The sequence below is a fragment of the Atractosteus spatula genome, chromosome 10 (assembly GCF_055471065.1).
Source record: "Atractosteus spatula isolate fAtrSpa1 chromosome 10, fAtrSpa1.hap1, whole genome shotgun sequence".
Taxonomy (NCBI): Eukaryota; Metazoa; Chordata; class Actinopteri; order Semionotiformes; family Lepisosteidae; genus Atractosteus; species Atractosteus spatula.
The window spans coordinates 7,411,777-7,483,865 of NC_142715.1; the positions used below are offsets into that span (position 1 = coordinate 7,411,777).

Here is a 72,089-nt window from a genome sequence, read left to right on the forward strand (position 1 = left end):
CGGCACAAACAATGTATAAAAAGCCTTTGGCACTGTGTTAGATGCGTTTTCGACGTTATATATGCATTTATTAATGTCGTCAATTTTACGGTTGCAATTCAACATTGATTATACGTCGCGGCAATGTATATATACGTATATTTGACGAATCACTGCCCACTGGGAAGCTAGGGTATTGGCTTGTTACCCTCTCCCACCCCTCTTTGTGGACAGTAGAGCCACCTGTCCTGACTGGAGGAGCTCAACCAGCTGTGTCTGGAGAGAAGCCAGGGTATCAGCTTGTTCCCCTCTCCCACCCCTCTCTGTGTACCGTAGAGCCACCTGTCTTAACTGGAGGAACTCATCGAGCTGTGTCTGGAGAGAAGCCAGGATATCAGCTTCTTCCCCTCTCCCACCCCTCTCTGTGTACAGTAGAGCCTCCTGTCCTGAGTGGAGGAACTCATCCAGCTGTGTCTGGAGAGAAGCCAGGGTATCGGCTTGTTCCACACCCCCACACCTCACTGTGTACAGTAGAGCCTCCTGTCCTGACTGGAGGAGCTGATCCAGCTGTGCCTGGAGAGAGAGCCAGGTTATCAGCTTGTTCCACACCCCCACCCCTCTCTGTGTACAGTAGAGCCACCTATCCCAACTGGAGGAGTTCATCCAGCTGTGTCTGGAGAGAAGCCAGGGTATCAGCTTGTTCCCCCGTCCCACCCCTCTCTGTGTACAGTAGAACCTCCTGTCCTGACTGGAGGAGCTTATAGGCATCCTCTCACGAGGCTCCAGTAAATGTAGGGGTTTGTGCATTTACTGGGACAATTATTAATTGTAGCATTAAGTCAGAAAATGGCTTTGATGGCCATTAGAAAACCGACCTTGCGGGATAACTCAGCAACACACACACTCGGATACTAATACATTTATTAATGCATAAAATGTGCATTTAAACATAACAGATCTTATAAGTGAGGGTTAGCAGAATACAAAAGGTATACATTCCATCACGAAGAGTTACAAACCAAGAGGGACATACATTCCGTACATCATTCATTTAGACCGTTTTGTAAATGAACTTTGTCACAACTTGTACATTAGATACTCAAAAGCAAGTACATGACTCAAATGAATTAAATTGATATCAACTCAGGTTGAGGTAACAATTGAATTCTCAAGCTGTAATGCAGAAAGTTGAATACTCATCCGCTCTGTGGGGATTCAGATCTCCCGCAGACGCAAAGAAGCAGTGGCAGGCTGTTGCCGTGTCCAATCGGCGCTCTCTGGCCCGGTGCCAGGCAGTGTTGGTTCGACGTGAGAGAAGGAGAAGGAGGGAGAGATTTCTGCTGCGGTGCGCTGCTGATGCTCTCTGAAGACCGGCTAGTTAGTGTTGGCTGAAACTAGCAGAGTTCGCACACAGAAAAGTGACTGCAGATCCGAGCAAGTCACACTCTTTAGACAGGAAGAAGACCAGTTCGTTCCCGATGTAGCGCGAGTCCTGAGTACTGATATTCAGCTGTCCACAGTTCCAACCGTAGTTTACTCGTTGATCAGGCGAGCGTTCGCGGTGGGTTCACGAGGCTTGCTGCTGGGCTAACCTCGGGTGGATCCTTTGGTTACATGCTGGCAACCTCCATTCTCAACTCTTAGAACAAGGAAAAGTCCTGGCACTGGGACACACTGGCCGTTACGTGACTGTCTGAGCTGAGTCTGAGGATGTCCAGGAGGAGCTGGAGTTGTGCCTGGAGGAACTACGGTCGCTCATTGGTTGGAAGATCCATGGGCATTCGAGAATCATTTTGTGACTAACTGGAACAATTAACAATCCCAGTAAATGCACAAACCCCTACATTTATTGGTGCCTCGTGAGAGGATGCCTACATTTATTGGTGCCCCATGTGAGGATGAGTAACCATGCACTCTGACCTTGGGGTTGTAAACCACTTGGGATGAGACTCTCCCTTGGAATCTCCCAGACAGTGAGGCATCAGAGATGACCATCTGTTAGGGTGGTTGATGTGTCTCAGCTTTGGGAGTTGTTCCTTATCAGGACACTCTATCAGCTAGAAAAACACCTTAAATGTGAACCAAATGGAATGACCTCTCTGTATTAAGCACCACTTGAGATGAGGGAGAGAGAGACTGGCAAGGGAGCAGCAAACTTAATTCCTGTATTTTAATAAACCTTGCCGCTACAATGGTCTCTCTCTCCTGTGTGAATGCGCTGGTGGGTTTTTAAGCCACCTGACTGACTAAAACTCTTGCCACACTGACTGCAGCTGAACGGTCTCTCTCCTGTGTGAATGCGCTGGTGGGTTTTTAAGCCACCTGACTGACTAAAACTCTTCCCACACTGACTGCAGCTGAAAGGTCTCTCTCCTGTGTGAATGCGCCGGTGGGTTTTTAAGTCACATGATTGACTAAAACTCTTCCCACACTGACTGCAGCTGAATGGTCTCTCTCCTGTATGAATGTGCTGGTGAGTTATTAAGCTACTTGACCGACTAAAACTCTTCCCACACTGACTGCAGCTGAACGGTCTCTCTCCTGTGTGAATGCGCTGGTGGGTTTTAAAGTTACTTGATTGACTAAAACGCTTCCCACACTGACTGCAGATGAATGGTCTCTCTCCTGTGTGAATGCGCTGGTGGGTTTTTAAGTCATCTGACCGACTAAAACTCTTCCCACACTGACTGCAGCTGAACGGTCTCTCTCCTGTGTGAATGCGCTGGTGGATAATTAAGTTACTTGACTGACTAAAACTCTTCCCACAATGACTACAGCTGAAAGGTCTCTCTCCTGTGTGAAGGTGCTGGTAGGGTTGTGAAATGCTAGACTGATAGAAACGCTGCTTCTCCCCGTGCCATAATGGCAGTTTGTCCACTCCATCTGAGCAAGGCCTTGAGTTATTCTTCCACATTCTCTGATCGTGCTGGGGTCTCTTATTCTGCAAATGTTCCATGGAATGGTCTTGCTCCGAGTGCTGAAACAGAGCTGTGTTTTCCCCACCGTGACCTTCAGTGTGCTGCTCAGCAGTGTGAATCATCTGGGGCTCGTTCTCCAGCTCTCTGAGTCTTAAACCATCCAGTTCATTCAGCTGTTCCTCTCTTTGGCCAAGAACAGTCATACTCTCCAGTTCAACAATTTTCTCAGTAACCAGATTATTAAACCTGTGTGTAAAGTCATCAGATACTAAGGGATCATATGATTGTTTGAGACTCTGCAGTGACAGTCTCTCCACATGAACAGAACAAGGCCTAATTATTATCAAGCCCTGTAGGAGCTGCTGTTGCTCCTCCCTGTACTGACTCTCCTCTGTGTGCTGTATATCAGTAATGTTCTCTTCACCAGGTACATCAGTCTGCTGCTCTGCAGGGTCAATCAACTTGGGATCCATATCCTGCTCTGTAAGATTTAAAACATCCAGTTCTTCACTGTGTTCTTGTACAGAGACACAGCCCAGTTCATTACAACCTTGTGTAATATTGATTGTGTCCAGATTATTCATCTTCTCTGTAAAATCATCACATACTAAGAGCCCAGGTGTCTCACTCTCAGGCTCTGTCTTCATCATGGCCACAGAGTCCAGATCTTTGACACTCTGTCTGCTGTCTGTGTGCTGCTCACTAAGTGCCTCTTTCCCTTCTGTGGAACTGAGCTCTGTCTCCTGCATCAGACTGGAGCCCCACTCCTCCTCACTGTGCTGCTGTTCAAGAAGAGCCCTTTCCCCAGCGTCGGAGAGAACACTGGCCTCTGAGCCTGTAAACACAGGCCAAGAAGACACGACCTTTATAAGAAACTTTATTTTATAGTTTTATACCTTTAGAGGTGGCTTCTCAAAGCATTTTACAGAATGCCAACAACAAAAAATACACAAAATTAACACGATGAGAATACGCAGTTAGAGGAGACAGTAGACAGTGGTACTAAGTACAGTAGGAGCAGAGGGGTACAGAACAGTTAAATAAAGGCTCTTCTGAAGAAAAAGTTTTTAAGTCTGGATTTAGAGTTTAGAGAAGGTGACTCTCTGATATCCTTGGGGAGAGAGTTCCAGAGCTTGGGGCAAAACAGGAGAAGGCCATGTCACCCATAGAGTGTAGACAGACTGGGGGACAAATAGTTGAACACAATTAGAAGAGCGAAGATTGCAAGGTAGGGAGTAGGGTTATAATATCAGACCAGTATGGAGGTGCCAAGCCAAGACATGGAGAGTCTTATAGGTGAGCAGGAAGATTTTTAAGTCGATATGAAACTTGACAGGAAGCCAGTGCTAGGACTCCAGGATAGGAGTAATGTGATCATTTGTACTAGACATGGTCAGGGTTCTGGCTGCTGAATTTTGGACATACTGGAGTTTGTTCAATGTGTATTTAGAAACCCCAGAGAGTAGAGCATTACAGTAGTTGATTCAAGATTAGACAACACTTTTCAGCCACAGTTAGTGATAACATAGGGCGTAGTCGAGCAATATTTATGAGGTGAATGAAAGATGTTCTGACAACATGCTGCACATGTGGGTCGAACGTCAAAATATCATCCCCAAGTTTTTCAATTTAGACTGAAGCTCAAGTACAAGACCATCTACAGATGGAGTTACACATTGGTCGTACAAAGTTGATGGGTGGTGCCAATAAGCATGACTTCAGTCTTGTCACAGTTAAATGAAGGAAATTTTGAGTCACCCAAGTTTTTATATCGGGGATGCAAATAGAATAGAGACAGCCACATCAGCGTCAGGTTTGGTATGGATGTATATTTGAGTATCATCAGCATAGTAGTGATAGCTGAGGCCATGTGATCTAAAAAGCTTTAAACTACACACACGCATACAAGTACACTCACAATCAATTTGGGTTGTTTAAACATAGCGGAATATGTGGGTATAAGGGCATGTTCTGATTCAGCTTAGTCAGAAACCTAACTACCATGTAAAAAGTAAGACTACTGTAATAATATCACTATTACATTACATGTACATTGACACTGCACTGAGAGAGAGAGGGGTTAATACAGACACATTGACTGGACACTACAGCACATTAACACTGCACTGAGAGAGAGAGGGGTTAATACAGACATGCTGACTGGACTGTACAGTAGATTAACACTGCATTGAGAAAGAGAGGGGTTAATGCAGACACACTGACTGACTGGACATTCCAGTACATTAACACTGCAATCAGAGAAAGGGTTTAATACACACACACACTGACTGGACACTCCACTGAGAGAGGGATTAATACAGACACACTGACTGGACATAACAGTAAATTAACAGTGCACTGAGAGAGGGGTCAATAGATACATACGGACTAGACACTACAGCACATTAACACTGCACTGAGAGAGAGGTGTTAACAGATACATACTGCCTGGACACTACAGTACTTTAACACTGCACTGAGAGAGAGGGGTTAATACTGACACTGACTGGACACTACAGGACATTAACACTGTACTGAGAGAGAGAGGTGAATGCAGACACATTGATTGACTGGACACTACAGTACATTAACACTGCACTGAAAGAGAGAGGGGTTAATACAGACATGGACAAACTGGAACTAAGAGCATATTACCACTGCACTGAGAGAGGGGTTAATACAGACACATTGACTGCACAACACAGTACATTAACACTGCATTGAGAGAAAGGGGTTAATAGAAACACTGACTGCACATTACATTACTTTAAAACTGCACAGAGAGAGGCAGGTTAATACAGACACTGACTGGACACTGCAGGACATTAACACTGCAATCAGAGAAAGGGGTTAATACAGACACGGTGACTGACTGGGCACTACAGTGCATTAACACTGTACTGAGAGAGAGGGGTTAATACAGACACACTGTCTGCACACAGCAGGATATTAGTACTGCACTGAGAGAGGGGTTAATACAGACACATTGAATGGACATAACAGCACATAAACACTGCACAGAGAGAGGGGTTAATACAGACACACTGACTGGACACCCCAGTACATGAACATCGCACTGAAAGAGTGGTTAATACAGACACAATGACTGGACATAACAGTACATTAACACTGCACTGAGAGAGTGGGGTTAATAGATACATACAGACTGGACACCACAGTTCATTAACACTGCACTGAGAGAGGGGTTAACACAGACTGACTGGACACTATAGGACATTAACACTACAATCAAAGAAAGGGGTTAATACAGACACACTGACTGCACACTACAGGTCATTAACACTGCACTGAGTGAGAGGTTAATACAGACACTTTCTGGACACTACAGTACACTAACACTGCATTGAGAAAGAGAGGGGTTAATATAGACACACTGGATTAATATTCAAGGACTCAATACAGACACAGACCCTGGACGACAGTAATACTTAAACCAATTAAATAATGTGTATATACACAATCATTAGTATACTTAGTAAAAATTTAGACCAATACAACGTAAATACAATATTTATAAATGTTCATGTGGATAGCTGCGTCAGCATGCGTAGGCTGCAAAGGAACAAGTAATAGGTTCATTCCATGCTGAAAAAAAGGAGAGAAAAAACACGGCTCCACGGCCGAAACGTTGTGTTTTTTCTCTCTTCTTTTTTTCAGCATGGAATAAACCTATTACTTGTTCATTTATAAATGTTGTTTCCTAATGACGTCGGAGTACAAATTGATTCAGTGAAACAATTGTTGAATGTGAACGAGGTATTTTCACCACCGTAACCGTAACTGGTGAGTTTTTTTTTTTATGACACTTTGATAGTTTGTTAGATAACGAGAATGTTTACTCTTGCGAGATGTTTTCTTTAAAATAAAGTTTATTTAAAAAAATCTCACCAGTGAGAAAGTTATAGACACTGGTTTTAAACACACTGACTTCATACAAGTCACCACACTGACCTGAGAGCTGCAGTTCCGTGTCCATTTCTTCTTTTATTTCTGCAGTGACTTCACAGGGAAGCGCGTGTCCAACACGATCTGTCTGTTCCTTATCTCCTCCTGCTCCCGACTCCTTCTCCCTCAGCTGCAATCTCCACTTCAGGCTCTCGTTTTCCTTCTTCAGCTGCGCCATTTCACTCCCGACACTGTCCTCCACACACTGCGTGATTTTAAACACGGCACGTCTCACCAGGATCTGGGAGACGCTGCGGAGTTTGTCTTGAAACTCGTCCTCAGAGTCAGACATCCTGTTTCGGAAAACTTCTGACACTTCATACACGATCGATTTGAGCAAAACCTGCATGAAAGAGTCAAGCTGGGTTTGCAGATTTAACAAGTACTCCGCCATCCTTCTTCAGAGTCGGTCAGAAACAAAGGCTGACTTGCGATGTTTAAACAGAACAGCTTCTTTATTTTTATTCTTCACAGAGTCTGTTGTCAGGTCTGTGCTCTGTTCAAGCATAAACACAACCGACAAGACGCTACGTTTTCAGAAACTGAAGTTATTAAAAAAACAACTTCCTTCTTTACCTAAAGAAAATGATTCAATCACCTACACGTGGGTGAAATATATGCAGTGTTGCGCAGTATGATGACGTCATTCGTTAACGTCGCGGCGACTTCAAGACAATCGAGAAGCGGAGCTGAGAAAGAGGAGTCTCTGCAGCCGGATATAAACTTCACTGCACCTCCTATCGCCACCTAGTGAAGAGGAGTGTATCACCTGCGACTTGCGCCGTTCGTAACTGAATTTTGTGAAACGCAACAGATTTATTTTTTTGCCCTTCCACAACCCTCCTCCCCAACGAAAACGTCTCAAGCGGATTTTTGTTCTACATCTCCCTGTGCAGGTTTTTGGTTAAAGAAAAAAAAATCTGTCATTTTCTTGCCAGCTGGCAGTATTTCTTCTGCACCGATAAGCAATATTTGTATTTCATATTTCGCAAATTGTATGAATGTTGTTGAAAAACAAGTTATTCCAAGAAAGGAAGTAAATATTTGCATGAAACTAAATCAAGCCCTATGTGATTGTCCTTAATTATACTGTAACGCTAACAGCCACCATTGAGTGTGAAAGCCGGCTTACCAGAGTGGTGATGTCAACGCCCTCCCCTGTGGATAGCAGGGGCTGCAGCCGCTGGGCTGAAGGGAGATCTCTCTTTAGCTCAACTGGCTGGGTCCCTGTTGAGTGACGCCAGAGGCCCAGGTTTGAGTCCCTGACGGTTGGGGGCTGACCTAATGTGGTGGCAGCGAGGGAGCCCACATGAACCCCGTAGTGTTACAATACATTCTGTATGACAAGACAGGAAGAAAGGCACCTCGGGATTTTGGACACAGGATCTCCTGTTTACTGAGAGAAGTTTTAACCATCTGGCAATTTTCATGTCCAAGGAGCTCAATGTGCTTTCCGTGTACAACAGCGTGTGCTCTACACCCGCCACTGAAACACAGCACACGCTCAGCATCTTGACATCTCCCAAACAGAGCCGTGCAGAGACCTTTTGGTTGGCAGTGGCTCAAAAGGAGAGAAGGGGCACTTTCTGGGGCAGGATTTGTTGCATTAAAGTATCCTGGACACAAATCATGCCCGCTTGTATTTCTGTGTTTCTTTAATTCTACAGGAAGTTTTAATGTGACTTCAGAGGCATTACAATATTCACAACCTTGGCAAAAAAAATGGTTGTCCATAATTGCTGATTATGTTTGATTAACAGACAAAATATTATACCCCCTCTACTGAGCATATACTTTATTTTCCTGAAATAACACATCTCAACAAGAGGACAGAGCAAATAAAAGAATTACCATCTAATTACATGCAATACCAAATGCAATATTTTTCCATCATAAGAGCAAGAGTTCACATGATAACACATCAAATTAAAAGTTTTTTTTCCCCAAAAAGTGTCTATTGTGGGACAAATATTCAGGAAGTTTATCACCATTCTCTCTTGTGCGTTAGACTTTCAGCAAGGAAAAGTGAAATTTTTATGATCCATAGCCTTGAAGTACAACGTAAAATTATTTTTATACTGTATATACTTTGTACCAAGATCTCTCAGAAACAAAAACAAAACAATAATAATAATAAGTAGAAGGCAGTCTCTCCTATTTCTGTGAATGAGCCATATATATACAACAAAGAATATGCATGTTAGCTGTTTATATAAAATGCAAAAAAGACTGGCAAAAATACAGAAGCAGAATTGTCAAGTGGCAGAAGAAAACTTGGGCCAATTGAAGATGGTATAGTAGGCTGACACCAGGAACACTTGGCCCACAAACAGCAACAGTATCAGATGTAGCTGCAGTGTATTGGCTTGTGGAAACATATTTACCTGTGTTAATATAGTTCTTTTAAATGGACAGAGAAACATGAACAGACCTAAACTTAACAATTAGTTTCAGTCGCTAAAACTAGAAGTAATGATACTCCAGGAGCTGCTGGAACTCACAATCTCAGCATGACTCTGCTGTATAAGTATGCTGACCTATTGCACCACCGGAGCAGCGTGAGTCCCTCTCCTCACACAGACTGATGCTGCACAAACAGGGTGAAACAAGCAGGGTTTCGGCTGTGGATCCATCTCCACATGAGGGAAGGGGACAGTAATACAGCAAGGAAAAGACAGGAGAAGACACTGAAAGTAATGTGCTCACTGCAAAAGAGGAAGGAGAGATGTGGTCAGACATAAAACAGATTGGTGAATAATTTGAAGCGACTTTTTTGTTGTCAATCAGCACATGGATTTCCCTTCATCTGTCTTCCTGTGGAGGACATGACGGGAAAGGGAGAGGACATGAAGCTCATGTACAGGGGGATCCTGAGGTGTATCAGGGTGAACGGTTCCCTCATGATCTTCTTTCCCGTGACCAGGTGAGTGTGGCAGGGTTGCCCTCTGTCTGCCCTGCTCTTCTCCTTGGTGACTGAGCCCTTGGGCCTGGCGATCCGCAGGAAGGAGGGGGTGCGCGGGGTCACCTTGCCTTGGGACGCTGCCACCTCACTGATCTATTAGTATGCCAATGACACCACAATGATGTTGACAGAGGTGGCGGAGATCCAGTCCACCTTGGAGGTGGTTCAGGCCTACTGTGCTGCCTCTGGCACCAGGGTAAACCTGGAGAAGCCCGAGGTCTTGCTGGTGGGGAAGGCAGACACTGCCCTGCTCCTTGGCTACCCTTCAAGGTGGAGACGGGTCACCTGAAGGTCCTCGGAGTCTATATTGGTACTGATGAGTAGGCCACTGGGCTTCTGCTGTGGAAGGAGAAGCTCGTTAAGATAAGAATCAGACTTGGCAGGTGGAGACGCAGGTCCCTGATCTCGAAGGGAAGGGTCCTGTTGGTCAAAATGCTGTGCCTGTCCACCCTGTGGTACCCTCTATCTGGATGCCTCTTCCCGAGAGGATTGAGAGAGAGATTCAACAGCTGGTGGTGGGCTGCATATCGGGGGGGAGAAAAGAGAGAAAATAAACACAGCGTTTCGGCTAAGGAGCTTTCTTTGGGTTAATTAAAAGTAAATGGTTAGTTAAAGTTAACCCAAAGAAGGTGCCACAACTGAAACATTGTGTTTCCTTTCTTCTCTTTTTAGCACGGAATAAACCCTTTACTTGTTCCATTATTGGTAAATATTCATTTAACCCTATTTTCTTTATTTTAGCTCTTCCCAAGAGCTCTGCCAGGGAACAAAGTGCATTTAATTATATCAGCTTAATCCCTTCTCTGTAATTGTTTTAGAAGTGGGATTCTCTTGTTTACACTGTCTTTGTGTGAAGAGTAATTATAGAGGTGGAATTTAGTTTAGTTCAGTGCAACAGTAGTTTTTTACCTTATACATGCAAAGGAGATGACCAAGAACTGCTAGAAGTGATAGATATGTTCTTTAATGAGTGACTTTAGGCAGTTGCATAGTAGCTTGAAAAGGCAAAAAGGTAAATAAAATGGATAATAAAAGCTAAAAACTGAAATGAAGCACATTTGTCAGGAGCTAGAATGGACAGCTGGTCTTTTAATTCTGGGGAGACAGAAGTAAAGACTGGAAGGCCAGAGGAGAGTCTGGTAGCCTGAGTGTGCAGGTAGAGGAGTCACTGACCTCTGAACCTGCAGTATAGGAAGTTAGTGAATGGATAGAGGTGTGTGAGTCTCGGCTCCAGTATTCCTCCACATTTAAGGACACTGGCTCCAGCCTTTCCCTGAATCCTTGGACACTGGCTCCAGTATTCCTCAGAATTCCCAGACATCCGCTCCTTTATTCCTTCAAATTGCCAGTCATCGGCTGTAATATTCCTCGGAATCCCGCCAGGAAGTTGTGAATTCAGCAGCTCCAGTCTGAGCTCTTCTGTGTTCGTACTGCAGTGCCAACAGGAAACGATTGACTCTGATTAAGGTCGTACTAGTATCACTCCCAGTAGCCCAGCATTGCTGGAGAAACCAAATCCTGCTCTGGTGCTGGACAGACCTGACCCTCCTGCCTGGTGTTGAAACTTGAATGCAGTTGAAACTTTCGACTTTTTGTATGATGACATTTATTACTCAGTACCAATAACACTGCTGCTATTGATGGAGTAGAAATTATTGATGTATTGGCAGTTTTATCTGAGGCGAGAAGTCCTAGAATACCTCCTATAATAATGTTAGGATTCAGAGCAAGAAATATTTTTGCACTTCACCTCACCTAATGATATTGCATTAACAAGGCTGAAGTTGGCTTCTTATTCGCCAGCTTCCTCTTATTCGCGTTTTCCGATCCACCTTAAATGTTGCTGCTGTGATGTTATGTCGCCTTTCGCCTGTAGATGTCTCTCTACAGTCATTTTTAAATGTGCTAATCCTGAATCCTTGGACATTGGTTCCAGTATTCCTCAGAATTCCCAGACATTAATTCCTTTCTTCCTGTCTTGTCTTATAGAATGTATCACTATGGATGATCACGTGTAGCTTGATTTTGTTTAATGCAAGTTTTCATTTCCTTTCTGGAACAACTTGCTTTTCATGAAATTCATACAGCCTGCAAAAGATGATATACAAATCTTGCTTATTAGTGCATTCTCTCGCTGTTAGAATATTTAAATTTACAACACAGATTTGTTGGAGAAATTGACAAGCAAAAAAGACAGATGGACAGCATAATTATGTCATGACTGTACATTTGTATTTTAATACCTTTGTATATTTACCTTAATTGTAATTTACATGTAACCTTAAATGCTGTTCTATATCAATTAAATTTGTTATATTTTTAAATAGTTTAACTGAGGGTGCAAGGGGTCTGTTATACCTTGCGAAACATCCAAGACAACTGTAATAGAGGCTCAGATTTTCAAATTTGCTTTAAAAAGAAAACCACAATTTGTACAATATAATCCCTCAATATCAACGTTCAGTTAAAGGATTTGAAGAAGCAACAGCGATTGGAGAGTACATTGATTTTGGGCTGATGAAAATCGAGTAAATAAGACAAAGGCAAAACGTGAATTCACTGGCACTTTCTGCATATTTACCACGACCTTGCCTTCTGATCATTAAAAATCATTAAAAATCTTAAAATCTTGCATTTTGCAAGAACTTTTAATATAGCAGTTTTAATTTGGGACATTTAGAACATGGGATATGAGAATATATGGTTAACCGAGAATGAGCAAAGGGTGATGGCACTTTCTGCTTATTGCATGAAACTATCTCCAGGTTATAAAAAGCTCAAAATTCTGACACTGAGGTCTGAGAGACAGACTATCAAAATCCTGAACTTCAGGAAATTTAACTGTACCATTTTTAAAATATGACCCTGTAAACATGGCATGTCCCTCCTTCCTCATTACCAAAACATCTTAAAATTCCAACACTAAGGTAAGAGAGACAGAATCACTCATCATGAACATTTGTAATTACGTCACTTCACTGTTGCATTTCTGCATTGTGACATTCTGAACATGGTATGTTAAAGTATATAGAATATCTAGATCAGGTCAAGCTAATTGCAATACATAGTGATTTGTCATTGTCTTACTTCCTGAATGTTCAAAACACATTTTTTCAGTGATTATGACATAAAATACACTTCAATGCCAGAATAATTAATCATGGAAAAAATGCCTGCAGTGGACATTCATAGTTGTGATTATACGAATGTTATATACAGTATCAAGTGGGTAGCTGTTCCTGCATGCGTAGGCTGCAAAGGAACAAGTAAAGGGTTATTCCATGCTGAAAAGAGAAGAAAAGAATCACAACGTTTTGGCTGTGGAGCCTTCTTCAGGTGTGAGAAAGACAGGGCAGTAAGCAAAGATAATTATCTTTTTATCTTTGCTGACTGCAGTTTATCTTTGATGACAACATCAAAGACGTTAAGGAATTCTTACAGCTAACAGCTCCACATCAACTTCCTTTTATAACTAACCTCATCAGATCCCTCAACCCCAACTCTTCCGGTTTCTCACTTCAGAGAAGGATAAAAAACTCAATCATCCTCTACAGAGAAAAACCATCAACACCCCTACCACCTCCACCAGTCCTAACCTTGTTGTTACTATACCCTCTGACCTTTCCCTTTCACCCCTTTGCATCCTCAGCTAACATATTTTAAAATTACAACAAAATTACAATAGATTCTACAGTATTTATGTTTAAAATTAAGATACATATGTCAAAATATCAAAATCCAACTGCACAGTACTAAGGTAACAATGCTTGTCAAGTTCTCAAACCTGCATTTTATTTTTAAAATATTTCAGCAGAGGATTCAACGGGAGTATAAATGACGATTCGATGATCATTTTTCTTGGGTGAATATGGTTTTCTGGACCGGGGTAAAGTTAGCTTGTAGTTGGAAAACGATTTTGGCGCGCCTGTAGCGTTTACACGAAACCTCTTAGAGTTGCGAGAATACTTCCTTTGTGTATAAAATACATTGTGAATGCTTTCTCAGCCTTTACTTTTTCGTTTTTAGGACATTTTTTTGACCAAGCACGAATATTCTTTTGTCCATATCTTCGCAATGGAAGCACAGAACGCCTTCAAACCAAATGCATTTTAAAGACCACGACTTGTGGATATTTCCACAGCCTTTACATCAAACTATCAGTGAGCTAATTATCTTTTTTTAAACCTCCAGTTTTTCATCGATACGTAATTACGCACGAACTGGAACCCGGGGGACCGCTGTGTGCACACGTTCACAACGCGAGAAATACTGTTCAATACGGCTTCGTGCGAAAAACCCGTATATGACCATAGGAAGCAGAACAGCGCAGTCTCCAATTACCCAAACTGTAAGCACGGGAATAAAGCTTTGTTTGATTTCTGAAACCCTTCCTTTACGTCCTGTTTTCATTCAGGTAAGGGTCAACTATATTCACAATACTACTGACAGCAGGAAGATTCAAATATTCTTTACTCAGCAGCTTATTAAAAACATCTCCCATGATGATCAAACAGACTTTTTACACAGAACACTGACAGCTTTGTGTTCTGAATCTCTTTTTCTCGTGCTTTTATTTAATGTGGCACAATGCACTGGGATAGGGGTATTCTGTTCACAAACCAATAGCATTTAAACCACAGCACCCACAATGCTGCAGGTAAGTGTTTTGCACACTAAGCAGGTCCTCTGACTTTTCCCAGCTTTGTTTTGGGTTGTGGATCCTTTATTTTTTTATGAGTTTTTGAAGATAATACTACAGGTAATTCACTGGGATAGGTGGGTCTTCTTCATGGCTCAATAGCAATTCAAATACAACAGCCACACTGCTAAAACCAAGTGTTTTACACACCAGACAGGCCCCCGAACCTCATACAACCTTGCTGTGGCTGTGGCCCCTTTCTTTATTTTGTAATGATTTTCTGAAGATAACACTACAAGTAATACCGTGCGATAGGTGGGTCAACTTCATGGCTCAATAGCATTTCAAATACAACAGCCACACTGCAGAAAACAAGTGTTTTACACACCAGACAGCCCCCCTAACCTCATACAACCTTGCTGTGGCTGTGGCCCCTTTCTTTATTTTGTAATGATTTTCTGAAGATAACACTACAGGTAACACACTAGGATAGGTGGGTTGTCTTCATGGCTCAATAGCATTTCAAATACAACAGCCACACTGCTGAAACCAAGTGTTTTACACACCAGACAGGCCCCCGAACCTCATACAACCTTGCTGTGGCTGTAGCCCCTTTCTTTATTTTGTATTGAGTTTCTGAAGATCACACTGGGATAGGTGGGTCATCTTCATGGCTCAATAGCATTTCAAATACAACAGCCACACTGCTGAAACCAAGTGTTTTGCACACCAGACAGGCCCCTGAACCTCATACAACCTTGCTGTGGCTGTGGCCCCTTTCTTTATTTTGTAATGATTTTTTAAGATAACACTACAGGTAATACAGTGCGATAGGTGGGTCTTCTTCATGGCTTCATGATTTTTTGACTGTAATCAAGTGTTGTGCACACAAGGCAGGCCTCCTGACCTTTCACAGTCATGCTTTGTTGTGTGAAACTTTAATTCTCTTTTTAGGATTTTTTGAACATGGCAACTTCCACCGAGATGAATGGGGTGCTCTTCAATAGCTTTTTCATCTATACACACAAGCGTATGTAACCAAGACACTCAGAACCAACAGAATCAACCTGAAGTCATAGAAAATCAAGAATGCCCCCGAGACACCTGCACCCCCCTCCTGGACCACTCTGGTATCAACACCCCCAAACCAATCCATTCCAGCTAACAAGACTCAGAATCGGTGCAACCCTCCAACCTGGACCAAGAGCAGGATGGGACAAGAACCTGCACCACACTACGCACCCCTCATCCAGACCAGCAGGACAGCCAGACAGCACCATCATGACACACATAATGAGATCACTCTCTGTCAGTATGTGTAACATTCAAGTTCAAGTTTATTGTGATTACACTCATATACATGGTATATGGTATAACGAAATGCTATTTAGCTAGCTCTCGGACATAAGTAGTACCAAGAGAAAAAACAACAACAACAACAACAACAATACAATTGTGTAGCAAAAGAAAGACAGAGACAACAGGCAGTGTGTAAAAAAAACAACAACAGACGATGTGCAAAAAAACAACAACAGGCAATGTGCAAAACAACAAAAAGGTAATACGTTATGTGCAAAAATATGCATCAACAGAATAAAATAAAGGGATAGAAATTATGGGGAGTGAGCTTTTGACATGTATGGTAGAGGTAGATTTTCAATGTGTGTTTGCGGTCAGCAGCACTGCAGTTGCCATACCACACTGTGATGCAGCCTGTCAGTGTGCTTTCTGTAGTGCATCTGTAAAAGTTAGTGAGGATCTGGGGACATATCTTAGCCTTCTTCAACCGTCTTAGGAAGTACAGGCGCTGTTGCGCTTTCTTGATCAGACAGGTGGTGTTGAGAGACCATGTGAGGTCCTCGGTGATATGGACACCAAGGAATTTAAAGTTACTTACCCTTTCCACTTCAGTCCCGTTGATGTGGATAGGGGCATGTCCGGTTTGCAGTTTCCTGAAATCAACGATCAGCTCCTTGGTTTTGCTGACGTTGAGGGTGAGGTTGTTGTCATCACACCATGTTGTAAGGAGATTGACCTCCTCCCTGTAGGCCCTCTCATCATTGTCTGTGATCAGACCTACAACTGTGGTGTCATCAGCAAACTGGATGATGGAGTTGGTGTTGTGTTTGGCCTTACAGTCGTGGGTATAGAGGGAGTAGAGCAATGGACTAAGCACACACCCCCTGGGGGACCCCAGTGTTCAGAGTTAGTGTGCCGGAGGTGTGGTTTCCAAGCCTGACAGCCTGAGGTCTGCCTGTCAGAAAGTCCCGAATCCAGTTGCAGAGGGTGGTGTTGAGACGCAGTGCACTGAGTTTCTTGACTAGTTTCTCTGGGATGATAGTGTTAAAAGCTGAGCTGAAGTCGATGAATAGTAGTCTTGTGTATGTGTTCTTTTTGTCCAGATGGGATAGGGCCGTGTGTGTGGCAATGGAGATTGCGTCATCTGTGGATCTGTTGGACCGGTAGGCAAACTGGTATGGGTCCACTGTGTTTGGGATGGTGTCCTTGATGTGCTTCATGACCAGCCTCTCGAAGCACTTCATGATGACAGGTGTTAGTGCCACTGGTCGGTAGTCATTAAGACATGTCACTGTGGTTTTCTTTGGTATTGGGAAGATGGTGGTTGTCTTGAAGCAGGTGGGGACTACGGCTTGGGCCAGAGACATGTTGAAAATGTCTGTGAATACACCCGCCAGTTGATTGGCGCAGGCTCTGAGGACGCGACTGGGTATGCCATCGGGTCCTGCAGCCTTGCGTGTGTTCACTTTTAGCAGAGATCTCCTCACCTCGTCTGCAGACAGTGAGAGCAGCTGCTCAGCTGTGGAGGGTGCAGTTCTGATGACTGGTTCTGTGTTGCTGGCTTCAAACCGAGCATAGAAGGTGTTGAGCTTGTTAGGCATGGAGGCATCATGGGCAGGTGCACAGATGTTCTTCCTCTTGTAGTCTGTGAGGGCCTGTATACCTTGCCACATGCGCCTTGGGTCATTAGTGGTGAAGTGTTCCTCTAATTCCTGTTTGAGCGTGTTTTTTGCATGTTTAATACCATTGTTAAGATTGATCCTGGCTGACCTTAGTTCTGATTTATTGCCCGATTTGAATGCTGCATCCCTTGCTTTGATTAGGGTGCGAACCTCACTGCTCATCCATGGTTTCTGGTTAGGAAAGGTTCTTATTTCTTTTGTGAGTGTGACATCGTCAGCACATTTCCTGATGTAGCTAGTGACTGACGATGCATATTCCTGTATGTCGGTGTATGATCCCTGTGTGGCTGCCTCTTTAAACACATTCCAGTCAGTGCATTCAAAACAGTCCTGCAGGACCGATTCAGCTCCTTCAGGCCACACTTTCACTGTCCGGAGCGCTGGTTTCCCGCGCCTGTGCAGCTGTCTGTATGCCGGGAGGAGAAACAGAGTGATGTGGTCTGAGTTTCCACAGTGGGGGAGGGGTACTGCCTTGTAAGCGTTCTGAATCTTGGTGTAAACATGGTCCAGAGTGTTTTCTCCTCTCGTTGGGAAGGAGACATGCTGATGGTATTTTGGGAGAACGTATTTGAGTTTTGTTTGATTGAAGTCACCCGCGATGATAAAGGTTGCGTCGGGATGTGCAGATCCCTGTTTGTTTATTGCAGTGTGCAGTACCTCTAGCGCTTCTTTGCCATTAGCGTCAGGGGGGATGTAGACGGCGGTGATTATAACAGTTGTAAATTCCCTCGGCAGATAGAAGGGGCGGCACTTGATCATTAAAAATTCCAGGGCAGGTGAGCAGTGTTTCGTGATGGTAGATACATTGTTGCACCACGCGTTGTTAATAAAAAATGCACACTCCCCCACCCCTGGTTTTAACGGATTCTGTAGTTCTGTCCACGCGGAAGGCAGAAAATCCGTCTAGGTGTATTGCCGAGTCCGTAATACTGTCTGTTAGCCATGTTTCAGTAAAAATAAAAGCGCAGCATTCTTTAATTTTTGGGCTGAAGGGAGTTCAACAACATTATTAAATGGACTGACATCATAATCTGACAAGATACATTGTTTAGGGGAGACTTGACCACCCACTGTCCCCCTGGTAACGTGAAGATCATTGTCCCTTGGCTTACCTAAACCAGAATCACTTGGGTCTCCGGGGGGGGATCGGTGTATGGTACAAAGTCTTAAAAACAGAACATTTTTGAATTGTTTATAAAAAACAACCAATATCCCTTGGATTTCCCAAACACGAAGTTGGAGCAAGTATACTAACTCCATACCCTCAAACTACAAAAGGCCTGTGGCGTAGACAGGGTAAACAGCAGCATCATGTGACATAGCAGCTCGGAGGTGTGATGAGCCCAGTTTAAATTACTCAACCCCATCCTGAAGTACGGATGTTTTCCTTTGGCCTGGAATCCAGGACTGATCACCTGACCCTAACAACTGCCGGAGCATTTGTGTGAACAGTAACCTGGGCTAGCTATTCACCAGTATCTTCAGTACCCTATTACTGGCAGCTTACCAAACTCAGTGTCCTGAATAGGAGTCAGATCGACTTCATATGAAGCTGGCACATATCTGACCACATATGCACTCAACACACACTTTAAATGAACAGAAAAATAGTGACCTGTGTCTTTGATTTCTAAAAATCAATAGGCTCTATTTTGAACAAATGACAAATATACAAACTTTCAAAGTGGGGTAAGAGGTACAGTCCACAACTGATTTTTTTTAGTGTACTCGGAAAGTATAAGCGGTTTGAAAATACTTACATAAATTATTTTAGGAAGACTGTGTTGGTTTTTGTATCATTTGTGTTTGTATTGACTCTTATTGAGATCTCCAGTCACCTGCCCTTATAGATGCCTCTTTTGCTTATGTGTTGTTAGAAATTGAGCTCGCCTGTGTGCCTGCTTCTAGGGTTTTTTTAAAAAAGGAATAGGTTGGTTTTCTATTTGTTTTGTCCCCTTGCCCAGTAACAGTCTACTACATGGGGGATTCTGGGTCCTCTCTCCATACAGTATGTCTCCTTTTGCATTGTTTCCAGACCTGGGCTGATTTGAGTTTTTCATGGTAATGGATTACAAGGGTAGGTCTGACAGAAGTGAATGTGGTGGATCTGCCATCTGCCCAGGCAGGAAGGTAGATACAGTATATGTAAACAGGTTTTAGCATTAATGTTTTGCATACAATCACCCTTTCCAAAAGGTGAGATAACCAGAGAAAAAAGGACACAGCTTTTCTAGGGACTTTTTTTCCCTACAGTATTTATGGTTCCGATGGGTTTTAACTCTTTGTGGAGATAAGCTATTTTTATCTTTTCTTTGGTGTAGGTTCATGAATGCATGGGCTTTCTTTTCTTCCATGTCTTGTTCCTTTGTTCAGTTGTTTTGAATTCTTTCTGTTTTGTCCCCTTATTTTTGTGCTGGTGCTAGAATTTCTGCTGGCTTTTCCATGTTTTTCCCTTTTGCTCTTTGATTTAATTTTTTCCTGTCACCCATTTTTCCTTATTTATCTCAATCTGATATTTTCCCCTTCTCCTCAGCTGTTGAGTCTCTTGCACTTTCTTACCTGTTATCAGTATTGTCTGATGTTGGATTGCATTTTAAGTTCCTTATTTTTTAGTAATCCTGTTATTTTTTTCCACTGTTATTCTCATCTTTTATTGTACTATTGCTGTTATTGCAGTCTTCCCACAGTTTATTTTATTCTTAAACAACATACTAAATAATATAAGAATACATGTTGTGCTCATCTCTTGCCTGCCACTTGCACTCCTGATACTGTCTTCAAATAATTCCAATATTTTAGAGCTCTATATTTTCAAGCCTTGAAGACCCAGGGTTGTTTTTTAAAGTCTTTGAATGTGATGTGCTAACTACTGTCTACAATAACAATAACATACATAAATTACCAATAACATGCATATAAAAAATAGCCCATAAATCAAGTATGAAGTAAGGAAATGGCTGCAGCTATGAATCAGAATTTTAATATATTGGTTTTGTAGTTGGGGGGTTGCATTCGGATGGTAGTACTTGGAACTTGTTAGACAAGGGGTGTGAAGAATCGTTACAGATGGATTTTGCTGTACGCAAAACAAGTGAACAATAGACGGACATAATTTCACAAGACATGCCCAGTTTGTTCTTGAAATTTCCAAACCACACATCAGAGTGAAAATTAAAACAAATTGAAGGAAGGACCGATAGGAGAAGATCAACAACGAATCATTAACATTACAATGCTTAAGTTGCCTTTATAATAAAGACAATTTTGTCCTTTTGTGAGGATCATGTCCACATTGGACCTGTTTTTTTAAGTAGTTTTGAAATTTCACTTAGGGTTCAGAACATTTCACAACTACTATTTTTTTTCTACCACCTCAGCTGAATCTCCCCCCCTTTAGGTTTGGGTGGTGGTATGGGGTTTTTCCAGAAACCTGTTATCATTTCTTTGATGTTGGGCACATTTGTCTTCAGGAAGTTTTCTTCACACCTCCTATCATACTCATCTGACATGTCCATAGCTACACTCATTTATTTGCAGCAGACAAACAATGACAGAGTCGTCTGCAAATGTTATTAAGTGTCTGGAGTGGTGAGAGCTCTTGAGAGTGTTTGCTTATAGGACAAAGAGTAAGGGAGACAAAATGCATCCTTGGGGGAACCAGTAAAACAATACTTGTTGGATAATACATTGTTGACTCTCACACTCCAAGTCTGTTTGGAAATCAGTAACCCCTCTGATGACGTTATGATCAAAACCAAAGTTTGATAATAGCTTTGCTGCCTGTACTTTAGGTCAAATGCAATTGCATACAGAGGAGGAAGTATAGCACAACAAAAATAACACACTTCTAAATCTACCACATCACGGAAAAAAACTAGAAAATCACTTCTAAAACCACAGGAGTACACAAACAACACAAGCTAGAACGCCACATAGACAATAATCTGTAGCAGAACATCTGCTTATGTTGTATTTTCTTTGTGAATGTTTTTGGATGTTGTATTGGCCTTGGCAACTCTGTGATTTAACAGTCATGGTAATAAAGCATTTTGAATCTCTATGTGAGTGGAACCTGTTGAATATTAGTTCAGATGGCTAGCTGCATCAGCAGGTGTAGGCTGCAAAGGATCAAGTAATAGTTTAATTCCATGCTGAAAAGAGAAGAAAGAAAACACAACATTTTGGCTGTGGAGCCTTCTTCAAGGGTTACAGCTGCATGCTCCAAGCTGCTTGCTCCTGTAAGGAATTAACAACTTAAAGATTAAGTTAAATGATAAATAGGCCTCACCCTGTACATAGGGAGTTATGGGACATGTTGTGTTTAGAAGGGATTTATAAGTAAAAAGTAAAGCCTGAAATAAACAAACTGCGCCATGTGAGACCAAGGTAAGGAATGTTTGTTACTATTTGTTTTGTCTGGTTATTTAAACCATTCCGTCTATTTCACACTTAACCAATTTTGAATTAGAAAGACTACAAGCTGTGCAAACTTCCAAGTCTGTAAGGGTGTATGATGTAGATCATTCACAAGAGCACACGGCTGCCTGTTATTATTGTAAGAACTGTAGTTCACTACTGTTCTTTTGACTCTTGAGCTTGCATCATACAGCCGTTGGAGTGCATTTCAAACCTAAGAGATATCCAACTCATTCAACCTGTCAGACAAATGTTAAATGGGTTGTGACTTTTGGCAAAGTTTTTTGCAACATTTATTTGTTTCATGAATACCATTCATCTCTATAACAACTTTCCTGTCCCCTGAACATATGTTTTAAGTTGCTTGATCCCATTGGGTGCAACTTTTCCATTGTATTCATAATGTGTTGTTTGCATTAGGAGTGTGTTAAAGAATCAAAAAAGAAGCCTGCTTCTTCTATTGCTTCTGATCTTATACAGTGGTCAGAATCTCTCATCCAAAAGCTTATGAGTGGAAAAAAATGTAGTACAGATGCACAATCCATTAGAAACCATTTAAAGAGCATAAGGATTTTCATCACATGGACTTGTTCGACTGTTGAGGATTTATGTTTTGGTGGCGGATCAATTAAAGGACAACAACCAGAAACACTATCTTCGGTCTTTCCAGAGTTGTAAGTAGTTATTCCAAGTTTATTAACTTGTCTCTGTTTTTCTATGTACTTTTCAATAGCCACTGATGTTATTTACAACAGTTAATTCTTCAAAAATTGCATCTTTTTGGACAAATCGTAAAGGATTGGCACAGTAGGCAGAGGGGTGGCTCTGTGACTCAGGATCTGCAGTGGTGGTTGGAAGGTTGCTGGTTCAAATCCCATGGTTGGCAGAGGAATCCTACTCTGTTGGGCTCCTGAGCAAGGCCCCTAACTCCAAGTGCTCCAGGGGTGCTGTACAATAGCTGACCCTGTCCTCTGACCACAAGCTTCTCTCCCTGTCTGTGTGTCTCATGGAGAGCAAGCTGAGGTATGCAAAATTTTGTGTGTTACAAAAGTTCTTTTGTGAGTTGATCTCCACTAGCTGGTGGTTGTGACAGTGACATAATGCTGTTTTGTGATTGATGCTATATCAAAATATAGGGCCCGTATAATTAAACACAGAACTAAAATCATTTAATGGACTTGTACATCTGTTGCACTTCTACACTATTAACATCCATTGGCGTTGAATTTCAATTATGTTTCCACTTCATTCAGATATGTTCTCTATTTTTCAGATTGTTGGCAATGCCACATGTTAAAGGAGGACAGAGGAGTAGGAGGCCAGACCTGTGGTCAAGGGCTGGTGGAGTAGGGAATGAGATCAAAGAATTTCTGAAGTTTTCTAAGCTAGAAAAAAAAAATTAGGTGGCATGACAATATGTGGTCAACACTGTCAAACAGAGTCCTTGGAGAGGATTGCTCCAGCAATAGGAAATGGTTATCAGTGATCTGGCATGAAGACAGAAAAAAAGTAAGAATCCAAGTGCTTAGGGCGCAGAAGGAGGTGAGTATTGGTAAGGATTCCAAACCAGATGACAGTACACAATCTATAGTCAATATTTCAAGTCAAAGTGAGGGACATAGTTTGGAAGGCAACACAGAGCTCAGAAGTTCATCAGAAGATACAGAAGATGCATAGGCTGCACACGGCAGCACAGACAGTGGTGACATGTTTGAAGGAGAAAAAAATCTGTGTAGAATCAGAAAAAAAGCCTGAAGAGCACAGTGAACATTCCCAGGGGGCAAGCTTGCCTGGGACGTCACCTCAGGATAAAGGGGGATTAAGAAAGATTATGTCTGTGCCTAAAACTTTCCAAGTATGTCTGAAGGCTGAACAATGGAGAAAAATACCACCTCTAAAAGGTACATCTAAACTAAGATGACCATGGACCCATATCTTATATAGCGAGTTCAGGAAGATAAATCCTTGCTGCCCAATAGCCTTCAAATACCAATACATCAGGAAAGAGAACAGCAGAAAAAAAAACTTTCTTATGATTAAAGCAGTCTGTACTTTCAGTTCCTACCTTCAGTACCTTCAATTCAGTACTTTCAGTTCTTGTAATGTAAAATACATAATAACAACAAGACACAAACCAATGGGCAATGATGACATCACAATTGATGTTGTACGTGTAGGGAAAATACAACACAGTGAAAGGGAAACAAAATTTCGACAGACACGTCAGCCTTATCATTCAAAGATTGCCCGTACCCTCACAAAAGGAATTAGCAATGTGTACTACAGGCCGCTGAGCAGAACTCCGCTTGCTGAAATTGCAGCAGGCAATTTATCTAAGGCTCACAAGCAAGTATTAAACACTTAAGCATTTACTATTCGAATACCACACTTCGTCAAAACACTGCCGCTTCTTAAGCTAATAAGTAACGGTTTTTGAGCACGCATTGTATTGTTAATGCTTATATTAAAAAAGCATAAATTCAAATAATGGAATTTGGACTGAACAAAGTAGTCCAGCCCCTTTACAACATTACATACCCACTGACTAAAGCTTAAAACTACAGCAGCAGGAGTAACAATAATGGCAACAACATGTTTGGAGTTCGGCATTTCATTTATTCTGCGGAAACATCGTATCGGAATGAACTGCCCGAGATAAAAATAGTAATTGCGGCTTCAGATCGTTTTTACAGACCATTGCGTTGTTCTGTTCATGCTGACTACACGCTTTAGATTTGTCATTTACTGCAAGCGTTGCTTTTCCAGGCTTTTCTGAAATTCCTCGCATTTGAGCCAGCACTAAAACATTTCATTCCCGTCGCTGAATACATCGTGGAAACGGTATTTGCAACGTAATGCTGTCACACATGAAACCTTCTTGTTATTCGGCTCTGAGGTTTGAAAATGAAAATAAAACGGGGGTCACTTCATAGGCTTGAAAGAAGTCCAAGCAGCATAAAAACCCGCGAATTCTCACAAATTGCATTGTGCTGCACCTTTCTTCTGCTGCTTTTATAAATCAGCGTTAAACATTTGAATGCATACCTTACTGCTGCTAATCACATTCACGTGTTTAAGAAGCTTTTTTCTGTCCGTTATGTTTTTGCTAAGTAGTTTCTCCGTTTTCCTCGTACTGTGATTGTCAGCGAGCACAAGAAGACTGAAACAGTGTAAAGGCAGGTAAAAAAGACAGGGTAAAACGCCTGATTGTCGGGAGTGGGATTTGAACCCGTGCCTCTATTTGGAGAGCGAAACACAAAGCTTAAAAGACACGAACCTGTGAATTTGCTGTTTTAAACCGCTCGACTATCCTGAAGAAATGGGTGCTGATTGCACCCGTTGCATCCGATTTTCCTTAACTTTAGGACGATTGATACGACTGGACGAACACAATTTGTGGCGTTTAGCATGACATGGAAAACGGTACCGGAGCATTCGGGTCCGGACTACCAGACTCAGAAACAGTTTTTACCCCCGCACTATCAAACTATTAAACTCCCAGCCTCTCTCACTCTCACCTCTCACCTATGATCTGAACCTCATAGTGCCTTCTTTCTTACCAAAAACCCAAACACACATTGAAAATCTACCTCTCCCATACATGTCAAAAGCTCACTCCCCATCATTTCTATCCCTTTATTTCATTCTTTTGATGCATGTTTTTGCACATAACCTGTTACCTTTTTGTTGTTTTGCATACTGCCTGTTGTTGTTTTTTGCACATCGGCTGTTGTCTCTGTCTTTCTTTTGTTATACAATTGTATTGTTGTTGTGTTTTTTTCTTTGTACTACTTATGTCCGAGAGCTAGCTAAATAGCATTTCGTTATACCATATACCTGTGTATGAGTATAATGACAATAAACTTGGACTTGAACTTGAACTTGACATAGTCTTGCAGGCAGTATATTATTTTATCATTTACTTGTTTAAAAAAACACGGTCTTCTCGTTCCTAAGTCAGATTTTTAGTGCTTTCGAACGTTACTTCCAACCTGGACTGACAACTCACCCGTGGAGTGGGGGGGCTGTACCAAGCGCACGTTCCTTCCCAATGCTGAGGCGATCATTCGGAAGATGGGTGTGAAGAGAGACAAGCTTTGTCGACTAAGAAACAAGGCAGGATATGCAAGAATACTAACCACTGGCGACAGTTATGTTCTCTTACTATTGAGACTCCTACATTGCGAGTTTTTTGAAGACATTGAAACTGAAGGAAAGCGGAGACAAATGAAACAGACACGGGTGGGGATTGAACCCACGATCTTCAGTTTACGAGAGAGACGCCTTACCACTTGGCCACCACGCCATCAAATAAAGATGTGAATAATTTTGTTCAAATTATTTTTTTCTGAATCTGGTTTACATCGCCTGGAGGCAGCAACAACAATAAAAGGGATACTTAACAAGGAGATACACTGTAGCAGTGCGACTCCAACAGATGCTCCTGAAGAGACTGGAGGTTTAAGCCAACTCTTTAGAGCGCTGGGCCGCGTTACTCTCAACAGCTCTTGTTGTTTGACCTAGTGGTTTTATAACGCGTGGAAACGACCGCAACTTCGTTTTCTGAGATGCTTTCTCTCACGTGGTGAAATCTCGACCTCTTTGGCATCTCTGGCTATAGTTCTTCTGTAGAGCAGGCTTTCACACCTCTGCTTATAGTGCCCTTGAAGTCATTTTATTTTTACAGGAAGACGCATTCCCTAACGATCTCTCCTGTTTTAGAAATGCTTCATAAGGCGTGTTTGATTCAACGGACAAACAGTATACTAATTGTACAATGCAGATTTATGCGGCATTCGTACTGGATTTGAGTGGGATTCTGAAATACTTCTTGCAAAGGTATTCAGACTTTCTTGAACCTATAATAAAAACACGGACCTGAAACTCCCTAGCTTCCAATCTCTGATGTTGCTGTCCTTAAACTCGGACGTGATGTTCTGCAGACGTGTGCATAATGTCCTGTTTTCTTACAGTGTACACATTTTGCTGTTCACGCTCCGCATTCATCTGCTTTGTGCATTGTTAGTCCGCACCTGTAACATGTAATGTCAGCCGTCCCCTGTTCTTCTACAGTATATCTCTAGCATGACTGCGTCCTGCTGCTCGGCTTTTGTTTGTAAAGTTTGAGCGAGCGCCCCGTTCAGTGTCACTTTGTCACTGTGGTCAGAAAGCATTCTTGATTCTGCTTGAGCTGCTTCATGAATTCTAGCGACTGTAAGAGCTCTTTCTAAAGTCAGCCCTTCCTCCTGCAGCAATTTATAGTCTCTTATGTGCACATTTTTCCACAAGTTGATCTCTTAACATGTCAGTTTCCAATACTCCAAAGTCACAAGATTTAGCCAGTCCTCTTAGTGCAGTCACAAAAGCATCAACAGATTCGTCCTGAGACTAAGTTCTCTGCCTAAATTTATGCCGTTCCAAAACCACATTTCTCTGCGGTGTAAAGTAAGCGTCTAAGGCAGCTACAGTCTGTTCATATGTACCTTTTTCAACAGGGAGGTTGGCGAAAATCCGCTGCACGGGCACCCAGATACAGTGCAGTAATGTAGCACGTCTCACGGCATCCGGAGCTTCTGTAGATCCACTGGCTATTTAAAAAAATCTGTACGACTCCATCCATATCTTGTATTCCGCATACAAATCCGGAGCTCCGAGTTTCAGTAGAAGCGGTAGAAAAAGCTGGGCATAAGCAAAGCTTCTCGGCGCGGCTGCCATATCTTCCATGGCGCAAGCTAAACGAAAAGTCCGAAAATTCAAAAGTTCGTTTCTACCAGCAAGAGAACTAAAATCTGCAGTGTTCTGCTCGCTTTGAGTCCGTCAAGCACTCATCTCTCGTCGCCATAAATGTTGTGTATCTTAATAAAGAGACGTTTTTATATTATTTTAACTATTTTGTTAACTACACAGATCACGCCCTTACACCATATATTCCCGCCTTCTACTCTCTCGTTCTGTTGTCTCGCGATGTCTACTCACTATACTACATTTAGCATGACTTCTTGTTGCAGTTGAGCTCAAAGCTGGAGATGATCTCCATATTCTACCGCACTAACTAGTCCGAAACGTAGTACACAGTACACACTTTTTAAGCGAAGTCAGGTTGTTAAAAAATTAAACCAGCGCCCTGTCACAGAAACGTACCCCGGTCTCCCGCGCAACAAGCGGGGGTACTCAGCACTATACTAACGAGGAGCGCTTGTCTGCAGCTGAGCGTCAGCTTTGTTTACTGTCAGCAGTCATTTCCTCATTTCCAAAGACTTTTTCACCTGCTCTCAGCTTTTAAAGACGGTCATAAACGCTCAAGAAGTAATTCATGTCAGTTTGAAGTCTGTTTCTGTTGTCTCAGCTCTTGATAAAGAAAAGCCGTGCGTGGGAGACTCCCTCTCTGAAGAAGTTTGCCGTCACCCTGCGAGGGAGAAGAGCCATCAATCACCGAGGCAACCACTGAGACAGTTAACATTAAACACGTGAAATGCGAGATGTTGTGATTTTTTTCTCGCTTAAGGCTTCTATCGTTTCTACTATAACGAGAAAGACCTCTTTATTAGAAGTGATATTTTAACAAACGTCTCCAGGGTTAATTGCGACCTGAACGCAACGCCTTAAACCACCAGCCATCTTGCCTGTGGTACTTATAATGAAGTATATATTTTATTTCTTTCTACTCGTTGATAAGAAAAAAGTGAAATCATGTAATTAGGGAAATGTCTTTTTTTCATGGGGAAAACTAGCCCGAGCAAATGTAAAGTTTAGAGCAGCGCTCAATAAAAATGATCAGAAACCGAAAGCGCTTCTTATACGGATCAGTATATTCCGATACCACTGGTTCTGCAGAAGAAATAAGAAAAGCCGAACTCAAAGCACTGTGTTGCCATTACGGCTACTCCATCTGCAGCTGCTTTAAGATTACTCACACTGTGTTGCCATTAAGGCTACCTAGTTAAAAAAAAAACTTATCGTCACCTTTTTGAACGTGATTATTAGACACCCGTTAAATCTCCACCGAGGTTTCTTGAGAGATCGTTCAGCGAGCGAGTAATAAAAAACTACTTCGCTTCCAACCTCTGCTGTCGCTGTAAACTCGGACGTGATGTTCTGCAGATGTGCAGTGTGCCTTTCCTCTTGTCTTATTCAAGAGTACTCACTGTGTGAGCTCCTCACTGCGTGTTCTGTACTCTACTGTGATTTAATTTAAATGATTACGTGGAGTAGAGTGACAAGATCTACTTGAACATTTTCGGTTTGTGAAATGAAACACTACCCAGTGGGCAAAAGACGTATAATATACGTCTATTAAACGCATACCTTAGACGTCTAAATGTGGTCTACAATTCGTCTAGAATGAAATTCTAATATACGTCTAAAGTTATACGTCAATTATACGTCTATGTTTAGACGTTCATTATACATAAATGGTTGGAGTTCTATTATACGGATAAATTTAGAGGACTATTATACACATATGGTTGGAGTTCCGGATAACTTTAGAGGTCTATTATACGGATAACTTTAGAGGACTATTATACGTATATGGTTAGAAGTCTATTATACGTATAACTTTAGAGGTCTATTATACGTATATGGTTAGAGGTCTATTATACGTATAACTTTAGAGGTCTATTATACGTATATGGTTAGAGGTCTATTATACGGATAACTTTAGAGGTCTATTATACGTATATGGGTAGAGGTCTATTATACGTATATGGGTAGAGGTCTATTATACATCAAAGATAGATTTTATAGGTGTAGAAACAAGTAAACCAAGCCAATGATTAGGTTTAGAAATTTATTCTGAAAATACACATTCACACCTGAAACATATGTATTTCAAATTATACATTGTATACAATCAATCAACAATCAACATATGGGCAATAATCATAAAAAACACAACTAGTCTTAAACTTCAGCTAATTCTGGTAACATGGCAATATACAGTATAGTAATGACAAACACAAAACTAATTACATTAACACACTAACTCAAAACCACATTTTGATTCAAATATACATTTTAAAATGTACAACTTCTATATTTCCAAGAAAAAAAAATATTACAATGGAAGTTAAGACGATTTTTGTCCACTATTTGCAAACCCTGTCTAATTGTCCTAACAGTTAGAACCAAAAACCTATTATTTTCAGTGTCCAGATCTCCTGCCCCCCTGCCTTGCATATGCATTCTTCAAGTAACACATTGCGTGCTCCTTTATTTCTTTTTCTGTTGATGTAGGGTGGGACTTCAGCACCGCAGCTAGGAGAAAATTATATAATATTACTTCCCAAATAAATGATGATTAATATCTTCTTTAGTATAATCTAAACAATGAACGGTTTACTAAGCTCAAAGCTGAAATAAATGTATAAAATTTGGCTTGCATCATAGCAGTTGAGCAATAAAGTCTGTCCTAATTAAAGAGTACCCAAAGTTTGAAAGTACAACATAGAATAAGAATAAGAGAAACGGCAAAACGATTTTGTGTCATCTTCCCCATTCACACTATTTTATGTGCCATTTTTTTGCTTATTCACGTACTATTTTAATCAAAATAATATTAAGAAAGATCTGTATGTATTCAGATAGTATTATTATTGTTCATACTTACTCGTCAAAAGAGGATTGCTGAGATATTTGCGGATATACTTCTACGTTTGAAAAACGTGTCCAAAATGGTGACCAACGAATACTAGCAATGCATTGTGGTATATAACCGGAAAATATGCTGGGTTCGATATTTTCTCAACGTATGCGTTTATTAATGTTGTCGATATTATGGTTGAAATTTAACATTGATAATACATCGCGGCTATGTGCCCCCTGCTATGAGCTGATGTGCAATTTTAACGCATGCAGTTAGTAAGGATCGGTCACTGTTATTATATACAGTATAATGACATTATGGAATAGGATGGGGACAGGCCTGGCATCACGGGGGGAGGGGGGAATGTCGCCCCTTCAGTTTTGGGCAAAAAGATTTACCTAACTTAATTTGCGCCCTAAAAAAATAGTTGTACTTTGTCAATGGTCAGACAACACTAAATGACACGAACAGTCACTCAGTCTGTTTGATGGGCAGGAGGGCTATCCGTCCAGGAACTGCACATATCAGTGTCGTTATTGAGTGTCAACATTACGATCCTGTTTGCTCAGGTGGACCGATTCCTTGCAGTAGTTTATCATTATACTTAAAATCGTTATATAACTAGGACTAGTTATAGCAGTCTGTGCTTTCTGTTGGTTTTACAACATTTTTTTCTTAACGATTCAGAACATCCATGTAGCTGCAAAAATGAACGCTTATGGTACTTTTCGCTCCAGGCAATACAAACCGTGAGAGTGACGAAAAATGTGAAACTGAACTTCATCGCAAATACCAGATTGCTAGTCGTTATCTTCTATCATGAAGCACTAATCAATGGCATAGCTGCGAGATTTCATTTGGGTAGCTGCACCGTACAGCTCCGTTTCAACCGAAATATCACCCCCCCTCAGAATTTCAGACGCCCCCCTACAGATTTTTCCCCGGGCACCGCGCACTGATGGGGGACGGGGTGTCCAGGAAATGGTATCAACTTTTGTCAAGAAAAAAAAAATAGAAACTCTATAGGCACTCAAACATTTTACTGTTTTTTTTCGGGCAGGTGGCAAGACCCCCTCAGCAAAACCCTTGTATGCCAAGCTGTGGGCATTGATTCGTCGAATATACATATATTTACGGCGAAAATATGGCTATACGTATATATACGTCGCCTCGACGTATAATCAACGTCTAATTGCAACCGTAAAATCAACGACATGAATAAACGCATATATAACGTCGAAAACACATCTAACACAGTGCCTGAGGCTTTTTACTGTATGTATCGTGTGTACCGCAACTAGGAGTATACGGCACTCTGCACAGTGTACGAAGTAAATTATTTTCGCAGTAATTAATTTATTATGCAAAGGAACAAGTAATAGGTTTATTCCATGCTGAAAAAAAGAAGAAAGAGAACACTACGTTTCGGCCGTGGAGCCTTCTTCAGGTGTGAGAGAGACAGGGCAGTAGGCAAAGGTAAAGTAGCGGGAGAACAAAGGTTGGGAGGGAGGAGGAGTGAGAGGCGGGAGCAGGGGACAGAAAGAGAGGCCAATCAAGAGGTGTGAAGTCAGAATGGGTGCAGAGAGGTGTGAAATGAAACTTCCAATGAATGGAGAAAATTTAAAAGAACAGTAGTCTGTCGTTAAGGGAAGGGAGAAGGTGTGATCCTAGCTGCAGAATAATTTTAGTTTCGGTGGTCTTTCTGATGTATGAGTTTGGAAAACCGTCTTTGAGAACACAGACGGAGAGATTAGAGTGGTCGTGGCCGTCAGAGGTGAAATGAGAAACAATGGGCTCGGAGAGATCTTTAATCTTTACAGCCCTGACGTGTTCTCTGAAACGGTCTCCGAGTCTCCTTCCTGTTTCTCCAATGTAGATGGCTGGGCATTTACTGCAAGAGATACAGTAAATAAGGTTGCTGGAAGTACAAGATGCTGTCTGGGTGATCCGGAATTGTCCTGAGGGGCCTTGAATGAGTGTGGTGGTGGCTGTGTATTTGCAGGTGATACAGCGAGCTCTGTTGCAAGGGAAAGTGCCTGGTGTGGATGGTTGTTGAGGGCGGTCAAGGGAGCTGTGAACAAGGAGGTTACGCAGATTAGGTGGTCGGCGATATGAGATGATAGGGCGATCAGAAAAGAGGGCCCCAATGGAGGGATCATCCTGTAGGATGGAAAAGTTGTGGTTAATGGTCCTGGGGATAGGAAGTGTGTTAGGGTGGTAAGGAAGCACCAGAGGAATGCGGTTGTTACGGCGGGAGTTCCTGATCAGGTTGATGGTCCGGGGGGTGTTTTTGGCTCGGGCAAGGGCCCTGTCAATCACACTGCTGGGGTATCCTCTGTTGATGAAAAATGAGTACATTTCGAGGGCTTGGTTCTCGAAGTCGATGTCGTCGCTGCATAATCGTCGTAACCTAAGGAACTGTGAAAAAGGAAGAGAGTTTTTAGTGTGGTTGGGGTGAAATGAGCTGTACAGGAGGTAGCTGTGTGAATCCGTGGGTTTGTAATAAACTGAAGTGGACAGTCGGGGGTAGTTGATAGACAAGTGGATGTCTAGAAACGGAAGAGTAGTGGAAGATATGTTAATCGTATTTTTGAGGGACGGGTGGAAGTTGGTGAAATGGTGCAGGAAGAACTCAAGCTGATCGTTGGAGCATGTGGCGGCACCGACGCAGTCATCAATATATCGTTTGTAGAGGTCAGGGACATAGCCAGTGTAGGAAGCGAAGAAGCGTTCTTCTACCCAGCCGACAAAAATGTTGGCATAGCTGGGTCCCATTCTGGTGCCCATGGCAACTCCACTGACCTGTTGGTAAAAAAGATTATTGAAAGAGAATGCGTTCAGTGTGAGGACGAATTCTGCAAGGCGTACCAGGGTGTGGGTGGGTGGATCAAGCACTGTGCGTTTGTCCAGCATGTGCTTGAGTGCTGTAAGGCCGTCATTATGGGGAATGACGGTGTACAGAGATGTGATGTCCATGGTAAAAATGTAGCATTCGGTACCCTGAAATTGGAAATCATTAAAAAGTTGGAGCGCGTGGTTGGTGTCTTTGATGTATGAGGGAAGATCTTCAACCAGCGGTCTCATGAGGCTGTCGAGAAAGGCTGAGATGTAAGTAGTTGGACAGTTACATGCTGATACGATGGGGCGTCCAGGGGTGTCCGGTTTGTGGATTTTGGGGAGGAGGTAAAATTGAGATACCTGTGGATGTTCCATGATGAGCCGGTTTGCCTCCTGGGGGAGCTCATTACTGCTGATAAGAAGAGAAATGGTGGATACCACTTCCTTTTGGTAGTCAGTGGTAGGGTCCTGTTGGAGAGGGAGGTAGGCAGAAGACCACCGAAACTAAAATTATTCTGCAGCTAGGATCACACCTTCTCCCTTCCCTTAACGACAGACTACTGTTCTTTTAAATTTTCTCCATTCATTGGAAGTTTCATTTCACACCTCTCTGCACCCATTCTGACTTCACACCTCTTGATTGGCCTCTCTTTCTGTCCCCTGCTCCCGCCTCTCACTCCTCCTCCCTCCCAACCTTTGTTCTCCCGCTACTTTACCTTTGCCTACTGCCCTGTCTCTCTCACACCTGAAGAAGGCTCCACGGCCGAAACGTTGTGTTCTCTTTCTTCTTTTTTTCAGCATGGAATAAACCTATTACTTGTTCCTTTGCAGCCTACGCATGCTGACGCAGCTACCCACCTGAGCTACTACTGTATATGTTGTTGTTTTTTGTGCTGAATTATTTTTTTTTTAAATCTTAATTACTCGGATAAGACAATAAGACTAGTGTTGATAAGATGATTGTTGAGCAGGCATCTGAACACACAGAATGAAAGTTTCATTCCTGCTCAGTGGCTTTTCTGGTTCTCCTTTTAGTTTAATTTAGCTTTTTATATTTGCAGAGGAAATGTTTAATATGTTGTTAATCTGATTTATTTACTACCCATTGAATGTACTGTATCACTTTGAATTAACCTTTTAAATAAAGCTTTACTTTTCATTGATCTGGTAAAAGTCATTTTCCTGGTCAGTAATAAAATAGTGAAAATGACAGTAGAATCTTGCACAACAATGTATCAAGCTAAGATTGTTTTCCTCTCTAGCAATTTAGAATGATGTTTTAGAGTAGTACAGCTGTGAGCTTTTGAAAGGACGTACATTGTGTTTCCACATCATACTTCCTGATACAAATAATGTTTCCATGATGATAGAACTTCACAGATCCAGCAGCTTGGTAAAGAAGTATATTAATACTGTAGCCAGATGATGAATATCAAGGTATTGAGTGCTCAGTGCTTTGGGTTTAACTTCCCTGGCTGAAGAAAGCATAGTGCTGGTAAGAGATCAGTGTCTTCACATCCCCTCTCCAGGGAGAAAATCCTGCAGCAGTGGTGTTGCGGTGGAGGGAGGGGATAGAAAAGAGGTGCGCAGCACCCTCTGTAGCCAGAGAGCTGTTATTAGCAGGGAAGCAGAAGTACGAGGTTAGAATTTGACCTCCACCTAAACTTATCTGAATAACATTATATACAGATGCAGCCACTCAGAACACACAGTTTTTCTTCCAGTAAAAGTTGTGTGGTGCCTTATGCAATTCACTGGCCAAAGACGATCAATAGGTTGCACTTAAATGTTAGTGAAACATTTACTTAATTAATTCTGTTTCTCTACTGTGCATGTTTGAATCTACTTAATATTGAATATTAATATGGAATTTTACAACTAAGGCTAAATTTTGGTAGCTGAAAATAAAAACAGAAGTACTATATAGCACAATTTTGTTTTGATTTGAACCAATGTTTGCATCTCAATAATCCATTCATCCTTGAAAGAAGCAAAGACAGATGTGTTTTGAATCTCACAATGATCCTGTTCTCAATCCAAAAGAAAGGTTTAATGTGATCCCACTAGAAAAAAAGTCAATTTCCATCTGAAATGATGTCCCTTCAAACAATTTGTAATATCTCTAGAAGTTTATACAGTAGAAGCCTGGTTAATTGCTTAAATTTAAGCTAATCAGGACTATGGGAATGAGATTTGATTTTGAACTGGGATTTAAATAAATAGGAACACTGCACTCCATTGTGCTTTTTGTATGACAAAAGGTGGGATTCCTGTGTTTTTGATAACTCAGTTGTTAGAGCGGAAGAATATAGTGGGAACAGTGAGGAATCCTTCGGTCTCTGGTTTGAATCTGGCTGGAAGAAAGGTGTTTTTTATTTTCTTTAATCAAAAAGTGAAAATTTGTCATTCACTTAGACGTCCAACGAAAGCTGAGTGAAAGGTGAAAAGCCTCCTGTTCTGAATTCTCCTCACGTTTTCTGGGCTTGTAGACTCCTCACTCTTCCTAAAAGTGCTGCAGATAAAGGTAGTTGTCGGGAGTTCAGTTCAGTGGTAGAGCACATGCCACTCATGTATGAGGCTGTTTCCATTCAGCGGGGTCATCACCCTGGATTTCTTCCTAAACGCGATATCTTTCCTTACTCGTGTGTGAATTTCAGCGCGACACATACACATTTATCTGTTTTATAGAGATTCTATTTTAAATCAGTTAAAACGAAAGAAGCACTAATTAAATACATGTAGAAAACACATCTATCTAATTGACAAAAAGGGGCGATGTATTACTAGTAGTGGAGCTGAGCTCTCAGTAGTGCAGTTGATGTTGTTAAATCACTTATTATGTTTTTAAACCACTATACTAAGCACTGGCATGGTGGTGTGTGCAATCCTACCCAACCTTTCTATCGACTGTATGAGTCTCCTGTTCCATCTCCAAATCTTTCCACACATTTCGCCTGTTTCACCACCGTTATCATTAGACTATAGCCACTTGTTACGATCCCTGCCTCTCGGCAACGAAAGAGGCAGAAGAAGGCGTAGCCTTAGTTCATCAGTCCACCTATCACGGTACGCGTTCACCACCACACCTCCGTCTCATCTGGTATTTAAGCATTAGTCTTTCCCTACCTCCTCGCTCAGTATTGGTTTCCCTTTCGAGCTTCTTAGTTGCGCTACGCCTTCAACCTCCTTGTACTGTTCTGGTTCCGACTTTGTTTTTTTCCCTTTTACTACGTCTATTGGATTACGGCTCGGCTTCGGTTGCTTTCTTCTAGTTTGGTTCACTGGCTTCCCTTGGATTCTCGGCTCTCCCCTTCGTCTACGGTTTTGGATTACGGTTTGGCTTTGGCTACTCCCTCTCGGTTTGGATTCCCTTGGATTCTCGGCTCTCCCCTTCATCTACGGTTTTGGATTACGGTTTGGCTTTGGCTACTCCCTCTCGGTTTGGATCACTGGCTTCCCTTGGATTCTCGGCTCTCCCCTTCGTCTACGGTTTTGGATTACGGTTTGGCTTTGGCTACTCCCTCTCGGTTTGGATCACTGGCTTCCCTTGGACTCTTGGCTCTCTCCTTCGGCTACGGTAATAGGATCACGACTCGTCTCAGTCGGCTCCCGCAAGTGGGTTCACTACTTGGTTTCGGTTTCACTGACCGAATCTGTAACAGAATACTGAGCCACTTAACATGGACCCAGCGGAGCAAGAGGAAATTCGCTCGGTTTTGGATCAGCACTGGCAAGCCTTACTCCAGTTACAGGCTTCCGTACAACAGATTTCTGCGCACCTGTCGGCAATGCCGCCTACTGGTAATAGTGTAAGTAACGCTGGAGCTGCCACTTCGGCTCCGCCTCCGCCAGCTTCTACACCTGCTCCTCGACCTCTTCCTCTCACACCCCCTGACAGGTTTGACGGCAACCCTACAAAATGCCGGGGCTTCTTGGCACAGTGTGCGCAGGTTTTCAGGCTCCATCCGGTAGCTTTTTTTTCTCCTCAAGACAAGATTGCCTTCGTAGTTTCTCTGTTAACTGGCCGTGCTCTGGAATGGGCTACTGCCTTACTCGATCGCGGGGCTCCTGAGGTACAGGACTATGATCTCTTTCTAGAGAAATTCAAGGGGGTTTTTTGTCGTTTCGCAGCTGGTCAAGACTCCGCCTACCGCCTCTCATCTATCCGTCAGGGCTGCAGGTCTGCACAGGATTATGCCATAGACTTTCAAGTGGCAGCAGCAGAGACTCCCTGGGATAATGAGGTCCTAATTTTTTTTTTCCTGCAAGGATTATGTGAAGAAATAAAGGATCGCCTGGTAACTATGCCACAGCCGGGCAGAACCTTGGAGGAAGTGATTTCCCAGGTGTTAGAGTTAGAGTTTAGATTTCATCAGAGGAATAGAGAACGGTCTCAGACACAGATACAAGAGGTTCCTCAGCCACCACCTACCAACACTCTAGACTCAGAACAACCCATGGAAATTGCCCACGCCCGGTTAACTCCTGAAGAAAGAGAGAGACGCAGATGAGAGGGCTGCTGTATGTACTGTGGAAAATTAGGACACTTTAAAGCTGACTGCCCTGCCTTATGTTCGTCTCTGAGGCGCCTCCCAACTGCTCAAGATCCTGGGGTGAGTGAGTTGACTCAATCTGCTAAGTGTTCCTCAGGATTGTCTATTATGTCTACTTTGTTTTGGGGTAATAAACAGATCCCACTTCTAGCTTTTATTGACTCGGGGGCAGCGGGGAACTTCCTCGACGTCTCCTTAGCTCTAGTTTGGAAACTTCCCCTGACCCAGGTGACTCCTCCTCTTCGTGTACTATCTATTGATGGTTCTCCAGTGTCTCCAGGACTTATAAGATGGCGAACTGATCTAATAAGATTTCAAATTGGCGCCACACATGTAGAAGATATCTGGTTTTATCTCATCGAGACCCCATCACATCCTCTTGTACTAGGATTTCCCTGGCTCCAACAGCATGACCCTACCATTTCATGGTCCCGTAGAGAAATTTTAACTTGGGGACCCCAATGTATTGGTAGGTGCTGTCGTCTGCCTGTAAGAGTTGCACTCACGGAAACGCCCCCTTCTGGCGTTCCTACGATACCTCCCCAATATTCTGATCTACAGGAAGCCTTTAATGAGCAAGAGGCCTTGGCTCTCCCACCCCACCGATCCTATGACTGTGCCATAGACCTTTTGCCTGGATCTATTCCTCCTAGGGGTCGTATATTTCCGCTCTCCAATACGGAATCAGAAGCCCTGAAAATATATATACAAGATTCTCTAAAGGCTGGAATTATACGCCCATCTACTTCACCTGCTTGTGCCAGTTTCTTTTTTGTGGAAAAGAAGGATGGTGGGCTCCGTCCCTGTATTGATTATCGTGGCCTTAATGAAATCACTATTAAAAACCGGTACCCTTTGCCCCTAATCCCGGCAGCACTTGAGTCCGTGCATGGGGCCAAGATCTTCACTAAACTGGATCTACGGGGGGCCTATAATTTAATCCGTATTCGGGAAGGGGATGAGTGGAAGACAGCGTTTATGACAACCCATGGACACTACGAGTATTTGGTCATGCCTTTTGGTTTGGTAAATGCCCCGGCAGTGTTTCAAACCTTTATTAACGATATTTTTCGGGATCTGATACAAAGGTTTGTCTTAGTATACCTTGATGACATTCTAATTTTCTCTAATACCTTCCAGGATCATGTTCTACATGTCAGAGAAGTACTCACCTGGCTCATAAAGAATAAACTTTATGCTAAACTGGAGAAGTGCACTTTCAATGCTTCTAGGATTCACTTTTTAGGTTACATCATCTCTCCAGAAGGGGTGGAAATGGACTCAAGTAAAGTCTCCGCTATTACTGATTGGCCCACACCCAAGAACCTTAAACACATACAACGGTTTCTTGGCTTCGCCAACTTCTATAGAAAGTTTATTCGAAACTTCAGCTCGGTGGTTGCTCCCATAACCTGTTTAACCCGCAAAGGACCCAGACAAGGTAAATGGACCCCTCAAGCAGAAGAGGCATTTCGGCACCTGAAACACCTTTTCACCACCGCCCCCATCCTGAAACACCCTGATCCTTCTTTGCCTTTTGTCGTTGAGGTGGATGCTTCTGGCCATGGTGTGGGCGCTGTTCTCTCTCAACGCCATGGAGAAAAACAGATTCTTCACCCCTGCGCCTTCTTTTCTAAGAAGTTATCTCCTGCACAGATGAACTACGATGTTGGTAACCGTGAGCTTCTGGCTATTAAGTTAGCATTGGAGGAATGGAGGCACTGGCTGGAGAGAGCTCATCATCCCTTTTTGATATACACAGATCACAAAAACCTTGAGTATTTACAATCGGCCAAACGTCTATGTCCTCGCCAGGCCAGATGGTCCCTTTTTTTCAACAGATTTAATTTCCTTATCACCTACACTCCAGGCTCTAAGAACATCAAAGCTGACGCACTCTCACGGATCCACGACCCCCCTGAGGCTGAACTACTTCCGGAACCCATCATCCCTTCTGGTAGATTCCTGGCAGCGGTCAGATGGGACATAGAAGTCATAGTTAGACGCGCCTTGGCTGGACAAACAGTACCTCCTCAGTGCCCTCAGGACAAGTTATTTGTCTCGACCCCAGTCAGATCTTCTGTCTTGCAATGGGGACATGACTCCCGTTTCGCCGGACACCCTGGATTCCGACGTACCCTGGAGTTCATCTCTAGAGATTTCTGGTGGCCAACCATGGTTAAAGATGTCAAGGAGTATGTCCAAGCCTGCTCAATATGTTCCCGAATCAAGTCTTCTCGGATGAGGGCGGCAGGCTCTCTTCAACCCTTACCTATCCCCGACCGTCCTTGGACCCACCTCTCAGTTGATTTCATTACTGACCTTCCACCAAGCCAAGGATACACGACAGTCCTGGTTGTAGTAGATCGTTTCTCGAAATCTGCCCATTTTATTCCCCTACCTTCCCTGCCCTCAGCTAGGGAACTAGCAGACCTGTTCGTACTGCATATCTTCCGTCTTCATGGCATCCCTAAAGACATTGTTTCCGATAGGGGCCCCCAGTTTATTTCACGATTTTGGAAGGCCTTCTGTAAATCACTGGGAGCCTCAGTTTCGCTTACTTCTGCTTACCACCCGCAGGCCAATGGTCAAACTGAACGTATGAATCAAGAACTGCTAACCTACTTACGGGCATATATCTCATCTACCCAAGATAACTGGGTATCATTGCTTCCATGGGCAGAATATGCTCATAATTCTTTGTATACTTCATCGACCGGCATGTCACCATTCAAGTGTGCCTTAGGTTATCAGCCCCCTCTCTTCCCGGACTCCCCACCGGATACAGAAGTTCCTTCTGTTCAAGAATATATCACTAACCTACAGGAATTCTGGAAGAAGGCTAAAGCCGCCCTTCTTCACACTGCAGCTCGGCAGAAGACCGCGGCGGATCGGCGCCGTCGAACCGTACCCAGATTTCGACGTGGACAATTTGTCTGGTTATCTACCCACAACCTTCCTCTAAAGCAACCTTCTGGCAAGTTTGCTCCCAGGTTCATCGGCCCTTTTCGTGTCCTCACCCAGGTTACCCCTGTAACTTATCGGCTGGCCTTGCCTCCTACCCTCAGGATTCACCCTACGTTCCATGTTTCCCTCCTTAAGCCCTTTCGCAGATCCACTCTGTCTAAACCGCAACAAAGACCCCCACCACCTCGTGTAATTGATGGACTTCCTGCCTACACCGTAAATAAGATCTTAGATTCCCGATGGTCTCGTGGATCCCTGCAATACCTAGTGGATTGGGAAGGCTACGGTCCAGAGGAGCGGTCATGGGTAGCGGAAAGAGATATACTGGAATCAAACCTGATCCGGGATTTCCATCAGAATTTCCCTAATCGTCCAGCTAGGGCGTCGGGAGCCGCCCATAGAGAGGGGGGTAATGTTACGATCCCTGCCTCTCGGCAACGAAAGAGGCAGAAGAAGGCGTAGCCTTAGTTCATCAGTCCACCTATCACGGTACGCGTTCACCACCACACCTCCGTCTCATCTGGTATTTAAGCATTAGTCTTTCCCTACCTCCTCGCTCAGTATTGGTTTCCCTTTCGAGCTTCTTAGTTGCGCTACGCCTTCAACCTCCTTGTACTGTTCTGGTTCCGACTTTGTTTTTTTCCTTTTAATACGTCTATTGGATTACGGCTCGGCTTCGGTTGCTTTCTTCTAGTTTGGTTCACTGGCTTCCCTTGGATTCTCGGCTCTCCCCTTCGTCTACGGTTTTGGATTACGGTTTGGCTTTGGCTACTCCCTCTCGGTTTGGATCACTGGCTTCCCTTGGATTCTCGGCTCTCCCCTTCGTCTACGGTTTTGGATTACGGTTTGGCTTTGGCTACTCCCTCTCGGTTTGGATCACTGGCTTCCCTTGGATTCTCGGCTCTCCCCTTCGTCTACGGTTTTGGATTACGGTTTGGCTTTGGCTACTCCCTCTCGGTTTGGATCACTGGCTTCCCTTGGACTCTCGGCTCTCTCCTTCGGCTACGGTAATAGGATCACGACTCGTCTCAGTTGGCTCCCGCAAGTGGGTTCACTACTTGGTTTTGGTTTCACTGACCGAATCTGTAACACCACTAATACGAGAATACTGTTCTGAAAGACTGTCTTAAATAATAATGTTGAAAAGGGTAATGATAACAGTTCCTTCATTAAGGGAACCATACATTTGCCTGTATAGTACAACTTATTATCTGTATCTCCAAATCCCCAATATTTTCTCATGAGAAACAGAAGTGTAGAGTCAAATCAAATTAAATAATACAACAAATCTATTCAATTAACACCCAGATGTAACAGAACTCATTTAAGACTTACACCCCTTTAAATATGTATTTCCTTAATTTCAGTTCTCTCCACCGGGATACCTGGAAATTCACAAAAGCATAATACAGCTACTAAAGTACTAATGTTAAAGATAACATTAAACTTTATTATTTAGATATCATGCTTTTATTAATAAAATATGTAATGATAAAATTCCTTGTGAATAATTGTAGTGTCTGGAAAGCAATTTTAGTTAAATATAAAAATAATTTTCAAACAAGTGGTGCATCAGTTCATTACTTAAGGACGATATTATTTCCACTACATTCAGGACAGTTCCAATGTAATCTATTGTTCCGCTTAGTCTGCTACTTCAGTAACATCTAATGGGCAGCAGCTGTTATTTTAGGTTTGTTGCAATTGAGAACAGGTTCAGTACAGAGCTGCTGACAAATTTCAGAGGCCAAGTTTGTTGCAACTGACCCGTTGTAGCTACCAATCAGCAACAAGGAGAAACAAACATCAGTTTTGCCTTTTTTTTAAAAAAAGGGAAACAGAGTAGTAGTTATTGAGGTCATTTCAGGTACAATGTAAGAACTGAAGTTAACTAGTCCCACAGTAATGCGTGGGGTCCTATTAACAGAAAAAAAATAGTTGTAACCCAAAAACACAACAAACACAAAATGAGAAGTCTTCCGGGAACCTAGGTAAATCCCTGTAGTTGTCTAACAACTATAAAAAAACAACCAAACGCAACAACTTCAAAAGAAAAAGAACATTTAAAAACAAATCTGGGGAACAAAAAAAACAGAATCTAATGCAAGAGCTTTATCAAGTCTTCAGTGCTCCACTCATCTCAGTAGACCTCTCTCATATATTTGTGTGCAGGTCAACTGGAGGTACACATTCCATGCTGAATAGAGAAGGAAACACAATGTTTCAGCTGTGGAGCCTTCTTTGATTGTGACTCGAAATAAACCTTTACCTTTACTTGTTCGTTTGATGTTAATTTATCTCCATCAAATACCTAAGAGTATCTAAACTCGACAGTTGCTTTCAGTAGCTAAAGACACTGCTCCAGGTGAGGCTTGAACTCACAACCTCGGCATGACTCCGCTGTGCACTGCTGTATAAGTACCGCGCGCTGACCGATTGCGCCACTGGAGCTGTGCGAGTTGTGCTCCTCATACAGACTGACGCTGCAGAAACACAGGGTGAAAACGGTTTCGGTTGTGGATCCATCTCCTCATGGGGAAAAGCAACAGTAAAATAGCAAGGAAAATACAAGAAAAGAAACTGAAAGAATTGTGCTAACAGCAAAGAGGGACGGAGGGAGGTGGTCGGACAAGTAAATCAACCCGGCGGATTATTTGTAGGGACATTTTCGAGTCAATCAGCACACGGATCTCTTCATGTGCCTTAAGCTGTGCAGTTTGTATTTTCGATGTCGATAGGTTTCTTCAGAAGTCCAGTAAATTGACAATAATGGAGAACTAGCTGACGCACCCCGTCGTGAAGACCCTCTGTAAGGTGATTGCACGTTTCATTTTCAAGTCGCCTCCTTTACACGCAATTGCAGCCCCGACAATGAGAGAAAGCATGAGAAATGGCTTCAATTTCAATGTGAATCGCAGTACAGGCTCGATGGCTTCACATCTTCCATCGATCACATAAAATTGCAGTAAAGCGCTCTAATTATGACTCTGAAGTACTGGGAAAGATGATTATTTTGAGCGTGCCTCCCAGGGTCTGCTACGAGGCTGAAGTTGGCTTCTTATTCGCCAGCTTCTTCTTCGCGTTTTTCGTTCCACCTTAAATGCTGCTGCTGTGATGTTATGTCGCCTTTCGCCTGTAGATGGCTCTCTTCGATCAGTACTAATTCGGCTGGAATACTGTAGACATCCTCAGTGAAAGGGAATATCCAAATAAATAGCGACTGTCCAAATTATATTTTTGTATGGAATATATTTCAGAAAATCGCAAACCAATTTTGAAAACTCACCATAACACGGACTTACACTGGGAAAAGGTGATTGCACTTTCTGCTTATTGCTACGGCCTTCCCCCCCAATTATGAAAATGTCTCACAGTTCTGACACCGACGTGTGAAAGACAATGTAACAGACTATCAAAATCCTGAAGTACAAAAAATTTTAATGCACCAGTTAAAATATGACCCTCTGATCTTGGCATGTCAGAATACATTGGGAAAAAGTATGGCACGAATTGCACGAATTGCAATGGCACACATTGTTGAGAATATCACTGACCTTGCCGATACTTGCAGGGGATACGAATATTTTGTTCATGTTGAACTACAACACGTTAAAATTGAGCTCCTTAGTCAATATCACTGGGAATGTCCAATAATGACGAACATCATTAGCTCCAAGGAAACTTAGACTCGCACATGGAGTTTTATCTTTGAATGGAGGGTGGGAGAATTCATTTATACTCTCGTTGCTCATTAGCTAAATTATTTTAAAAATATGACACAGATTTGTTGGAGAAACTTGTAATCACCTTAAAGAGAGTCTTCTTGAAGAGGTGCACCAGCTAGCTCTCCACTGTCAATTGACAGGACTTTAGAAGAAACTGTTCTCATACAACCAACATACAAATTACACATCTTAAGGAACATGAAGAGAAATCCTTGTACTAAATAACCTAAAACTGTTGCTGCAAATTATCACCAAGCTGTTTTATGTGTCTGACCACCTCTTTCCTACTTTGCAAAGAGCACAATTCTTTCTGTTTCTTCATCGCTATTTTACTGTCTCTTTCCCCCACTTGGAGATGGATCCACAGCAGAAACTTTAGGTCGGTTCCTGTTACTCTGTCCGATTGAAAGAGCTGTATTAAAGGCACTCCCATCTCTGCAGGAAAGTTATTGCTGCTCTCAACACAATATACTGCAGCCAAATGTGATAGCGATACTGTCACTGCCTGTGGGCCACGTGTTCCTGCTGTCAGCCTATTATGTCATGTCCATCCACACCCAGAAACATTACTGCTGTAGCACAAGAGTTATATAGGCGCAATCAATAGAGCATGAATCTCTTAATCTCAGAACTGTGGGTTCAGCCCCCACATTGGGTCCCTCTGTGTCAATTTGATCCCCCCAATCCTCCTAGCATGACCTGATGGCGTAACAGTGATACCCAGTGCCTTATATGACCTTTGCGTAATTCAGCTTTCTTTCCACTTGATTGAGATTTTGATCTGAAATCATCGGCCAAACAAGAGTTTGTCTAAGTCGAGGGAGATCTGCTCACACGCAAGTATTAAACACTTCAGCATTTACTGTTCGAATACCACACTTTGTCAAAACACTGCCGCTTCTTAAGCTAATAAGTAATGGTTTTTGAGCACGCATTGTATTATTAATGCTTATATTAAAAAAGCATAAATTCACATAATGGAATTTGGACTGAACAAAGTAGTCCAGCCCCTTTACAACATTACATACCCACTGATTAAAGCTTAAAACTACAGCAGCAGGAGTAACAATAATGACAACAACATGTTTGGAGTTCGGCATTTCATTTATTCTGCGGAAACATCGTATCGGAATGAACTGCCCGAGATAAAAGAGTAATTGCGGCTTCAGATCGTTTTTACAGAGCATTGCGTTGTTCTCTTCATGCTGACTACACGCTTTAAATTTGTTGTTTACTGCAAGCGTTGCTTTTCCAGGTTTTTCTGAAATTCCTCGCATTTGAGCCAGCACTAAAATATTTCATTCCCGTCGCTGAATACATTGTGGAAACGGTATTTGCAACGGAATGCTGTCACACATGAAACCTTTTTGTTATTCGGTTCTGAAGTTTGAAAATGAAAATAAAACGGGGGTCACTTCATAGGCTTGAAAGAAGTCCAAGCAGCATAAAAACCCGCGAATTCTCACAAAGGCTGCACCTTTCTTCTGCTGCTTTTATAAATCAGCCTTAAACATTTGAATGCATACCTTACTGCTGCTCATCACATTCACGTGTTTACGAAGCTTTTTTCTGTCCGTTATGTTTTTGCTAAGTAGTTTCTCTGTTTTCCTCGTACTGTGATTGTCAGCGAGCACAACAAGGCTGAAACAGTGTAAAGGCAGGTAAAAAAGACAGGGTAAAACGCCTGACTGTCGGGAGTGCGATTTGAACCCGTGCCTCTATTTGGAGAGCGAAACACAAAGCTTAAAAGACACGAACCTGTGAATTTGCTGTTTTAAACCGCTCGACTATCGAAGAAATGGGTGGTGATTGCACCAGTTGCTTCCGATTTTCCGTAACTTTAGGACGATTGATACGACTGGACGAACACAATTTGTGGCGTTTAGCATGACATGGAAAACGGTACCGGAGCATTCGGGTCCGGACTACCAGACTCAGAAACAGTTTTTACCCCCGCACTATCAAACTATTAACCTCCCAGCCTCTCTCACTCTCACCTCACCTCTCACCTATGATCTGAATCTCACAGTTCCTTCTTTCTTACCAAAAACCCAAACACACATTGAAAATCTACCTCTACCATACATGTCAAAAGTTCACTCCCAATAATTTCTATCCCTTTATTTCATTCTTTTGATGCATGTTTTTGCACATAACCTGTTACCTTTTTGTTGTTTTGCACACTGCCTGTTGTTGTTTTTTGCACATCGGCTGTTGTCTCTGTCTTTCTTTTGTTATACAATTGTATTGTTGTTGTGTTTTTTTCTTTGTACTACTTATGTCCGAGGGCTAGCTAAATAGCATTTCGTTATACCATATACCTGCGTATGAGTATAATGACAATAGACTTGAACTTGAACTTGACATAGTCTTGCAGGCAGTATATTATTTTATTGTTTACTCGTTTAAAAAAACACGGTCTTCTCGTTCCTAACTCAGATTTTTAGTGCTTTCGAACGTTACTTCCAACCTGGACTGACAGCTCACCCGATCTGTTTGTGATCAGACCATGGAGTGGGGGGCTGTACCAAGCGCACGTTCCTTCCCAATGCTGAGGCGATCATTCGGAAGATGGGTGTGAAGAGAGACAAGCTTTGTCGACTAAAAAACAAGGCAGGATATGCAAGAATACTAATCACTGGCGACAGTTATGCTCTCTTACTATTGAGACTCCTACATTGCGATTTTTTTGAAGACTTTGAAACTAAAGGAAAGCAGTGACAAGTGAAACAGGCACAGGTGGGGTTTGAACCCACGATCTTCGGTTTACGAGACAGACACCTTACCACTTGGCCACCGTGCCTTCGAGTAAACAGGCGAATAATGTTGTTCAAATTATTTTTTTCTGAATGTGGTTTACATCGCCTGGAGGCAGCAACAACAATAAAAGGGATACTTAACAAGGAGATACGCTGTAGCAGTGCGACTCCAACAGATGCTCCTGAAGAGACTGGAGGTTTAAGCCAGCTCCTTAGAGCGATCGACCGCGTTACTCTCAACAGCGGCTCTTCAGCTCTTGTTGTTTGACCTAGTGGTTTTATAACGCGTGGAAACGACCGCAACTTCGTTTTCTGAGATGCTTTCTCTCACGTGGTGAAATCTCGACCTCTTTGGCATCTCTGGCTATAGTTCTTCTGTAGAGCAGGCTTTCACACCTCTGCTTATAGTGCCCTTGAAGTCATTTTATTTTTACAGGAAGACGCATTCCCTAACGATCTCTCCTGTTTTAGAAATGCTTCATAAGGCGTGTTTGATTCAACGGACAAACAGTATACTAATTGTACAATGCAGATTTATGCGGCATTCGTACTGGATTTGAGTGGGATTCTGAAATACGTCTTGCAAAGGTATTCAGACTTTCTTGAACCTATAATAAAAACACGGACCTGAAACTCCCTAGCTTCCAATCTCTGATGTTGCTGTCCTTAAACTCGGACGTGATGTTCTGCAGACGTGCAGTGTCCCTTTACTCTCGTTGTTTTCAAAACGACCTCCGTTGTCGGGCGCACTTGAAGTGGAACTGGCCTGACTGCACAGGAAAGTACGGAATGATAAAATGTTTCTACGGCTCAAAATGTCCCTCTAGACCCTCGTCATGTCTGTGTGAGGAACGGGCAGGTAGAGAGGTTTAACAGATACTCATGATGTTTCACACGGGGTGTTACCTGTTGTAGTGTTTCAAAAGGTGTCTTAGCAGACCACAGATTATCTTGAAAAGATTTGGGTTTGCACTGGCTGGGATTCAAACCCGACTCAATTATTTGGAAGGCGCCTGTACCACCACCGCACTTCCGAGAAGCACCTGCAAATGATCACAATCCTCTCTCTCACCTACAAAGTTATGGAGACACAGACATCTAATGAAAACTAATTTTATTCACTCAAGGCTTCACTCTTTTGTTGTGATGTCATTTGAATTAATATTAGCTTTGATAAGGTGTCGGTTTTGCCTCTTAAAGTTAAAGTCTGCTCCTTTCTTCCTGGTATAGAAATAACATGTTCCATCTTTGTTTAAAAACACCACTAAAAGTAAATTATTCAGCTCTAACGCCTGTGTGCATTGACAAGACATCTCAAAAGGACTTATCAAATAAGAACACGATCCTTACAATATTTGCAGACAGGGCTTTATCACTCGAGTTGTACAGAACAAGTGCGCATCGGTCCATGAAAATCATCAGTAGTGCTGTTTTTCTATGCATAGTTTAATCAAGAGCACTTAAAATATGTAAAAAGCTTTCAAAGAAAACAGAATTGAAAGACAGTGGAGTAAGGAGGTGGAAAAAAAGCTCTCCCCCGTCTGGGAATTAACCACCGTCGCACGTGTGACTGGATACAAAAATAACAGATTAAGTTGTACCCAGTCTCTTGAAGCTTCAATGCGATTATTTTTCTTTCCTTATTTCTTCATTCCCATTAATTTACTCTGTAGTAGAGGAAACGCGAAAGTGGGAAACTGCAGGCATTCTTCGTGAGTGGTGTATTGTGATCAGTGAGCATCTGCACATCTCTAAGTCTGTTCCATAACCTTTTCCATCTCAGTGGTGCTCCAGGTGCTTTATATTACAGTACTCACATCGCAATCTTCTGTGGAGTGAGAACTCTTTGATCGTGTTCAGAGAGAGCCAGGTTTACACAATTAAATGCAGGCACACTCGACGTGCTGCAGAGTTGCGCTGCTGTTTTAAATGTACCTCATTAAGTTCTGTTAAATCCTAAATTAATTGAACTAATAATTTAGTTCAAATTCAGGAAATCCAGAGATTGCTTCACACTTGTCGTGGCTGTTGCAGAAAACACCTGTTGAATCTCACCCGGGATTTTCTTGACAGATCATTCAGCGAGCGAATCCTCCTTCTGAACTCCGCACTGAACTGAAAGCTTCACGAACTCCTCACTGCGTGTCCTGTACTGTTACAAGTGCTCTCGTGTAGATGTGAAGCACAGCCATAAACACACTTTGAACTTTTTCCGTTTGTTAAGGAAAATGCAAAAGAGCATGACAAGTATTGATCGTATAAAATATCCATGGCACAACTCGAGAAAGTAGTGAAGGACTACACATCGACTTTTGATGATTACAAGAGATTCAAGAAACACAACCGTCCGCACCTGGGTTTGGATCCTGAACGCTAGAGTTAAAAGAACATAAGCGACGGATATGACCTTTAAACTCTCTTAATTGTCTTATAGTTTATGAAATAAAACAATTTCTTAATAATTTCTTACTGTTGATAGACGATTTAATGAATTTTAACAAAATCACAATTACAAACTTTTTCGGTTAAACTGTTATTCACATACTCTAACGTAAATAAACGTTAGTGTCTTCCGGTGTGTGAGCCAATTTCTCCAAAAAGTATTTGTTAGTCTGTCAGGAGGCTGTGCAAGGTGTTAAGAAACAGAATTTCTAAAAGACAGGCTCCCTAAGCTTAACATCAAGGCAGAAAAAATGCTGTTTTCTCTACAGAAATGCTCTTTAAATTTCAGCACTGTTGCAACTCCTTTTATAAAGGGTGTGCACACATATACAACCAAGGCATTGAAAGTTTTTTTTTTTAATTATTGTTCCAAAAATGTTCCATTTGTTTTCTTTTTAATGTTGTTGATTAAAAGATTTTATTAAATGTAAAAAAATCTGAATGTGAAAAAAGGTCAAAATGCTATTGAAAAAAATCAGTAATGTGAGGAAAGATGGATTGTGGGAGCCCCTTAACTACCCATGTCATGCTGTATTTCTCACTCATTCTACTGGGAGTGGTGCCGTCGCTTCTGGATAAAGTCTGTCAGTGGTCATTCCAGACGGGTCAGGTATGACTGCTCTTCGGCACAAGAGACACGTGACTTGCGAGGATCCCGACAGTGTCAGCTTTCTTTCAGAGCTCGGATAGCTCAGTCGGTAGAGCATCAGACTTTTAATCTGAGAGCCCAGGGTTCAAGTCCGTGTTCGGGCGGCTGTACTGTTCTTAAGTCTATTGTGAATATCATTCTAAATAGTCCTTTATCTTTCACTCTTCTAGCTGTACTGTGGTTATTTTAAATGTCCATTACTTGTATTTACAGTAGTGTATTTAGTGTTTCATTTCACAAACCGAAAATGTTCAAGTAGATCTTGTCACTCTACTCCACGTAATCATCTAAATTAAATCACAGTAGAGTACAGAACACGCAGTGAGGAGCTCACACAGTGAGTACTCTTGAATAAGACAAGAGGAAAGGCACACTGCACATCTGTAGAACATCACGTCCGAGTTTACAGCGACAGCAGAGGTTGGAAGCGAATTAGTTTTTTATTACTCGCTCGCTGAACGATCTCTCAAGAAACCTCGGTGGAGATTTAACGGGTGTCTAATAATCACGTTCAAAAAGGTGACGATAAGTTTTTTTTTAACTAGGTAGCCTTAATGGCAACACAGTGTGAGTAATCTTAAAGCAGCTGCAGATGGAGTAGCCGTAATGGCAACACAGTGCTTTGAGTTCGGCTTTTCTTATTTCTTCTGCAGAACCAGTGGTATCGGAATATACTGATCCGTATAAGAAGCGCTTTCGGTTTCTGATCATTTTTATTGAGCGCTGCTCTAAACTTTACATTTGCTCGGGCTAGTTTTCCCCATGAAAAAAAGACATTTCCCTAATTACATGATTTCACTTTTTTCTTATCAACGAGTAGAAAGAAATAAAATATATACTTCATTATAAGTACCACAGGCAAGATGGCTGGTGGTCTAAGGCGTTGAGTTCAGGTCGCAATTAACCCTGGAGACGTTTGTTAAAATATCACTTCTAATAAAGAGGTCTTTCTCGTTAGAGTAGAAACGATAGAAGCCTTAAGCGAGAAAAAAATCACAACATCTCGCATTTCACGTGTTTAATGTTAACTGTCTCAGTGGTTGCCTCGGTGATTGATGGCTCTTCTCCCTCGCAGGGTGACGGCAAACTTCTTCAGAGAGGGAGTCTCCCACGCACGGCTTTTCTTTATCAAGAGCTGAGACAACAGAAACAGACTTCAAACTGACATGAATTACTTCTTGAGCGTTTATGACCGTCTTTAAAAGCTGAGAGCAGGTGAAAAAGTCTTTGGAAATGAGGAAATGACTGCTGACAGTAAACAAAGCTGACGCTCAGCTGCAGACAAGCGCTCCTCGTTAGTATAGTGCTGAGTACCCCCGCTTGTTGCGCGGGAGACCGGGGTACGTTTCTGTGACAGGGCGCTGGTTTAATTTTTTAACAACCTGACTTCGCTTAAAAAGTGTGTACTGTGTACTACGTTTCGGACTAGTTAGTGCGGTAGAATATGGAGATCATCTCCAGCTTTGAGCTCAACTGCAACAAGAAGTCATGCTAAATGTAGTATAGTGAGTAGACATCGCGAGACAACAGAACGAGAGAGTAGAAGGCGGGAATATATGGTGTAAGGGCGTGATCTGTGTAGTTAACAAAATAGTTAAAATAATATAAAAACGTCTCTTTATTAAGATACACAACATTTATGGCGACGAGAGATGAGTGCTTGACGGACTCAAAGCGAGCAGAACACTGCAGATTTTAGTTCTCTTGCTGGTAGAAACGAACTTTTGAATTTTCGGACTTTTCGTTTAGCTTGCGCCATGGAAGATATGGCAGCCGCGCCGAGAAGCTTTGCTTATGCCCAGCTTTTTCTACCGCTTCTACTGAAACTCGGAGCTCCGGATTTGTATGCGGAATACAAGATATGGATGGAGTCGTACAGATTTTTTTAAATAGCCAGTGGATCTACAGAAGCTCCGGATGCCGTGAGACGTGCTACATTACTGCACTGTATCTGGGTGCCCGTGCAGCGGATTTTCGCCAACCTCCCTGTTGAAAAAGGTACATATGAACAGACTGTAGCTGCCTTAGACGCTTACTTTACACCGCAGAGAAATGTGGTTTTGGAACGGCATAAATTTAGGCAGAGAACTTAGTCTCAGGACGAATCTGTTGATGCTTTTGTGACTGCACTAAGAGGACTGGCTAAATCTTGTGACTTTGGAGTATTGGAAACTGACATGTTAAGAGATCAACTTGTGGAAAAATGTGCACATAAGAGACTATAAATTGCTGCAGGAGGAAGGGCTGACTTTAGAAAGAGCTCTTACAGTCGCTAGAATTCATGAAGCAGCTCAAGCAGAATCAAGAATGCTTTCTGACCACAGTGACAAAGTGACACTGAACGGGGCGCTCGCTCAAACTTTACAAACAAAAGCCGAGCAGCAGGACGCAGTCATGCTAGAGATATACTGTAGAAGAACAGGGGACGGCTGACATTACATGTTACAGGTGCGGACTAACAATGCACAAAGCAGATGAATGCGGAGCGTGAACAGCAAAATGTGTACACTGTAAGAAAACAGGACATTATGCACACGTCTGCAGAACATCACGTCCGAGTTTAAGGACAGCAACATCAGAGATTGGAAGCTAGGGAGTTTCAGGTCCGTGTTTTTATTATAGGTTCAAGAAAGTCTGAATACCTTTGCAAGAAGTATTTCAGAATCCCACTCAAATCCAGTACGAATGCCGCATAAATCTGCATTGTACAATTAGTATACTGTTTGTCCGTTGAATCAAACACGCCTTATGAAGCATTTCTAAAACAGGAGAGATCGTTAGGGAATGCGTCTTCCTGTAAAAATAAAATGACTTCAAGGGCACTATAAGCAGAGGTGTGAAAGCCTGCTCTACAGAAGAACTATAGCCAGAGATGCCAAAGAGGTCGAGATTTCACCACGTGAGAGAAAGCATCTCAGAAAACGAAGTTGCGGTCGTTTCCACGCGTTATAAAACCACTAGGTCAAACAACAAGAGCTGTTGAGAGTAACGCGGCCCAGCGCTCTAAAGAGTTGGCTTAAACCTCCAGTCTCTTCAGGAGCATCTGTTGGAGTCGCACTGCTACAGCGTATCTCCTTGTTAAGTATCCCTTTTATTGTTGTTGCTGCCTCCAGGCGATTTAAACCAGATTCAGAAAAAAATAATTTGAACAACATTATTCACATCTTTATTTGATGGCGCGGTGGCCAAGTGGTAAGGCGTCTGTCTCGTAAACTGAAGATCATGGGTTCAATCCCCACCCGTGTCTGTTTCATTTGTCTCCGCTTTCCTTCAGTTTCAATGTCTTCAAAAAACTCGCAATGTAGGAGTCTCAATAGTAAGAGAACATAACTGTCGCCAGTGGTTAGTATTCTTGCATATCCTGCCTTGTTTTTTAGTCGAGAAAGCTTGTCTCTCTTCACACCCATCTTCCGAATGATCGCCTCAGCATTGGGAAGGAACGTGCGCTTGGTACAGCCCCCCCACTCCACGGGTGAGTTGTCATTCCAGGTTGGAAGTAACGTTCGAAAGCACTAAAAATCTGACTTAGGAACGAGAAGACCGTGTTTTTTTAAACAAGTAAATGATAAAATAATATACTGCCTGCAAGACTATGTCAAGTTCAAGTTCACGTCCAAGTTTATTGTCATTATACTCATACACAGGTATATGGTATAACGAAATGCTATTTAGCTAGCTCTCGGACATAAGTAGTACAAAGAAAAAAACACAACAACAATACAATTGTATAACAAAAGAAAGACAGAGACAACAGCCGATGTGCAAAAAACAACAACAGGCAGTATGCAAAACAACAAAAAGGTAACAGGTTATGTGCAAAAACATGCATCAAAAGAATGAAATAAAGGGATAGAAATGATGGGGAGTGAGCTTTTGACATGTATGGGAGAGGTAGATTTTCAATGTGTGTTTGGGTTTTTGGTAAGAAAGAAGGCACTATGAGGTTCAGATCATAGGTGAGAGGTGAGAGTGAGAGAGGCTGGGAGTTTAATAGTTTGATAGTGTGGGGGTAAAAACTGTTTCTGAGTCTGGTAGTCCGGACCCGAATGCTCCGGTACCGTTTTCCATGTCATGCTAAACGCCACAAATTGTGTTCGTCCAGTCTTATCAATCGTCCTAAAGTTAAGGAAAATCGGATGCAACGGGTTCAATCAGCACCCATTTCTTCAGGATAGTCGAGCGGTTTAAAACAGCAAATTCACAGGTTCGTGTCTTTTAAGCTTTGTGTTTCGCTCTCCAAATAGAGGCACGCGTTCAAATCCCACTCCCGACAATCAGGCGTTTTACCCTGTCTTTTTTACCTGCCTTTACACTGTTTCAGTCTTCTTGTGCTCGCTGACAATCACAGTACGAGGAAAACGGAGAAACTACTTAGCAAAAACATAACGGACAGAAAAAAGCTTCTTAAACACGTGAATGTGATTAGCAGCAGTAAGGTATGCATTCAAATGTTTAAGGCTGATTTATAAAAGCAGCAGAAGAAAGGTGCAGCACAATGTAATTTGTGAGAATTCGCGGGTTTTTATGCTGCTTGGACTTCTTTCAAGCCTATGAAGTGACCCCCGTTTTATTTTCATTTTCAAACCTCAGAGCCGAATAACAAGAAGGTTTCATGTGTGACAGCATTACGTTGCAAATACCGTTTCCACGATGTATTCAGCGACGGGAATGAAATGTTTTAGTGCTGGCTCAAATGCGAGGAATTTCAGAAAAGCCTGGAAAAGCAACGCTTGCAGTAAATGACAAATCTAAAGCGTGTAGTCAGCATGAACAGAACAACGCAATGGTCTGTAAAAACGATCTGAAGCCGCAATTACTATTTTATCTCGGGCAGTTCATTCCGATACGATGTTTCCGCAGAATAAATGAAATGCCGAACTCCAAACATGTTGTTGCCATTATTGTTACTCCTGCTGCTGTAGTTTTAAGCTTTAGTCAGTGGGTATGTAATGTTGTAAAGGGGCTGGACTACTTTGTTCAGTCCAAATTCCATTATTTGAATTTATGCTTTTTTAATATAAGCATTAACAACACAATGCGTGCTAAAAACCGTTACTTATTAGCTTAAGAAGCGGCAGTGTTTTGACGAAGTGTGGTATTCGAATAGTAAATGCTTAAGTGTTTAATACTTGCTTGTGAGCCTTAGATAAATTGCCTACTGCAATTTCAGCAAGCGGAGTTCTGCTCAGCTGCCTGTAGTACACATTGCTAATTCCTTTTGTGAGGGCACGGGCAATCTTTCAATGATAAGGCTGACGTGTCTGTCGAAATTTTGTTTCCCTTTCACTGTGTTGTATTTTCCCTACTCGTACAACATCAATTGTGATGTCATCATTGCCCATTGGTTTGTGTCTTGTTGTTATTATGTATTTTACATTACAAGAACTGAAAGTACTGAATTGAAGGTACTGAAGGTAGGAACTGAAAGTACAGACTGCTTTAATCATAAGAAAGTTTTTTTTTCTGCTGTTCTCTTTCCTGATGTATTGGTATTTGAAGGCTATTGGGCAGCAAGGATTTATCTTCCTGAACTCGCTATATAAGATATGGGTCCATGGTCATCTTAGTTTAGATGTACCTTTTAGAGGTGGTATTTTTCTCCATTGTTCAGCCTTCAGACATACTTGGAAAGTTTTAGGCACAGACATAATCTTTCTTAATCCCCCTTTATCCTGAGGTGACGTCCCAGGCAAGCTTGCCCCCTGGGAATGTTCACTGTGCTCTTCAGGCTTTTTTTCTGATTCTACACAGATTTTTTTCTCCTTCAAACATGTCACCACTGTCTGTGCTGCCGTGTGCAGCCTATGCATCTTCTGTATCTTCTGATGAACTTCTGAGCTCTGTGTTGCCTTCCAAACTATGTCCCTCACTTTGACTTGAAATATTGACTATAGATTGTGTACTGCCATCTGGTTTGGAATCCTTACCAATACTCACCTCCTTCTGCGCCCTAAGCACTTGGATTCTTACTTTTTTTCTGTCTTCATGCCAGATCACTGATAACCATTTCCTATTGCTGGAGCAATCCTCTCTAAGGACTCTGTTTGACAGTGTTGACCACATCTTGTCATGCCACCTAATTTTTTTTTTCTAGCTTAGAAAACTTCAGAAATTCTTTGATCTCATTCCCTACTCCACCAGCCCTTGACCACAGGTCTGGCCTCCTACTCCTCTGTCCTCCTTTAACATGTGGCATTGCCAACAATCTGAAAAATAGAGAACATATCTGAATGAAGTGGAAACATAATTGAAATTCAACGCCAATGGATGTTAATAGTGTAGGAGTGCAACAGATGTACAAGTCCATTAAATGATTTTAGTTCTGTGTTTAATTATACGGGCCCTATATTTTGATATAGCATCAATCACAAAACAGCATTATGTCACTGTCACAACCACCAGCTAGTGGAGATCAACTCACAAAAGAACTTTTGTAACACACAAAATTTTGCATACCTCAGCTTACTCTCCATGAGACACACAGACAGGGAGAGAAGCTTGTGGTCAGAGGACAGGGTCAGCTATTGTACAGCACCCCTGGAGCACTTGGAGTTAGGGGCCTTGCTCAGGAGCCCAACAGAGTAGGATTCCTCTGCCAACCATGGGATTTGAACCAGCAACCTTCCAACCACCACTGCAGATCATGAGTCACAGAGCCACCTCTCTGCCTACTGTGCCAATCCTTTACGATTTGTCCAAAAAGATGCAATTTTTGAAGAAATAACTGTTGTAAATAACATCAGTGACTATTGAAAAGTACATAGAAAAACAGAGACAAGTTAATAAACTTGGAATAACTACTTACAGCTCTGGAAAGACCGAAGATAGTGTTTCTGGTTGTTGTCCTTTAATTGATCCGCCACCAAAACATAAATCCTCAACAGTCGAACAAGTCCATGTGATGAAAATCCTTATGCTCTTTAAATGGTTTTTAATGGATTGTGCATCTGTACTACATTTTTTTCCACTCATAAGCTTTTGGATGAGAGATTCTGACCACTGTATAAGATCAGAAGCAATAGAAGAAGCAGGCTTCTTTTTTGATTCTTTAACACACTCCTAATGCAAACAACACATTATGAATACAATGGAAAAGTTGCACCCAATGGGATCAAGCAACTTAAAACATATGTTCAGGGGACAGGAAAGTTGTTATAGAGATGAATGGTATTCATGAAACAAATAAATGTTGCAAAAAACTTTGCCAAAAGTCACAACCCATTTAACATTTGTCTGACAGGTTGAATGAGTTGGATATCTCTTAGGTTTGAAATGCACTCCAACGGCTGTATGATGCAAGCTCAAGAGTCAAAAGAACAGTAGTGAACTACAGTTCTTACAATAATAACAGGCAGCCGTGTGCTCTTGTGAATGATCTACATCATACACCCTTACAGACTTGGAAGTTTGCACAGCTTGTAGTCTTTCTAATTCAAAATTGGTTAAGTGTGAAATAGACGGAATGGTTTAAATAACCAGACAAAACAAATAGTAACAAACATTCCTTACCTTGGTCTCACATGGCGCAGTTTGTTTATTTCAGGCTTTACTTTTTACTTATAAATCCCTTCTAAACACAACATGTCCCATAACTCCCTATGTACAGGGTGAGGCCTATTTATCATTTAACTTAATCTTTAAGTTGTTAATTCCTTACAGGAGCAAGCAGCTTGGAGCATGCAGCTGTAACCCTTGAAGAAGGCTCCACAGCCAAAATGTTGTGTTTTCTTTCTTCTCTTTTCAGCATGGAATTAAACTATTACTTGATCCTTTGCAGCCTACACCTGCTGATGCAGCTAGCCATCTGAACTAATATTCAACAGGTTCCACTCACATAGAGATTCAAAATGCTTTATTACCATGACTGTTAAATCAGAGAGTTGCCAAGGCCAATACAACATCCAAAAACATTCACAAAGAAAATACAACATAAGCAGATGTTCTGCTACAGATTATTGTCTATGTGGCATTCTAGCTTGTGTTGTTTGTGTTGTTTGTGTACTCCTGTGGTTTTAGAAGTGATTTTCTAGTTTTTTTCCGTGATGTGGTAGATTTAGACGTGTGTTATTTTTGTTGTGCTATACTTCCTCCTCTGTATGCAATTGCATTTGACCTAAAGTACAGGCTGCAAAGCTATTATCAAACTTTGGTTTTGATCATAACGTCATCAGAGGGGTTACTGATTTCCAAACAGACTTGGAGTGTGAGAGTCAACAATGTATTATCCAACAACAAGTATTGTTTTACTGGTTCCCCCAAGGATGCATTTTGTCTCCCTTACTCTTTGTCCTATAAGCAAACACCCTCAAGAGCTCTCACCACTCCAGACACTTAATAACATTTGCAGACGACTCTGTCATTGTTTGTCTGCTGCAAATAAATGAGTGTAGCTATGGACATGTCAGATGAGTATGATAGGAGGTGTGAAGAAAACTTCCTGAAGACAAATGTGCCCAACATCAAAGAAATGATAACAGGTTTCTGGAAAAACCCCATACCACCACCCAAACCTAAAGGGGGGGAGATTCAGCTGAGGTGGTAGAAAAAAAATAGTAGTTGTGAAATGTTCTGAACCCTAAGTGAAATTTCAAAACTACTTAAAAAAACAGGTCCAATGTGGACATGATCCTCACAAAAGGACAAAATTGTCTTTATTATAAAGGCAACTTAAGCATTGTAATGTTAATGATTCGTTGTTGATCTTCTCCTATCGGTCCTTCCTTCAATTTGTTTTAATTTTCACTCTGATGTGTGGTTTGGAAATTTCAAGAACAAACTGGGCATGTCTTGTGAAATTATGTCCGTCTATTGTTCACTTGTTTTGCGTACAGCAAAATCCATCTGTAACGATTCTTCACACCCCTTGTCTAACAAGTTCCAAGTACTACCATCCGAATGCAACCCCCCAACTACAAAACCAATATATTAAAATTCTGATTCATAGCTGCAGCCATTTCCTTACTTCATACTTGATTTCTGGGCTATTTTTTATATGCATGTTATTGGTAATTTATGTATGTTATTGTTATTGTAGACAGTAGTTAGCACATCACATTCAAAGACTTTAAAAAACAACCCTGGGTCTTCAAGGCTTGAAAATATAGAGCTCTAAAATATTGGAATTATTTGAAGACAGTATCAGGAGTGCAAGTGGCAGGCAAGAGATGAGCACAACATGTATTCTTATATTATTTAGTATGTTGTTTAAGAATAAAATAAACTGTGGGAAGACTGCAATAACAGCAATAGTACAATAAAAGATGAGAATAACAGTGGAAAAAAATAACAGGATTACTAAAAAATAAGGAACTTAAAATGCAATCCAACATCAGACAATACTGATAACAGGTAAGAAAGTGCAAGAGACTCAACAGCTGAGGAGAAGGGGAAAATATCAGATTGAGATAAATAAGGAAAAATGGGTGACAGGAAAAAATTAAATCAAAGAGCAAAAGGGAAAAACATGGAAAAGCCAGCAGAAATTCTAGCACCAGCACAAAAATAAGGGGACAAAACAGAAAGAATTCAAAACAACTGAACAAAGGAACAAGACATGGAAGAAAAGAAAGCCCATGCATTCATGAACCTACACCAAAGAAAAGATAAAAATAGCTTATCTCCACAAAGAGTTAAAACCCATCGGAACCATAAATACTGTAGGGAAAAAAAGTCCCTAGAAAAGCTGTGTCCTTTTTTCTCTGGTTATCTCACCTTTTGGAAAGGGTGATTGTATGCAAAACATTAATGCTAAAACCTGTTTACATATACTGTATCTACCTTCCTGCCTGGGCAGATGGCAGATCCACCACATTCACTTCTGTCAGACCTACCCTTGTAATCCATTACCATGAAAAACTCAAATCAGCCCAGGTCTGGAAACAATGCAAAAGGAGACATACTGTATGGAGAGAGGACCCAGAATCCCCCATGTAGTAGACTGTTACTGGGCAAGGGGACAAAACAAATAGAAAACCAACCTATTCCTTTTTTAAAAAAACCCTAGAAGCAGGCACACAGGCGAGCTCAATTTCTAACAACACATAAGCAAAAGAGGCATCTATAAGGGCAGGTGACTGGAGATCTCAATAAGAGTCAATACAAACACAAATGATACAAAAACCAACACAGTCTTCCTAAAATAATTTATGTAAGTATTTTCAAACCGCTTATACTTTCCGAGTACACTAAAAAAAATCAGTTGTGGACTGTACCTCTTACCCCACTTTGAAAGTTTGTATATTTGTCATTTGTTCAAAATAGAGCCTATTGATTTTTAGAAATCAAAGACACAGGTCACTATTTTTCTGTTCATTTAAAGTGTGTGTTGAGTGCATATGTGGTCAGATATGTGCCAGCTTCATATGAAGTCGATCTGACTCCTATTCAGGACACTGAGTTTGGTAAGCTGCCAGTAATAGGGTACTGAAGATACTGGTGAATAGCTAGCCCAGGTTACTGTTCACACAAATGCTCCGGCAGTTGTTAGGGTCAGGTGATCAGTCCTGGATTCCAGGCCAAAGGAAAACATCCGTACTTCAGGATGGGGTTGAGTAATTTAAACTGGGCTCATCACACCTCCGAGCTGCTATGTCACATGATGCTGCTGTTTACCCTGTCTACGCCACAGGCCTTTTGTAGTTTGAGGGTATGGAGTTAGTATACTTGCTCCAACTTCGTGTTTGGGAAATCCAAGGGATATTGGTTGTTTTTTATAAACAATTCAAAAATGTTCTGTTTTTAAGACTTTGTACCATACACCGATCCCCCCCCGGAGACCCAAGTGATTCTGGTTTAGGTAAGCCAAGGGACAATGATCTTCACGTTACCAGGGGGACAGTGGGTGGTCAAGTCTCCCCTAAACAATGTATCTTGTCAGATTATGATGTCAGTCCATTTAATAATGTTGTTGAACTCCCTTCAGCCCAAAAATTAAAGAATGCTGCGCTTTTATTTTTACTGAAACATGGCTAACAGACAGTATTACGGACTCGGCAATACACCTAGACGGATTTTCTGCCTTCCGCGTGGACAGAACTACAGAATCCGTTAAAACCAGGGGTGGGGGAGTGTGCATTTTTTATTAACAACGCGTGGTGCAACAATGTATCTACCATCACGAAACACTGCTCACCTGCCCTGGAATTTTTAATGATCAAGTGCCGCCCCTTCTATCTGCCGAGGGAATTTACAACTGTTATAATCACCGCCGTCTACATCCCCCCTGACGCTAATGGCAAAGAAGCGCTAGAGGTACTGCACACTGCAATAAACAAACAGGGATCTGCACATCCCGACGCAACCTTTATCATCGCGGGTGACTTCAATCAAACAAAACTCAAATACGTTCTCCCAAAATACCATCAGCATGTCTCCTTCCCAACGAGAGGAGAAAACACTCTGGACCATGTTTACACCAAGATTCAGAACGCTTACAAGGCAGTACCCCTCCCCCACTGTGGAAACTCAGACCACATCACTCTGTTTCTCCTCCCGGCATACAGACAGCTGCACAGGCGCGGGAAACCAGCGCTCCGGACAGTGAAAGTGTGGCCTGAAGGAGCTGAATCGGTCCTGCAGGACTGTTTTGAATGCACTGACTGGAATGTGTTTAAAGAGGCAGCCACACAGGGATCATACACCGACATACAGGAATATGCATCGTCAGTCACTAGCTACATCAGGAAATGTGCTGACGATGTCACACTCACAAAAGAAATAAGAACCTTTCCTAACCAGAAACCATGGATGAGCAGTGAGGTTCGCACCCTAATCAAAGCAAGGGATGCAGCATTCAAATCGGGCAATAAATCAGAACTAAGGTCAGCCAGGATCAATCTTAACAATGGTATTAAACATGCAAAAAACACGCTCAAACAGGAATTAGAGGAACACTTCACCACTAATGACCCAAGGCGCATGTGGCAAGGTATACAGGCCCTCACAGACTACAAGAGGAAGAACATCTGTGCACCTGCCCATGATGCCTCCATGCCTAACAAGCTCAACACCTTCTATGCTCGGTTTGAAGCCAGCAACACAGAACCAGTCATCAGAACTGCACCCTCCACAGCTGAGCAGCTGCTCTCACTGTCTGCAGACGAGGTGAGGAGATCTCTGCTAAAAGTGAACACACGCAAGGCTGCAGGACCCGATGGCATACCCAGTCGCGTCCTCAGAGCCTGCGCCAATCAACTGGCGGGTGTATTCACAGACATTTTCAACATGTCTCTGGCCCAAGCCGTAGTCCCCACCTGCTTCAAGACAACCACCATCTTCCCAATACCAAAGAAAACCACAGTGACATGTCTTAATGACTACCGACCAGTGGCACTAACACCTGTCATCATGAAGTGCTTCGAGAGGCTGGTCATGAAGCACATCAAGGACACCATCCCAAACACAGTGGACCCATACCAGTTTGCCTACCGGTCCAACAGATCCACAGATGACGCAATCTCCATTGCCACACACACGGCCCTATCCCATCTGGACAAAAAGAACACATACACAAGACTACTATTCATCGACTTCAGCTCAGCTTTTAACACTATCATCCCAGAGAAACTAGTCAAGAAACTCAGTGCACTGCGTCTCAACACCACCCTCTGCAACTGGATTCGGGACTTTCTGACAGGCAGACCTCAGGCTGTCAGGCTTGGAAACCACACCTCCGGCACACTAACTCTGAACACTGGGGTCCCCCAGGGGGTGTGTGCTTAGTCCATTGCTCTACTCCCTCTATACCCACGACTGTAAGGCCAAACACAACACCAACTCCATCATCAAGTTTGCTGATGACACCACAGTTGTAGGTCTGATCACAGACAATGATGAGAGGGCCTACAGGGAGGAGGTCAATCTCCTTACAACATGGTGTGATGACAACAACCTCACCCTCAACGTCAGCAAAACCAAGGAGCTGATCGTTGATTTCAGGAAACTGCAAACCGGACATGCCCCTATCCACATCAACGGGACTGAAGTGGAAAGGGTAAGTAACTTTAAATTCCTTGGTGTCCATATCACCGAGGACCTCACATGGTCTCTCAACACCACCTGTCTGATCAAGAAAGCGCAACAGCGCCTGTACTTCCTAAGACGGTTGAAGAAGGCTAAGATATGTCCCCAGATCCTCACTAACTTTTACAGATGCACTACAGAAAGCACACTGACAGGCTGCATCACAGTGTGGTATGGCAACTGCAGTGCTGCTGACCGCAAACACACATTGAAAATCTACCTCTACCATACATGTCAAAAGCTCACTCCCCATAATTTCTATCCCTTTATTTTATTCTGTTGATGCATATTTTTGCACATAACGTATTACCTTTTTGTTGTTTTGCACATTGCCTGTTGTTGTTTTTTTGCACATCGTCTGTTGTTGTTTTTTTTACACACTGCCTGTTGTCTCTGTCTTTCTTTTGCTACACAATTGTATTGTTGTTGTTGTTGTTGTTGTTTTTTCTCTTGGTACTACTTATGTCCGAGAGCTAGCTAAATAGCATTTCGTTATACCATATACCATGTATATGAGTGTAATCACAATAAACTTGAACTTGAATGTTACACATACTGACAGAGAGTGATCTCATTATGTGTGTCATGATGGTGCTGTCTGGCTGTCCTGCTGGTCTGGATGAGGGGTGCGTAGTGTGGTGCAGGTTCTTGTCCCATCCTGCTCTTGGTCCAGGTTGGAGGGTTGCACCGATTCTGAGTCTTGTTAGCTGGAATGGATTGGTTTGGGGGTGTTGATACCAGAGTGGTCCAGGAGGGGGGTGCAGGTGTCTCGGGGGCATTCTTGATTTTCTATGACTTCAGGTTGATTCTGTTGGTTCTGAGTGTCTTGGTTACATACGCTTGTGTGTATAGATGAAAAAGCTATTGAAGAGCACCCCATTCATCTCGGTGGAAGTTGCCATGTTCAAAAAATCCTAAAAAGAGAATTAAAGTTTCACACAACAAAGCATAACTGTGAAAGGTCAGGAGGCCTGCCTTGTGTGCACAACACTTGATTACAGTCAAAAAATCATGAAGCCATGAAAAAGACCCACCTATCGCACTGTATTACCTGTAGTGTTATCTTAAAAAATCATTACAAAATAAAGAAAGGGGCCACAGCAAGGTTGTATGAGGTTCGGGGGCCTGTCTGGTGTGTAAAACACTTGGTTTCAGCAGAGTGGCTGTTGTATTTGAAATGCTATTGAGCCATGAAGTCAACCCACCTATCGCACTGTATTACCTGTAGTGTTATCTTCAGAAAATCATAAAAAAATAAAGAAAGGGGCCACAGCCACAGCAAGGTTGTATGAGGTTCGGGGGCCTGTCTGGTGTGTAAAACACTTGGTTTCAGCAGTGTGGCTGTTGTATTTGAAATGCTATTGAGCCATGAAGATGACCCACCTATCCCAGTGTGTTACCTGTAGTGTTATCTTCAGAAAATCATTACAAAATAAAGAAAGCGGCCACAGCCACAGCAAGGTTGTATGAGGTTCGGGGGCCTGTCTGGTGTGTAAAACACTTGGTTTCAGCAGTGTGGCTGTTGTATTTGAATTGCTATTGAGCCATGAAGAAGACCCACCTATCCCAGTGAATTACCTGTAGTGTTATCTTCAAAAAATCATAAATAAAGGATCCACAACCCAAAACAAAGCTGGGAAAAGTCAGGGGACCTGCTTAGTGTGCAAAACACTTACCTGCAGCATTGTGGGTGCTGTGGTTTAAATGCTATTGGTTTGTGAACAGAATACCCCTATCCCAGTGCATTGTGCCACATTAAATAAAAGCACGAGAAAAAGAGATTCAGAACACAAAGCTGTGTCAGTGTTCTGTGTAAAAAGTCTGTTTGAACATCATGGGAGATGTTTTTAATAAGCTGCTGAGTAAAGAATATTTGAATCTTCCTGCTGTCAGTAGTATTGTGAATATAGTTGACCCTTACCTGAATGAAAACAGGACGTAAAGGAAGGGTTTCAGAAATCAAACAAAGCTTTATTCCTGTGCTTACAGTTTGGGTAATTGGAGACTGTGCTGTTCTGCTTCCTATGGTCATATACGGGTTTTTCGCACGAAGCCGTATTGAACAGTATTTCTCGCGTTGTGAACGTGTGCACACAGCGGTCCCCGGGGTTCCAGTTCGTGCGTAATTACGCATCGATGAAAAACTGGAGGTTTAAAAAAAGATAATTAGCTCACTGATAGTTTGATGTAGAGGCTGTGGAAATATCCACAAGTCGTGGTCTTTAAAATGCATTTGGTTTGAAGGCGTTCTGTGCTTCCATTGTGGAGATATGGACAAAAGAATATTCATGCTTGGTAAAAAAAATGTCATAAAAACGAAAAAGTAAAGGCTGAGAAAGCATTCACAATGTATTTTATACACAAAGCAAGTGTTTTTGTAACTCTAAGAGATTTCGTGAAAGCGCTACAGGCGTGCCAAAATCGTTTTCGAACTTCAAGCTAACTTCACCCCGGAGAAGGGGCGGGTGTGTCCAGTAGCTTATCGAGCGGAAGCCTGGGGCGGCGGAGAGCTGTGATCTTGCAGACCTTAAGGTGTCACCTCTTTGTCTGCTTTCCCGCCCCCCCTCTGCCCAACCTCCGCTCCAAAGTAGCCCGGAAACCCCTCACACTTGCACGTGTCACAACCTAAGGTGTGGTCATGAGACACCCGTGGGGTGTTGTTCTGTTCTTGCTAATTGTTTCCTGCCCGTCTCAGGCAGGAGTCCACGCGAGGAAGATGCGCTGGACAGAACTCAGAGGGTGCAGCTGGGTGGCTTTCCTTCTGAGTGACGTTCCTGCAACACTCTCCAGCTCCTCTTGGTGCGCTCATGCCGCAACACAGGAAGACTGGAGCAGGTGGCTGTAATAGCTCAGTTGGGAGAGCGTTAGACTGAAGATCTAAAGGTCCCTGGTTTGATCCCAGGTTTCGGCATTTTGTTTCATCGCGCCCTTTGTTCCTCTCTCCAGCGCCCCCTGCCTAAAGTGACGCGTCCCTTTCTCAGCCCGAAACGCAAGCGAGACACCAGCAACAGCCCCTGCAGGTTTCCATAGTGTAGTGGTTATCATGTTCGCCTAACACGCGAGAGGTCCCCGGTTCGAAACCGGACGGAAACAGCCTCTTTGTGCACGCTCCTGTACTTCACAGAGGTCTTGAGCGACCGGTCATTTGTACCCAAGGTATTTCCGGTGCCTTCATGCACTCTTGTACCAAACGCACGTTCCTTCTGTACGCGGAGCCGATCATTTGCAATTGGGCTGTGCCAACAGACCAGGACGAGCTCTGTCGGCTCAAAAGCAGCGCAGGACCTGCAAGAACTCTGAACACTGGGGTCCCCCAGGGGGTGTGTGCTTAGTCCATTGCTCTACTCCCTCTATACCCACGACTGTAAGGCCAAACACAACACCAACTCCATCATCAAGTTTGCTGATGACACCACAGTTGTAGGTCTGATCACAGACAATGATGAGAGGGCCTACAGGGAGGAGGTCAATCTCCTTACAACATGGTGTGATGACAACAACCTCACCCTCAACGTCAGCAAAACCAAGGAGCTGATCGTTGATTTCAGGAAACTGCAAACCGGACATGCCCCTATCCACATCAACGGGACTGAAGTGGAAAGGGTAAGTAACTTTAAATTCCTTGGTGTCCATATCACCGAGGACCTCACATGGTCTCTCAACACCACCTGTCTGATCAAGAAAGCGCAACAGCGCCTGTACTTCCTAAGACGGTTGAAGAAGGCTAAGATATGTCCCCAGATCCTCACTAACTTTTACAGATGCACTACAGAAAGCACACTGACAGGCTGCATCACAGTGTGGTATGGCAACTGCAGTGCTGCTGACCGCAAACACACATTGAAAATCTACCTCTACCATACATGTCAAAAGCTCACTCCCCATAATTTCTATCCCTTTATTTTATTCTGTTGATGCATATTTTTGCACATAACGTATTACCTTTTTGTTGTTTTGCACATTGCCTGTTGTTGTTTTTTTGCACATCGTCTGTTGTTGTTTTTTTTACACACTGCCTGTTGTCTCTGTCTTTCTTTTGCTACACAATTGTATTGTTGTTGTTGTTGTTGTTGTTTTTTCTCTTGGTACTACTTATGTCCGAGAGCTAGCTAAATAGCATTTCGTTATACCATATACCATGTATATGAGTGTAATCACAATAAACTTGAACTTGAATGTTACACATACTGACAGAGAGTGATCTCATTATGTGTGTCATGATGGTGCTGTCTGGCTGTCCTGCTGGTCTGGATGAGGGGTGCGTAGTGTGGTGCAGGTTCTTGTCCCATCCTGCTCTTGGTCCAGGTTGGAGGGTTGCACCGATTCTGAGTCTTGTTAGCTGGAATGGATTGGTTTGGGGGTGTTGATACCAGAGTGGTCCAGGAGGGGGGTGCAGGTGTCTCGGGGGCATTCTTGATTTTCTATGACTTCAGGTTGATTCTGTTGGTTCTGAGTGTCTTGGTTACATACGCTTGTGTGTATAGATGAAAAAGCTATTGAAGAGCACCCCATTCATCTCGGTGGAAGTTGCCATGTTCAAAAAATCCTAAAAAGAGAATTAAAGTTTCACACAACAAAGCATAACTGTGAAAGGTCAGGAGGCCTGCCTTGTGTGCACAACACTTGATTACAGTCAAAAAATCATGAAGCCATGAAAAAGACCCACCTATCGCACTGTATTACCTGTAGTGTTATCTTAAAAAATCATTACAAAATAAAGAAAGGGGCCACAGCAAGGTTGTATGAGGTTCGGGGGCCTGTCTGGTGTGTAAAACACTTGGTTTCAGCAGAGTGGCTGTTGTATTTGAAATGCTATTGAGCCATGAAGTCAACCCACCTATCGCACTGTATTACCTGTAGTGTTATCTTCAGAAAATCATAAAAAAATAAAGAAAGGGGCCACAGCCACAGCAAGGTTGTATGAGGTTCGGGGGCCTGTCTGGTGTGTAAAACACTTGGTTTCAGCAGTGTGGCTGTTGTATTTGAAATGCTATTGAGCCATGAAGATGACCCACCTATCCCAGTGTGTTACCTGTAGTGTTATCTTCAGAAAATCATTACAAAATAAAGAAAGCGGCCACAGCCACAGCAAGGTTGTATGAGGTTCGGGGGCCTGTCTGGTGTGTAAAACACTTGGTTTCAGCAGTGTGGCTGTTGTATTTGAATTGCTATTGAGCCATGAAGAAGACCCACCTATCCCAGTGAATTACCTGTAGTGTTATCTTCAAAAAATCATAAATAAAGGATCCACAACCCAAAACAAAGCTGGGAAAAGTCAGGGGACCTGCTTAGTGTGCAAAACACTTACCTGCAGCATTGTGGGTGCTGTGGTTTAAATGCTATTGGTTTGTGAACAGAATACCCCTATCCCAGTGCATTGTGCCACATTAAATAAAAGCACGAGAAAAAGAGATTCAGAACACAAAGCTGTGTCAGTGTTCTGTGTAAAAAGTCTGTTTGAACATCATGGGAGATGTTTTTAATAAGCTGCTGAGTAAAGAATATTTGAATCTTCCTGCTGTCAGTAGTATTGTGAATATAGTTGACCCTTACCTGAATGAAAACAGGACGTAAAGGAAGGGTTTCAGAAATCAAACAAAGCTTTATTCCTGTGCTTACAGTTTGGGTAATTGGAGACTGTGCTGTTCTGCTTCCTATGGTCATATACGGGTTTTTCGCACGAAGCCGTATTGAACAGTATTTCTCGCGTTGTGAACGTGTGCACACAGCGGTCCCCGGGGTTCCAGTTCGTGCGTAATTACGCATCGATGAAAAACTGGAGGTTTAAAAAAAGATAATTAGCTCACTGATAGTTTGATGTAGAGGCTGTGGAAATATCCACAAGTCGTGGTCTTTAAAATGCATTTGGTTTGAAGGCGTTCTGTGCTTCCATTGTGGAGATATGGACAAAAGAATATTCATGCTTGGTAAAAAAAATGTCATAAAAACGAAAAAGTAAAGGCTGAGAAAGCATTCACAATGTATTTTATACACAAAGCAAGTGTTTTTGTAACTCTAAGAGATTTCGTGAAAGCGCTACAGGCGTGCCAAAATCGTTTTCGAACTTCAAGCTAACTTCACCCCGGAGAAGGGGCGGGTGTGTCCAGTAGCTTATCGAGCGGAAGCCTGGGGCGGCGGAGAGCTGTGATCTTGCAGACCTTAAGGTGTCACCTCTTTGTCTGCTTTCCCGCCCCCCCTCTGCCCAACCTCCGCTCCAAAGTAGCCCGGAAACCCCTCACACTTGCACGTGTCACAACCTAAGGTGTGGTCATGAGACACCCGTGGGGTGTTGTTCTGTTCTTGCTAATTGTTTCCTGCCCGTCTCAGGCAGGAGTCCACGCGAGGAAGATGCGCTGGACAGAACTCAGAGGGTGCAGCTGGGTGGCTTTCCTTCTGAGTGACGTTCCTGCAACACTCTCCAGCTCCTCTTGGTGCGCTCATGCCGCAACACAGGAAGACTGGAGCAGGTGGCTGTAATAGCTCAGTTGGGAGAGCGTTAGACTGAAGATCTAAAGGTCCCTGGTTTGATCCCAGGTTTCGGCATTTTGTTTCATCGCGCCCTTTGTTCCTCTCTCCAGCGCCCCCTGCCTAAAGTGACGCGTCCCTTTCTCAGCCCGAAACGCAAGCGAGACACCAGCAACAGCCCCTGCAGGTTTCCATAGTGTAGTGGTTATCATGTTCGCCTAACACGCGAGAGGTCCCCGGTTCGAGACCGGACGGAAACAGCCTCTTTGTGCACGCTCCTGTACTTCACAGAGGTCTTGAGCGACCGGTCATTTGTACCCAAGGTATTTCCGGTGCCTTCATGCACTCTTGTACCAAACGCACGTTCCTTCTGTACGCGGAGCCGATCATTTGCAATTGGGCTGTGCCGACAGACCAGGACGAGCTCTGTCGGCTCAAAAGCAGCGCAGGACCTGCAAGAACAACAGAAAGATTAGCATCCAGCGGGAGCCTCTTAGTGAGCCCAAGATCTCATCAAGAATCGGCTCCAGCAACAGGGCTGGGCGCATTGTTCCATTCTCCGACCACTCTCGGTGTAAACAAGTCCCTCCTGGTCTCTGCTTGAAATGCACTTTCCTGCGTTTGCTTTGGTGTAACTGGCTTCCCCTGCATGGGCGAATGTGAAGAAGATCCTTAGTAAGTCATTGAAGAAAACCGAGAAGAGGTCGGAGTGGCCTCTGTCGTTCATCAACGATCCAGTCAGGCAGTACTCCTCTGTAAAGCGCCGTTCGTTCACATCGATTGGCTTTTTTTTGCCTTCATTCATGCAAGTAGTAAAACCAGATGTCCCTATTCTGCCGTGACCCGGATTCGAACCGGGGTTGTAGCGGCTACAACGCAAAGTACTGACCACTATACGATCACGGCGAGTTACCGATACACACATGGCAGGGCGGAAAAGGCTGTGCTCTCTTCGTGTGACCTAATTCGGAAAAGTCCTGACGTTGCATTTCAACTGAGCCCCAGTATACATCGACCCTTCGACACTCTGAGTGACAACCCTCTTGCGTGTTTTCTCATATTTATGTAGTTTGCTTGTGTAACCGGGTGGTTACGGAGTGGATATTTGAAATCTGACACTGAAATTGGTAGCTGTCGCTTTAAGACACGCACGTATGAGTGACATCAGTTCGCCAGTAATTGTGGAAGTGGACATCGGAAAGTTGAGGTTGGTGTGTGGCTCTGTGTGATGTGAATGCAGCGGTAAATGTTCAGAATTTAGTTGATGGTGTAGCTATCAAAAATGAAGTTTGGAAATCCTTGAAAGAGATGTATATTGTTGATATATGAGGGGAAGGTGACATATTAGTTAGACAAAATTGATTGATGTTTATGGATGAAGTGATCCCGACTCCCATGAGGTTCCAGTGCTGTGTGAGTGGGTTCGCGGGAATAATGTCCGTAACGGTAGATGGTCATACATTTTTGTTAGTTTGGATTTCTTTAACCATTGTTTGTGGAGGAAATTATTTGTTTTGTTCTTTGAGAATGACCTTATTCTATAACTTGTTCAGAGTGTATTAAAAGAAGACTGTGATATTCGGTGCGTCTTGGATTAGACGAGAGTAAAGTGAGTAGTTTTGTTTTTATATTTCTGTGATGTAATGGGACCAATGAAGAATGTGGCATTCAGACTAATGTGGAGTATTTCTTTCCTTAGGGAAATTGCCACTACCGTATTTTTTTCTTTGTCTTTTTTATTTTAGTAGCACTTTGTGCATCCTGGTGTGTGTATATCTCCATGTATATTTATGTGAATCTTTCGGGTTAAAGGTTATACTGCATCCAATCTAAGTTCTGTAACAGAAAATAATACAACCACTCATTTTTATGATTTCATGCAGATCCAGAATAAAATGAATCCCCATTTAAGTTTATTGTAGTACGGTGTGTTCTTTCCCGGGCTACATTGATAAAGATTACACGACAGCTACCACTGAAGTAAACTCCCGATAGCTAATCTTGTCCGAGGCTCTTTAATTGTGTTAGGAAGAGTGAGCAGTCAAACAGTCTACATTTTAAAGGTCGAAGCAAGACAATCAGACATGAGGATAATTCAGAACAGGAGCCTCTGCTTCTCTGTTTACTGAGCTTTCGGTGAACATCAAAGTGAAAGACAAATTCGCAATTTTCACTTTTTGATTAAGGAACAAGAAAACACCATCCTTTCAGCTGGATTCAATCCAG

At 42.5% G+C, this 72,089-nt stretch overlaps 1 protein-coding gene and 4 non-coding genes across 5 annotated transcripts; 1 reads left to right on the forward strand and 4 right to left on the reverse strand.

The window, feature by feature from the left end:
* Window positions 1-883: 883 nt before the first annotated feature.
* LOC148824688 (uncharacterized) lies at window positions 884-7,508 on the reverse strand. The gene is made up of 2 exons (XM_088926425.1): window positions 6,870-7,508; window positions 884-3,732 (listed from the first exon to the last, which is right to left on the reverse strand). Exons 1-2 carry the CDS (start codon window positions 7,255-7,257, stop codon window positions 2,150-2,152), a joined length of 1,971 nt encoding a protein of 656 aa, XP_088782551.1. The 5' UTR covers window positions 7,258-7,508; the 3' UTR covers window positions 884-2,149.
* An 18,587-nt stretch (window positions 7,509-26,095) lies between these two features.
* Window positions 26,096-26,167, reverse strand: trnat-cgu (transfer RNA threonine (anticodon CGU)). Its single transcript has one exon. It is a non-coding gene; the product is annotated as a tRNA-Thr (tRNA).
* Window positions 26,168-43,160: 16,993 nt separating this feature from the next.
* trnai-uau (transfer RNA isoleucine (anticodon UAU)) lies at window positions 43,161-43,254 on the reverse strand. The gene is made up of 2 exons: window positions 43,217-43,254; window positions 43,161-43,196 (listed from the first exon to the last, which is right to left on the reverse strand). It is a non-coding gene; the product is annotated as a tRNA-Ile (tRNA).
* A 4,005-nt stretch (window positions 43,255-47,259) lies between these two features.
* Window positions 47,260-47,331, reverse strand: trnat-cgu (transfer RNA threonine (anticodon CGU)). The gene has a single exon. It is a non-coding gene; the product is annotated as a tRNA-Thr (tRNA).
* A 6,222-nt stretch (window positions 47,332-53,553) lies between these two features.
* Window positions 53,554-53,625, forward strand: trnat-cgu (transfer RNA threonine (anticodon CGU)). Its single transcript has one exon. It is a non-coding gene; the product is annotated as a tRNA-Thr (tRNA).
* Window positions 53,626-72,089: the final 18,464 nt, after the last annotated feature.

Excerpts from the sequence above, each read along its gene's own strand:
- LOC148824688 (XM_088926425.1), bottom strand. The coding sequence starts at position 7,257 with ATGGCGGAGTACTTGTTAAATCTGCAAACCCAGCTTGACTCTTTCATG. Across the intron at positions 3,733-6,869 it reads CACGGAACTGCAGCTCTCAG|GCTCAGAGGCCAGTGTTCTC; the intron begins GTCAGTGTGGTG and ends CTGTGTTTACAG.